Here is a 72,089-nt window from a genome sequence, read left to right as displayed (position 1 = left end):
CAAAAAGTGCACCAAAGCGACTCCTGTACCTTTTTTTAATTTATTTTTGGCGCTGACTTTTCCTGATTAAATACCCCTCCACACATAGAGTAGGTGGGTTGTGTAATGTGTGTGAACCCGTGTTTTTGGCACGCGTTGACTCAATGCACGCATGTGAGAGTCGTTCTAATCCTTCCACGTGAAATCTGCGCTGTTTGTGTAATACGTGTCTCGGGCCGGTTTCTGTGGATTAGAACGGACTTTGGTTTTTTTTGCTGCTGGGAGCTCTTGTTTTAATTAAATGCCTGTAGAAGGTAAATCCTAATCCGTTCCAAGACTTACCTGCATCCAGATCATCTGCCGCTTCTACATTCCTAGGAAAGTGAAATGAGGAATTAAACATTTTCTCTTTTATTTCTGTGCTGATTATACAAGATTGTGTCAGGTGACCATGGATAAAAATGAGAGGGCATCTAAACCCAAAACCCCAAAAAAATCTTATATATTGCAGTTTGCTCGTCCTTGGTGTAGTGGCTGCATTTGTTTTTTCTTTTTTCAAGCTTCTTATGCTTTTATTTGCACCTAATGATCCTGCAAATAAATAGCACACTTCTTGCCCCTGGTTGGCTTAGTCACTCTTTCACTGTATCTATGGAGGGAGCCATGGTTGCCACCAGTGCCAGGACAAGGTCATCTATAGCCCAGGGTGAACATGCCAACCTGCGTCGCCCCACCACAAGATGTATGAGCTTTATGTGTCAGCAAAAATCTCCCCACAAACTGAGCATTAATCTACATGCTTACCCCCCCCCCCCCCCCCCAGCATAAATTCCCCCTCCTCCCAGTACAAATCCACCCCCCTGCTAAAATCCCCCATCTTAGCACAAATTTTAGCTCCCACCTCTCTATTGCGTACCCCCCCCCCAAAAAAAATGTAATACTCCAAGCTCAAATCCTCTACCCCTAAAATGTCCCATCCTAGTACCAATCTCCACCCTCCTCCCACCTCAAACCACTTGCCCTCCGGAAGATTTACCCCCCCACCTTCATGACCAGGCCATTTTCTGCGATACAGCACTGTGTTACTTTAACTGACAACTGCATGGTCATGCCATGCTTTATATATATAAAAAAAAAAATTCCCCCATAAATAGAGTTTTCTTTTGGTGGTTTTTGATCACCTCTGCAGTTTTTATTTTTTGTGCTAGAAACAAAAAAAAAAGCGATAATTTTGAAAAAAAAAAACAAAACAACTATATTTTTTACTTTCTGCTATAAATATAAAACATATCCAAAAAAAAAAAAAAATATATATATATATATATATATATATATATATTATAATTATCATTTTAAATCAAACTTCTAAATAAATATAAATTTAGGCCAATACAGTGCATCCGGAAAGTATTCACAGCACTTCACTTTTTCCACATTTTGTTATGTTGCAGCCTTTCTCCAAAATGGATTAAATATTCAAAAAGACTTGAGGCTGTAATTGGTGCCAAAGGAGCTTCAACAAAGTATTGAGCAAAGGATGTGAATACTTTATGTACTATACATGGGATTTTTTTTAAAAATAAATTTGCAAAGATTTCAAACAAACTTCATTCACGTTGTCATTATGAGGGATTGTTTGTAAAATTTTGGAGGAAAATAATGAATTTAATCAATTTTGGAATAACAAAATGTGGAAAAAAGTGAAGCGCTGTGAATACTTTCCGGATGCATTGTATTGGCCTAAATTTATGAAGAAATTAGATTTAAAATGATAATATATTTTATACATATATAATTTTTTATAATTTGCGGACTCAATGTCCACCGGGGGGCCCACGATCGTTTCACGGAGCTGCAGAACAGGGAATTGCCTATGAAAACAAGGCATTTCCCCGTTCTGCCTAATGACATGACAGAGATCTACTGCTCCCTGTCATCGGGAGCAGTGATCGCTGTCATGTGAGTAGTAGCCCACCCCCCCCCCAGTTAGAATCACTCCCTAGGACACACTTAACCCCTTCATCGCCCCCTAGTGTTTAACCCCTTCCCTGCCAGTGTCATTTACACAGGAGTCAGTGCATTTTTTATAGCACCGATCGCTGTATAAATGACAATGGTCCCAAAATAGTGTCAAAAGTGTCCGATGTGTCCGCCATAATGTCGCAGTCACGATAAAAGAATCGCAGATCGCCGCCATTACTAATAAAAAAAAATAATAATAAAAATGCCAACAAATCTATCCCCTATTTTGTAGACGCTATAACTTTTGCGCAAACCAATCAATATACGCTTATTGCGATTTTTTTTTTTTTTTTTTTTACCAAAAGTATGTAGAAGAATACATATCGGCCTAAACTGAGAAAGAAATTTTTGTTTTTTTATATATTTTTTGGGGATATTTATTATAGCAAAAAAAAAATAAAATATTGCTTTTTTTTTTTAAATTGTTGCTCTTTTTTTTGTTTATAGCGCAAAAACTAAACCGCAGAGGTGATCAAATGCCACCAAAAGAAAGCTCTATTTGTGGGGGAAAAAAAGGACATCAGTTTTGTTTTGGTGTAACGTCGCACGACCGCGCAATTGTCAGTTAAAGCGACGCAGCGCCGAATAGCAAAAAGTGCTCTGGTCAGGAAGGGGGTAAAATCTTGAAGCGGTTGAATGGCAGTTTTAATGTCACAGATTTCTCGTAATATACAGAGCGGCCTCCGTGTTGTCGTCTCCAAAGATATTTTGGGGCCGGTAAGTCAGAGCAGCGGAAAAGGGTGACAAAGATTTACCACCATGGCTGCACTTCTCAGAACGTTTACTACAGGATCACAAAATACTCCTAGACCGGAAACCTGCGCTTGTAAAAATTAAGTCTGTAAGTGGATATCCAGCACTAGAAATAACCGTCCCCGACTGAGATTTAACAAGGACAGTAATACCTCCATTCACAACTTTAGGAAATCGTACATACAGGCGGTTTGTTCTTTTTTTGGATGCAGTTGCTTTTTTTGCGCACATATTTGGAATTTTTTTGTGTTTTTCTTTAGGCTTGCAAACATATGGAATAACACATGCAATTATGTGCAGACAAACACTGCTTGTATAAGGGAAGCTCTTATAGAAGTGCTTTTTTGTTTTTTTTTGTGCACATATATGCTAGAACGAGTGCAAAAAAAAAATACTTGTAAAAATAACACCTTCCATAAGAGCTTAGTAGATAGGAATGGAGGCGTACGGTCCTTGTAAAAGCAAAGACAGCATCAGTGACGGTGATGGATATCCATTGAGGAGAGAAAAAAAAAAACAATTCTTAAAAAGACACTGAACCCACATCATAAAAAAAACATCAATAAATGGTGTATTACATGCTGTATATACTCACTCAGCCACTATGAGATACATTTTCTGTATTCTGCAAAAAAACCTGGTTGATCCTGCTGCTCTCTATCTCCCCCTTCTGTCCATGTCCCCAATTCAGCTAAGGATTTTGCAGCTGTGGTAGCAACCCTGCACATGCTCAGTTTTCAGTGTATTTTCTACCCTGGGTTTTTCCTCCCTATCACATCTGAGCAGCCAATGTGACTATAGAATCACACATGTGGGTGTATACACAGTGGTAAATGACAGCCCTCTGCCTCTCTCCTCCTCCATGCCCACTAACTAGCTAAACACAATGCTGGGCGGGATAGTACATGTAGATTAATGGAGGCTTCACCTTCCTCTTCTAAGACACAGGCTGGAGGGTTGTGATATTTCAAATATTTATTTGTATGACACTTTAAAAAACAGTTTATTGATATTAATTTATTTTTACTCTGTATTTCAAAGGCTGTTTTTTTTATTTTTAACATTTGACCAGCAGCAGAGGACTAGAAGCTTTTAATAACCACTCCCATGCCCTAGGACAGGGATCAGCAACCTTTTTTTTTCCACTTAAGGGCTTGATTCAATGTATGTCAATGCATGAAGGGCCGCATTCACCTGCTAATAAATGAAGACAGTAATCTGGACCCCTTTACATTAGACAGCCCCCCGCACCTCTGGACCCCCTTTACATTACACAGCCCCCCGCACCTCTGGACCCCCTTTACATTACACAGCCCCCCGCACCTCTAGACCCCCTTTACATTACACAGCCCCCCGCACCTCTGGACCCCCTTTACATTACACAGCCCCCCGCACCTCTGGACCCCCTTTACATTACACAGCCCCCCGCACCTCTGGACCCCCTTTACATTACACAGCCCCCCACACCTCTGGACCCCCTTTACATTACACAGCCCCCCACACCTCTGGACCCCCTTTACATTACACAGCCCCCCCACCTCTGGACCCTCTTTACATTACACAGTCCCCCGCACCTCTGGACCCCCTTTACATTACACAGCCCCCCACACCTCTGGACCCCCTTTACATTACACAGCCCCTGTACCTCTGGACCACTTTACATCCTACAGCCTCCCCCCTCACATCACACAGCCCCCGCATGTTACACTTTAAAATTGCGCACACTCATGGAATAGTGACAAACTACTGTACTTAAAAATCTCCATAGGTGACAATTTAAATTTTTTTACAGGTTACCAGTTTAGAGTTACAGAGGAGGTCTTGTGCTAGAATTATTGCTCTCGCTCTAATGATCGCGGTGAAACCTCACATGCGTGGTTTGAACACTGTTTACATTTGCAATCACGACTTATGTATGCGTTCGCTTGTGCGCCTGAGCACGGAGGGATGGGGCGCTTTAAATTTTCTTTATTTCTTTATTTTTACAATGTCCCTTGTAAACATCCCTTGTGACAGTAAAAGGCAGTGACAGGTACTCTTTGTGGAGGGATCCCATATCCCTCCTTTACACTTAAAAGCATTCAAGTTTGGCTGTTTTGACTGCTGCAATTTTTACAAATTTGGCGCCTTTAAGTCTTCTGTAAACCGGAAGTGATGTCATGACATCGCTTCTGAGTTGCTAGATTCGAGGCCCATCTCTGGCCAGCTGGCAGAAGTGGCGGCTGGTCGCTCGGGCCTCCCGGTGGGACCCCACATCTCTCTGTATAGAGGACCGATCATGCCTTATTCCTAGGGATGTTTACATTCCTTGTAATAGGAATACAAAAGATCAAAACATTTTTTTAAAGGGAGAGTGTAAAACTAAAAGCAAATAAAATAAACATTAAATAAATAAATAAAAAATTGAAGCGCCCCTGTCCCCTCCGTGCTCACACGCAGAAGCAAACGCATATTTAGGTCACGCCCGCATATGTAAACGACGTTCAAACCACACATGTAAGGTACCAACCTGAACGAAAGAGCAAGAGCAATAGTTCTAGTGCAAGATCTCCTCTGTAACTCTAAACTGGTAACTTGTAAACATTTTTAAAGGGATTCATTAAAGGGCTGAGGTAGAGAAAGGCTGAGCTATCGGCAAACGGAAGTGGCCGGCCACCTTTTGTACCAGGTGCTCTTAACTTTACTCCCAAGTCTTCCACTCAGCCAAGCAGCCTAAGACCACAACTTTGCCATTGTTCAATGTGCCCTCTTTGTAGATGTAGTGCACCCCCTTAGTAACCGCTGGTGAATTTAGTCCTATTTCCCCCATAGAGCACACACAACCAGGCATGCAGCATTTTCCTCTTTCTTCCACTGGCTCAGAAAACAGGGGTTCTTTTTACGGTCTTTATTGGCACAATGAACTCGGAGAGGTAGAGGGAGAATGGGATACCCCGGAACTGGATAACTTGAGGACTCCTCAATTTCTGACTGCACTGACTACAGGCTGCACTGCCCGAAAACGAAATATCTCACAGGATCTCCTATGCTGTAGGTCAGTGGTTCTCAACCTCAGTCCTCAAGTACCTGCAACAGGCCATGTTTTGGGAATTTCTCTTAGCTAAAATAGCTGTGCAAAATACCAAGCCATTGATTGAAAGCACCTGTGCAAGATAAAGGAAAACCTACAACCATGTCCTGTTGGGGGTACTTGAAGACTGAGGTTGAGAAGCACTGCTGTAGGTGACCTGTACTCCTTTCACAGCTAAACAAAGCTACACACAGTCAGTCAATTTTTCCTCCAGCATTAGGAATTTTGTACTCAATGAGCCACAGGGTCTATGGTTGCCTCCAGCCGATATCCACCAAGCTCTTCCTAGTGAGGGAAATGTAGACTCACACCGCCATAGGACAGTTGGACTCTTCCCCACCAACCTCTTCCTGGCTCTCTCCCGTCACCAAACCCAACTTAATACTTGAACTTGCAAATACGCCCCATAGCTAAGCCTAGCTGGGACTTTGGGGTCTTCACAAAAGCTTCTCTAGCACTCCTGCCCCAGGCAGAGAACCCCCACACATGACCTCCTGGACTGGACCCAGGGACACTGCCCTGCTGCCTTAGGCCTCAGACTATTTATGGACTCTCTCACCACCTACTGGGCACACCTCCACAGGGATTGGCTGGAGTCTATAAATGTTCAGACTTTGCATGCACTGTTCTTCCTTCCATGATACTTCCTCTAGAATAGGGGTCTCCAAACTTTCTTAACAAAGAGCCGGTTTATTTTCTTTCAGACCTTGGGAGGGCCAGGCGGTGGCTCGCGTGAGTGGAAATTTTCCTGGCATCAGTGGGAGTAAACATCGCCACATTTGGTATTAGGGGGAGAAACAGTGCCCCACTGGAAGCATCACAGGGGGCAATAGTGCCTCATTATTGGTGTCAGTGGGAGAAATGGTGCCCCATTGTTGGTGTCAGATCAGTGTCTCCTATCAACGGGAGGAATAGTGCCCCATGGGGCCAGATAAAGGCAAGCAAAGGGCCGCAGTTTGGAGACCAGTGCTCTAGAAGATAGGGGGAAGCATCAGAGCAGCAGCCTGTGAAACACTGAGCAACCCTAATCCTCCGATTACAGGGGAGCAAAGCAAAATGTTCCTGTGTGCCTGCTCTGTACTAGGCGGGCTCTACCTCGATTAATGTCCTCAAAGGAGAAGTTACTCTTTGGAATTAAATCAATCAAACCATGATCGGTCCTGCAGTACCGCACACCCAGTGGATCTCCATCGATATGGTGTCAATATGGCTTTCAGTTCTGATAACTTATCAGAAGGTTCTGAAACCTCTACACCAGTGGTTCTCAACTCCGGTTCTCAGGGCCCACTAACAGGCCAGAATTTGTGTATTACCTTGGAGAGATGCAGACTAGAATACTGCAATCACTGAGCAGTAAATGATATCACCTGTGATGTATTTCAGTTATCTTGCAAACCTGGCCTGTTAGTGGGTCCCGAGGACAGGAGTTGAGAACCATTGCTCTACACCTTCATCTATGAACAGGTAAGTCTTCTTTGACAAGTACCAACCTTTTACTTTTAGGTAGCAGCCCTTTAAATTTCACCAGCTCTGCTACATGTATGGAGCTTCCGCACAGTTATGCATGAATGATATTCATAACATTTTTTTGCATAATCTTGTAATTTATGGGTAGCGGAACCCCCCCCCCCCCTCCACTTTGCAAGCTGTCCAGCAGAATATCAGATCATCCAAATATATCAGCGCATTCCGGATCCCGGGCTGGTTGCCATGGAGATCTCTCATCATCGGCACCTTCCCTCCCTGCCAGCTCGCACCCACGATGGAAACAGCCACGTAATAGAGGGGGGACAGCACGAGAGAGCCAGGGATTCCGAATCGCCTCTTATGGAAGAAGGAACGACATATTAGTGATAAAAGCAGAACCTCAACTTAGATATAAAACACTTACAGCAGTATTAAACCCGAAAAAAAAAATGTAATCTATTGGAGCTTACCGATTCTGAGATTTGGAGGCTGCATTTTTTCCCATTTATTTTCACCTGGTGATCTGGCCAATAACACACTTCCTGTCCTTTAGGGTGTCTCCACTATGGGTGGAAGAGCAATTGAGATACCGCTGAACAGCAGCAGCATTGTCAGTCTGGGGCAGGTCCGAACTGGAACGAAGAATAAAATAGGCCTGGGCATTTTAGACTAAGCAGCCCATGACACATTTACCAGGGGGGTGGGGGTTATGGAGAGCACGGGAGGCAGAGAGAACGGGGGTTAGGGGGTGGAAAGTATAGGGGTCGAAAAGCACCAGGGGGGGTCGGAGCGCATTGGGGGTGGAGTGAGACAGCATAAGGGGGGGGGCAGCAGAAGGACGCTAGCTAGGAGGAGCGGCTGCATATAGATGAATCAATCTCTCCATTTTCCTCCTGCAGGCTCTGAATGCCTGCAGGAGGGAGAGGAGGAGAAGCGGGCTTTAAGAGGCTGCAGGAGGAAAATGGAGAGATGGATTCTTCTACAGTATATGCAGCCGCCCCCCCCCCCCCCCCCCATCCAGGCGCACAGGGAGCCGCCCTCACTTTCCCTCTGGTCTGGCGTCTGCTCCAGATCCCCTTCCTGTTCATGGTAACGGGTCACCTGACTTGTAGTTCCCCCCCCCCCCCCGGCCCAACGGCTGAACTGAATTGGCGGCCTGGGAGAGGCTGGGTGAGCAACGTGGGGTCAAGGAGCAGCCTAGCTTCCTGGGGCCTGGCGGCCGCTCCGGCCCACCGGGCAAGCGCCTGGTGTGCCCTATGGCCAGTCCTGGCCTGGTCTGGAGAAAGTAAAAATCCTCTCTTGCACTGGATCCACAGTTAACAGTGCATGTCAGAGCACAAACCAAGCCATGAAGTCCAAGGAATTGTCTGTAGACAGGATTGTATGGAGGCACAGATCTGGGGAAGGGTACAGAAACATTTCTGCAGCATTGAAGGTCCCAATGAGCACAGTGGCCTCCATCATCCATAAATGGAAAAAGATTGGAACCACCAGGACTCTTCCTATAGCGGGCCGCCCAGCCAAACTGAGCGATCGGGGGAGAAGGGCCTTAGTCAGGGAGGTGACCAAGAACCTGATGGTCACTCTGACAGAGCTCCAGCGTTTCTCTGTGAAGAGAGGAGAACCTTCCAGAACAACCATCTCTGCAGCACTCCACCAATAAGACCAGTATGGTAGAGTGGCCAGACGGAAGCCACTCATCCGTAAAAGGCACAAGACAGCCCACCTGGAGTTTGCTAAAAGGCACCTGAAGGACTCTCAGATTGTGAGAAACAAAATTCTCTGGTCTGATGAAACAAAGATTGAACTCTTTGGCCTGAATGGCAAACGTCATGTCTGGAGGAAACCAGGCACCGCTGGTCACCTGGCCAATACCATCCCTACAGTGAAGCATGGTGGTGGCAGCATCATGTTGTGGGGATGTTTTTCAGTGGCAGGAACTGGGAGACTAGTCAGGATCGAGGGAAAGACGAATGCAGCAATGTACAGAGACATCCTTGATGAAAACCTGCTCCAGAGCACTCTGGACCTCAGACTGGGGTGAAGGTTCATCTTCCAACAAGACAACGACCCTAAGCACACAGCCAAGATAACAAAGGAGTGGCTATGGGACAACTCTGTGAATGTCCTTGAGTGGCCCAGCCAGAGCCCAGACTTGAATCCCATTGAACATCTCTGGAGAGTTCTGAAAATGGCTGTGCACCGACGCTCCCAATCCAACCTGATGGAGCTTGAGAGGTCCTGCAAAGAAGAAGAATGGGAGAAACTGCCCAAAAATAGGTGTGCCAAGCTTGTAGCATCATACTCAAAAAAGACTTGAGGCTGTAATTGGTGCCAAAGGAGCTTCACCAAAGTATTGAGCAAAGGCTGTGAATACTTCTGTACATGTGATTTTTTTTTTTTATAAATTTGCAAAGATTTCAAACAAATGTATTCACGTTGTCATTATGGGGTATTGTTTGTAGAATTTTGAGCAAAATAATGAATATACACACACTCAAGCAAGCAGTACTGTAGATCAGAGGTTGGTGCCAGTAGGACAGTGGATGGTGCCACAACTGTTTTTTACCAGCCCTGTTGGGGGGCTTTGGTGAAATATCAGTCTCACATTCGGGACAGAGATTCCCCAGTCCCTTTCTCTGCAGACTCAGCTTATTAATTGGTACCGAAACACCGTTTACTATGCTTTACCTATGAATGAACACAATAAGTGATTGGTAAATATGAATGCCCGCAGCTGGCAGAACTGCGGGGGGGTTTCATGGGCAGCGGGGGGACCTGCACCGCACTGAGTGATTAGGGTATGCCCAGGCACATCTGGCACACGCCTATGTAGGACATGTAGTCCCATGTAAAGTCCAATTGAGATTACAGCAAATTTAAGGATATAAATGCAGGTATTTAATGGGGGTGGGGGGGGGGGGTGGGGGGGGGGGTGTTGAACTTGGGTTGGTAAAAAGATTGCTCACCGGAGTTTAGGAATTCCTGAAGTAGGGTAGCAGTCCTTGTGCTGTGAGATGTCACTGTGGGGATGCTGGGATATAATCTGCAGCAGATTGGGTTTTATTTCTGCAACGCACTGTCCGTGCCAAGCTGGCCTGACAACCAATAATTAGACAGGCAGAAGGTGCATGACTGCTCAGTGCACCCACAGCCTCCGACTTCCGCAATAAGATCAATTAATAGCAAATTAATTAGAGCTGCAGGTCTATTCCTGGCCGTGCGTCTTTAAATATCCTCTATTCCTGTAAGAGAGGAAAGCAGGGGGCTTAATTGACCCAAATGGCTGACGTGGCCGGAAGAGGGAAAAAAAAAAAAAAAAAAGAAATACTGAACGGCTGTAATTAAAAGCTGAACTCCAGGCAGGTATAAAACCCAAATCGATGAATCTTTATGTTCATCACTATATGATTAAATGTATTTTGGTTAATGCAAGCAGATTAAGTGTCTGAATTGGAACAGCCATTCACCCCTTTGCAGCACCTGTACAGCACAACTCGGACTGGGAGAGGGAGAAGCCACGCCAAGAGTCTGTCAGCTGTGCTGCAGTGATCATATGCTACCAAGGGGCATGCTGATAGGAGGAGAGCGCTGAGTGACAGAGATGCATTCACCAGTGTTCCACTTCTCATTTCTCTGCCCGGCCACAGGCTGGGGGAAGGGACAAGACCTAGAAGCCTTACTTAAATGTAATAGAGAAAAATCAGGTCTCCTGCTTTGCCAGACAGGCAAATCTCAGGACTGGAATCTCAGGACTGGATGGACAGAAATACAAATCCTTTGGCAGGTAAAACAGCCCTCTTGTATGCTGTTCATCTGCAAATATTGTCTAAATCCATTCAACATGTGTGTTATTCCCTAAAGAAGAGCTCCAGACCCCCCCCCCCCCCCCCCGGAAAGGTGCCAAATGTTGCAGAAGGGGGGGGGGGGAGGCAAACAAGCGGAGCTTCCCCTTTTGGGCGGAGCTCTGCTTTACAGTACAAATATCCCCCCAAATAACAGTCCATGGTATTTAGTAAAAGGCATGGCGAGTTATTTTAGGTCGTAATTTGTCATAATTTTTGGGAAAATAAATAAATAATAAAAAAAAAAATTTCACAATTTTTAAAAAATTTATATTACATACTGTCACCAGTGCAGTACAGTGTCATCATATAATTGGTGTGGCGGTGATAAGGGACACTGACTGGTGACAGTACGAAAAAAAAGAGTTACGTTTTGTTTTTGGTATTTTTTTAATTACATTTTCTTATTTTTTTTTCTGTGAAGAACAATATAATGTTACATATAACAATACAACAATATAAGTAACATTGTACTGCTCTGGAAAAGTTTTCAGGATTTTATTTACACATTATGTTTGCTAATAGAAGTGCATTACAGTACTATAAGCAAGCATTTCACCGAATGAAACTAAATCATTTAGTTTGTTTTGTTGTGATAAGCTGTGACTGGTCAAAGCTAATCACACGGTAAAGGTGGGCTGTGATTGGTCCTGTCTGTACCATGTGATCGAATTGACCAATCACAGCTAGCAACACAATTGTACACATTGGATGGCTTGAAAGAAAGCCATCCATTGTGTACAACTGTCCCTGATTTGGAACAAAGTCCCTCTGTCCCTCTTTCCTCCTCATTTGTCCCTTGGCATACCTCCCAACATTTTTAGATGGGAATGAGGGACACCTACTAGCAAATGTATGTTGGCATAGGACACGCCCCCTGCCACACCCTTTAAAGGAGAATTAACCAAGAAAAAAAAGTTTAATTAAATCCACAAGGGGTTTTTTTTAACCACTACTATTCCTTTATATTGGCTTTTACAAATGCAGCAATTTAGAATTTGGATGAAAGGTTTAGCTCTAACAAACACTTTTTGAAAGATAAAAAGTGCATTTTAAATACAACTATATAGATCAGACCAAAATGAGGGGGGAAGGACAGAGGGACATTGCTCCAAATCAGGGACAGCCCCTGAAAATCAGAGACAGTTGGGAGCTCTGATTTTTGTCCGATCCATATCGTTGTAGATAAAATGCACTTCTTATCTTTCAAAAAGTGTCTCCCAGTGCTAAACCTTTCATCCAATTTCTAAATTGCTACATTTGTAGATTTCAAAACCCAATATAGAGGAATAGTAGTGGTCAAATAAAAGCAATTGTGGGCTTAACGAATAATTTTTTTTATATAGAATTCTCATTTAAGGGGGTGTGGCAGGGGGTGTGTCCTATGCCTGCATACTTTTGCTAATAGGTATCCTTTGTTCCCATCTCAAAAAGTTGGGAGGTATGGTGTCATGTGACCTGCTGTGGTGCGTCATGGTGGTCACATTGTACCAGCAGCGGAGCCGGTACTCTGATCAGTCACCGGCTGTGTCCCATGGACGCGGCTGCGCGATCGGCGCTTCCTAAGAGGACGTTATATGATGTCCACTCAGGATAACAAAACCACCGTTAAGTGGTTAAATCTCGGTGAGCTTTGTTTATTTCTTCCAGATCTGTGCAGTAATCCAGTGTGAGACTTTCCCTCTGTAATAAAGACCGCTCACTGCTGCTCTCTCTCCTTGTGCAGGGTGACTGGTCTGGTCTCCGCCCCCCTCCTGTAGTTTTCTGCAGGAAGCCTGTAGTGGGTGGGGCTTGCTAGGTCCCTCCCTCAGCTCTGCTCTCTCTCCTTGTGCAGGGTGACTGATCTGGTCTCCGCCCCTTCCTGTAGTTTTCTGCAGGAAGCGTGTAGTGGGTGGGGCTTGCTAGGTCCCTCCCACAGCTCTGCTCTCTCCTTGTGCAGGGTGACTGATCTGGTCTCCACCCCTCTCCTGTAGTTTTCTGCAGGAAGCCTGCAGTGGGTGGGGCTTGCTAAGTCCCTCCCTCAGCTCTCTCTCCTTGTGCAGGGTGACTGGTCTGGTCTCCGCCCCACTCCTGTAGTTCTCTGCAGGAACCCTGTAGTGCGTGGGGCTTGCTAGGTCCCCCCCTTAGCTCTGCTCTCTCTCCTTTGCAGGGTGACTGGTCTCCGCACCCTCCTGTAGTTTTCTGCAGGAAGCCTGTAGTGGGTGGGGCTTGCTAGGTCCCTCCCTCAGCTCTGCTCTCTATGTGCAGAGTGACTGATCTGGTCTCTGCCCCTCTCCTGTAGTTCTCTGCAGGAACCCTGTAGTGCGTGGGGCTTGCTAGGTCCCCCCCTTAGCTCTGCTCTCTCTCCTTTGCAGGGTGACTGGTCTCCGCACCCTCCTGTAGTTTTCTGCAGGAAGCCTGTAGTGGGTGGGGCTTGCTATGTCCCTCCCACAGCTCTGCTCTCTCTCCTTGTGCAGGGTGACTGATTTGGTCTCCGCCCCCCTCCTGTAGTTTTCTGCAGGCGGCCTGTATTGGGGGGGAGGGCAGAAGATTTATTAGATGGAAAGATGAAAAAATGACTGAAGTTCCAGAAAATGTCTAGATAAAGGTTTTTGGTATCTAGATTTCTGAATCTTGTATTTCCATTGCCTTTTGCTACTGTATATTTATTCTCAACTCTGTCAAAAGAACAAAATCATAAAAGATAAAAGTGAGAAAATGTTTTTTTCATTTTATTGTACACAGGAAACTTCAACAACTTCAACATAGCACAGAATCCCACGTAAACACCAACAGCCCTGAGTAATGAGGGTCGCGTTTTCAAGTCATAAACTGCTTTCAACAATGTTAGGCTCGGTTCACATGTGTGCTGGTGGTGCTGCTGCAGGACCTGCACAAATACCGGCAGCCGCCACCACCCACACAGAGGAATACGGAAACCTGCACAAGTTTCTGCAGCTGCAACCACCCACACAGGGGAAACGCGGGACCCGCGGAACGGGCGCCGGGCATGCCGCCCACACTGGAAATCGCACTCATACTGGGCACCTCGGTTCCCGTACGGGGCTGCGATTTCAAAAATAGTGCAGGGACTTCTTTCCTGCGTGTCATGGGGCACAGCAGCCTATTCAAATAAACGGGCTCTCGTGCCCGCGTAAACCGTGGGCCGCACAGGTGTGAACCCAGCCATAATAAAGGTAACCCCGTACCACACACAGATTGTAGTAGAGGACATGGTGAGCACCTACAGGCGTGTACCACTCTTCTTCTTTAGTCCCCGAGGATGCACAGTTCATTATTGGCAACTTGAATCTCTAAATTCAGATTTCCAGCTAATTCGGGTGCCTGCATTGGTGGGGGTGGGGTGGCAGAATTTCTCCATATGATTTTTAGTACAGACCAGGTATGTGCAGCTTTCCACTCATTAAAGTAGAACTATAGGCAAAACTTCATTCATTTTTTTTTGTTTTTTTTGGATAGAGCAAAGGAGGGTTATAACCCCTGTCAGATTTTTTTTTTTGTGCCATCTGTGTCCCATTGCAGACATTTCCCTTCACATCCTGTCCCATAGCCAGGCTCCAGCTCCAGGCTCCCCCCAAAAAATTAAAAGTCAGCAGCTACAAATACTGTAGCTGCTGACTTTTAATATAAGGACACTTACCTGTCCCAGGGATCCAGCGATGTCCTCCCCCCAAGCCGATTCTTCAATTGGCTTCGGGTGCAGGCACCGACATAGCAAGTAAGGGAAACAGGAAGTAAAGCCTCGCAGCTTCACAGCCAGTTTCCTACTGCACATGTGCAAGCCGCACTGCACCTTGTGAATGGTCTCATAGTCTTCTGGGACCCGTGATGTGTCCCAGAAGACTGCGGAGGAAGGAGGGAGGGCCGAACTTGCATCTCAGATCGCCACGGCAGTCTGTGCAGGAAGTGGGAGTGGGTACCTGTCAAAATCAGTGCCAAATGTGGCAGTGGGGGAGGGGAGGAGGAAAACAAGTGGAACTTCCCCTTTTGGGTGGAGCTCTGCTTTAAAGTCTCACGGTTTTTCACCTTAATGCATTCTTTGCATCAAGGCGGAAAAACCTTCTGTGCTGCAGCCTCCAGACCCCCCCTTTTCCTACCTGAGCCCGATTCGATCCGGTGATGTGCACGAGTGCATCGGCTTCAGCCGCTGTCTCTCTCCTCATTGGACAGATTGATAGCAGCAGGAGCCATTGACTCCTGCTGCTGTCAATCAAATCCTGTGACACGGGGGCGAGTCCTGCTCTCTGTGTCAATGGATGCAGCAGCGGGACTCTGGAGCGAGCCTGCACAGGTGCCCCCCAGGAAAAGCGTCTCTCTGTGGGGGCACATGATGAAGAGGAGGGGCCTGGAGCGTTGGCGGGGTGCCCCAGAAGAAGAGGATCGGGGCTGCTCTGTGCAAAACGATTGCACAGAGCAGGTAAGTATAGGCGTGTTTTTTTTTCATAAAAATAACAGAGGGTTTACAACCCCTTTAAGGGAATTCCATTGGGGACCTCCATGTCACAAGAACTAGTGCCCCCATTGGAAGGTTTCCCCCCTCTATTACATTTCTGGGGAAATCCCCAAATTTGGGATCTTCTTTTATACTATCAATGATAATGGTAAACAGGACAACTAAAGAGGGTGAATCTCCCTAACGGGGGGCACAGGCAGCAATAAAAACTGACAGGGGTTCTACTCCCTCTCCACTCTATCCAAAACAAACAAAAAAAATAGCTTTGCCTTGAGGGCCGATTCACACTGCTTCGATGCCAGAAATCGCATTCGATTCGCACTGCATTGCTGTGCAGATCACATGCGATGTCTGTACGATGCAAATTCAGCCATACAAACTGTATGGCTGAATTTGCATCGCATTCAGACCAAACTCGTGCAGGACCATTTTTCTGGTCCGTACTAGAATCGGATCGCATTGGGTGTTCACACTCGTGCGATCCGATTCTGCAAATCGCAATGCGTTTGGCAAACTGATTGTGGGGTGTTGTTAACTTAAAGGAGGTTGTAAACCTCCATTTTCAAGTTGTACCTATAGGTAAGCCTATAATAAGGCTTACCTATAGGTATAGTAAATATCTCCTAAACGTGCGCCATTTAGGAGATACTTACTTTGTACTGCGCCGATGTTATCGGCGCATGCGCTCTGAAGAAACGGCCCTCCGTGCTGTTTCTTCACTAGCGAGTGCCGTGACAGGCGCGACGGGAGTGGCGTCACACGACTCTGGCCAGTCACAGAGCCGGAGTCCGCGGCCCCGGAAGGCAAAAGGGGCAAAGATGGATGCGGCCTCCAGCGCGGACATCGTTTGCAGGTAAGTGTCACATAATGTGCTAGTATGCGATGCACACTAGCACATTATGCTTTTACTTTGCAGGGAACAAAAAAAGGAAGTAAAACCCATCAGGGTTTACTTCCTCTTTAACATACACTCCACAATCAGTTCACATGAATGGGTTTTGTGATTCAGATGTGGAGCGAATCTGCACTGCATCCAGTGTGAACCGAGCCTTAGTTATACTTTAAAGAGTGGTGCAGGCAAAACGCCTGCGCCACTCATCTAAACTGAAAAAGAAAGTACAGATGCTGCTCCTCATTAACAAAAAGGGACATAAGCTTCTCTGTTAATTAGGGACAATCTGCTCTGTCTTCTATGCTGTGTCTGTGCCAGACACGGTATATTACGGATGCTGCTCCAGCTCTCTCTTCAATCCCCCACACCTCCCCTCCCCCCCTTTGCTCAGCTGAAAGCGAGAGGAAAAAACGGTTAACAAAGGATTACCAGCCAGGCACAACATCAGCAGGTGATACTTGTGCAGCTCACATCCGGCACAGCAGGTCCGACCTGGTGGGGATCTGCAGCAGATTTCTATAGTGAAAACTGCCACAATCACTTTAAAGCGGACTTCCGACAAAAAAAATAAAATAAATAAAAGTCAGCGGCTACAAATACTGCAGCTGCTAACTTTTAATAATCGAACGCTTACCTGTCCCAGGGCCCCGCCATGCGGGGGTACGAAGCCCCGCTCCTCTCCCTCTCCTCTCTGCGGTGCCGGCATTGTCACTGTGGGCGCCCGGCTGTGGCTTCACAACCGGGCACGCACTGCGCGCGCCGCGACTGGCCGGGCAATAATCTGGGACTTGTGACGTGTCCCAGATGATTGCCGAGAGGGAGGGGGGAGAGGTGTACTTACTTGCGGTGCCACGAAGCCCCGGGAGAAAGTGGGAGCTGGAATCCTCTAAAAAGAGGGTTTCCGCTCCCCCCCAAAAAAATGACATGCCAAATGTGGCATGTCAGGGGGTCACCTTCCCTTAAAGCGGAAGTTTCGTTTTTGGGTGGAACTCCGCTTTAATTGGTCGCAGAATGCATGAAAAGTGTAGACTGCCACTTGTCTATACACAGCGGGTCTTGTTCTATGTGCTGCTCCCGGGACCTTCAGCTCTTATCTACACTAGTAGTGGAGATAGAACAGAAACAGGTCCATCTGTCTGGTAATATGGCGCACGCCACTCCAGATTCTGGTTTCCTTCATCAGTTTTCAGGCACAGGAAGGCTTAATAATTTCCCAGACTGTCTTATTTTTAGGACAGGCTGAAGAGCCAATCCAACATTTTTTTTCAATTAAACAAACGACCAATCAGAGAAACAGATGACCGATCTGTCACTCTTAAAACACAAACAAAAAAGAAGATAAAGTAGAGCCAACACACAGAAGAGGGAAGGGGGGAGGGGCCGTTCATTCTGCGGTTTAGTTCCACTTTTATGCTAGCGACATACATGACCATTGCGTGTCATCTTTTTAAATTACATTTTAATTTACAAATCCTTCTGATCTTCATTTATAATCAACGAACATTTCCAACCAACTGAACTGACGTTGTGTGCGTGTGCAAACAAAAAAAAAACAATAATCGGTCAGATTCGTGTCGGGAGTCCTGTCGCGGTATCTTACGGTAGTGTATAGAAGATCTCCCGTCATTCCACAGACCCTCCTCCATGCGGTCCCAGTTTCCAGACTCTCATGTTCAGGTTTTAGTCACCGGGAACATGGTGCGGAAGGTCAGGTTGATGCGAGGTCGCCGGTCATGGTATTCTTTTGGCACGCGGTGCTGGCAGAGAGAACCAAAAAAGATACGAGGATTAAAGGCGGGCTACAGTTTTATTAGAAATTCATGCAATCGTTTAACCACTTTCTGTTTACAAGGTTAAAGCGGAAGTAAAGTGCGCTATTTTTTCTTTTCAAGGCTCCCCAGGTGGGTTATGCCTTAACCGGTTCAGCCCTGCAAGATTTTACCCCCTTCCTGAGCAGAGTACTTTTTGCGATTCGGCACTCCGCCGCTTTAACTGACAATTGTGCGACATTGTACCCAAACAAAATTGACGTCCTTTTTTTTGCCCCACAAAAAGAGCTTTCTTTTGGTGGTATTTGATCACCTCTGCGGTTTTTATTTTTTGATCTATTAACCAAAAAAAGAGCGACTATTTTGAAAAAAAACACAATATTTTTTACTTTTTGCTATAATAAATACCCCCCCCCCCCAAAAAAAAAATATATAAAAAAAACAAATTTTTTCCTCAGTTTAGGCCGATATGTATTCTACATTTTTGGTAAAAAAAAAAAAAAATCGCAATAAGCGTATATTGATTGGTTTGCGCAAAAGTTATAGCGTCTACAAAACAGAGGATAGTTTTATGGCATTTTTATTATTGTTATTTTTTTTTTTTAATTAGTAATAGCGGCGATCTGCGATTTTTTTTTTTTTAATCAGGACTGCGACATTATGGCGGACACCTTTGACACTATTTTGGGGCCAGTGTCATTTAAAAAAAATCGCAATAAGCGTATATTGATTGGTTTGCGCAAAAGTTATTGCGTCTACAAAATAGGGGATAGATTTATGGCATTTTTATTATTATTTTTTTATTAGTAATGGCGGCGATCTGCGATTCTTTTATCGTGACTGCGACATTATGGCGGACACGTCGGACACTTTTGACACTATTTTGGGACCACTGTCATTTATACAGCGATCAGTGCTATAAAAATGCACTGATTACTGTGTAAATGACACTGGCAGGGAAGGGGTTAAACACTAGGGGGCGATCAAGGGGTTAAGTGTGTCCTAGGGAGTGATTCTAACTGTGGGGGGATGGGCTCTAAGGTCACATGACAGCGATCACTGCTCCCGATGGCAGGGAGCGGTGATCTTTGTCATGACACAAGGCAGAACGGGGAAATGCCTTGTTTACATAGGCATCTCCCCGTTCACCCGCTCTGTGACATGATCGACGGGAGATCGGCGGACATTGAGTCCGCTAGTCCCGCAAGCACGGTCACGCTGTACGCGGCGGTGCGTGCGCGCCTGCTAGCCCCGGCTCTTAAAGGGGACGTACAGGTACACCCATTTGCCCACCGCTGCCATTATGCCGACGTATATCGGCGTGTGGCGGTCAGCAAGTTAATATACTAGTATGGACAGGTGACCTCCCAGTACAGCACTGGGACCGATCCGATGGGCCCCCGGTGCTTCCATCTTTGCCCGTGCTTCCTTTCGGGACCCGTGCCTTCAGCCACTTGATAGGCCAGGCCATGATGATGCCCATACCGTGCATGCGCACGGGGTCACATCACCGTGGCACGGATCGGGGGGCTGATCCGGGGCGGAAATGTTTGCGGAGCTCAGTGAACATGACAGCTGACAGGCAAAAGGACGCATTTATGGCAGAAGAGACCAATAGGGTCTTTTCTGTCTCAAATACCCTGCCTGTCAGAGGATTTTAACCACTTCCCACCCACACTATAGCCAAAAGACGGCCTTAAAGTGGTTGTAAACCCTTACAGACCACTTTGTGCTACAGGTAAGCCTATAATAAGGCTTACCTGTAGCTACCCAATATATCTCCTAAACCTGCACGGTTTAGGAGATATCCCCCTGTATTTGGATCTGCCGACATCATCGGCACATGCGCGCACTGACATAAACTGAAGCAGTGGCATGTACGTGCCGTTGCTTCAGTGGGTGTGCCGTTACCGCACGCATGCGCGGGAGTGATGTCCTTGCGGCTCCGACCAATCACAGCGCTCGGAGGAGTGATGTCGGCCGCTGGAGCAGCGAGGGCTTCGATCTCGGGTGAGTATTACATAATGAGCTAGTATGCTATGCATACTAGCTCATTATGCCTTTATCTTGCAGGTGTTAGTTTTTTTTTTTTAAAGTGGGTTTACACCCACTTTAATTGCCAGGAGGGCGTCAATAGAGGACGTCATGTGACGGTGTTATCACATGCGGTAAACGTTGCGGTAAATTGACCCCAATGTATTTGTTTTTAGGATGCACCAGTGTGACTGGGCCCCAACCATAGCTGGGCCAGGACAAGATAGGTTCTGATTGGTTTTCCTCTTGCACCATTATTGAAGGAAGCCTGCAAGCTCTTGTCACCTTAGAGATTAATGGAAGGATCTGCACAGTCACCAAATACCAAATGCGTAATAACAGGAGCCCCCCCCCCCCTCCTCACCTGCCAGTCTGACTGCGTCGCTCCTTCCATAATCAGAAGGGTGCCACCATCCAGCGGGACATGTATACGTTCCACATATGTGTAATCTCCCTGCTCCTCCTGCCAACAGATACACAGAGAAGTGCAGAAAGTCATCATAAAATCTTCTACACAGATGAGAAAAATGTTGGTAAAAAGTCAGTTACAGATTGTATGTGCTTTCAGCAGCTTTCCTTGTTACCCTCTTATGTTTATATTACTGTGACCCCCACTGGGGAGATCCCCCCCCCTCCCCCGCTTCCTATTGTGTCATTTAGGGTTCGTTCACACGTGCAGCAGGGACTGCTACTTCTCTGTAAAACGATCCACACTCTGACTGCTTTTCAGAGGTGTTTGACAGGTGGGGAGGAGCTGATATTTCACCTCCTGAGCACCCGATTTAACCCTATAACTGGCGCACTACCGCGCTGCAATCTCGTGCATTGCATGCGGTTGTAGCTCCAGTTGCGGCACAGCCCCATAGAACTGCACCAGTCACATTCAGTGCCGGTGTCTTGTCAAATACAGTCCCCTATCATGTAGTGTCCGCCCTGTACTGCGCAGGCGCAGTACGGAGGACAAACGAGACGCCGAAAGTCTCCGAAGTTTAACAGGTGATCATCAGCTGTACACGGTGCCTGCGCTTTTATTCTCACCCTATGTCCAGGTTCATTCCCTACTATCCAAGTGGACATAGAGTGAGAATAAATAGTTGCCGAGCGCAGCGAGGCCGTGCCCGAAGCATGGCGAGGGGCCCTCTTACACAGCCATCGCTAAGAAGTGCCGAAGCGCCGTGTACAGCTGATGATCAGCTGATCAACTTCGGACACTTTCGGCATCTCCTTCTGCTCCGTACTGCGCAAGCGCTGCGCATGCGCAGTACGGAGCGGACACTATCTGATAGGAGGACAGTATATGTCAGAACACCGGCACTGCCTGACGAAAGTGACATGCTGTTTAAGTATTGCCACAGCCAGAAAGCACAGCATGTATACAGCTGTATGTTAGTGTTCAGGTAGGGGCTTGGTTTTACCCTTCCTCAGCTTCATATGTGAATGAAGCCTTATGCCGCGTACACACGATCGGGATTTTGGTCGGAAAAACATATGATGGCTTTTCCGACGGGATTCCGCTCAAGCTTGTCTTGCATACACACGGTCACACAAAAGTTCGCTTAACTTTTGACCGTCAAGAACAACACTACGACAAGCCGAGAAAATTAAGTTCAATGCTTCCGAGCATGCGTAGGAATTTTGCGCGTCGGAATTGCTACAGACGATCGCATTTTTGGATGGGAACTTTTTCCGACCGAAAAATTGAGAACCTGCTCTCAATCTTTTGCTGGCGGGAATTCTGGCAGCAAAAGTCAGATGGAGCATACACACGGTCGCATTTTCCGACCAAAAGCTCTCATCGGTCTTTTGCTGGCCGAATTTCCGATCGTGTGTACACGGCATTAGGCTAGGTTCACATTGATACGGCTCCACGAGCTGTGTGTTGCATGGCCACGGCAGATCATTCATCTGAAATGCAGGGAGAAGGTCTCCCAGTGCGGGTGCGATTTCTGGAGAATTTTTTCTGTGCAGGTGGTTGCGGCTGCAGAAACAGGTGCGGACTCGCAGCAGGAGCCACCTGCACAGATGTGAACCGAGCCTTAGACAGGAGTTCCATGTTAAAGTTCTCTATCTGCTTCTTTCTGCAATCAGCATGGCTCACTACGGTGCCTTGAATACTGTCACGGAACGTCCCACACTCCGCTTGAGTGCTTCCGTCATATACCACTTCCTCCCAGTCTGTATACAGATATCCCAACCTCTCTGAGCACAAACAAGGCGACACTTGCTTGTTGCTACCAAGAACTGCCTTTATTCAGAACCAGAATACAGTCTTATATACACAGGAGAAGATTACTCTAACAATACAAACGTAACCTAATTAACATGAGCTAATTATCTAATTCTTTTGAATACGAATTCATAAACCTTGAAATTTTCCACATTTTGTCATGTTAAAAAAACCTAAATGTGTGACCAGGACATTTTATAGATAGGCAACTCCTATCCACATATTGATTAGTGGTCCCAAATTTATTAATAACTACTGCAGTAGGGAACAGACACAAAAGATACGCTCTGCATCTTTCCAAATAACTGTTCTGCTTTATTATGACACAATTGAAGGTTTTTATACACATGATTACGTAGGTAGCACATTAATATTACAATTAGGGTTGTCCCGATACCGATACTAGTATCGGTATCGGCACCGATACCGAGCATTTGCCCAAGTACTTGTACTTGGGCAAATGCTCCCGATGCTTCCCCCGATACCTTGACTGTCAGCTGTGATCGGCGCGTGGGGGAGTTACAAGATTCTCCCCCAGCGGCTTTCACCAGCTTTAGTGACAGACAGCGGTGATCGCTCACAGCTGACTGTCACTGCATCCTCCTCCATGCCCCCTCCTTTCCTCTGTCCCTCTCAGCTGTCCCCTCCGTTCTGCTCTTATCTGTCCCTCTCAGCTGTCCCCTCCGTTCTGCTCTTATCTGTCCCCTCCGTTCTCCCCCTCAGTTCCTCCGTCCTCCCCCTCCTCCTTCCTTTGTGTATGGAGAGAGTCAGCTGACTCTGTCCATTCACATAACTGAAACATTGTAATCTTCTGTGATTACTATGTGTCAGTTTATGAATGGAGAGAAGCTGCTGTCTTCTCTCCATTGATTCTCAGTGCAGCTGACGCTGCAGAGAAAGGGACTGGGGATTCTCTATCCTCGGTCTCTTTCTCTGTCTCAAGGGGGAGATATCAGAGGTCTGTTAAGACCCCTGATATCTCACCAAAGCCCCCCAAAAGGGCTGATTAAAAAAAAAAAAAAAAAAAAACAATAAAGAATAAAAGAAATATTATTGTAAAAAATAAAAATTGTAAAAAAAAAAAAATAACACACACATACAACGTTCACCTCCTCCCCCCCCCCCCAAAAAAAAAAAAGCAAGCACTGTTAAAAAAAAAAAAAAAAAAAAAAAAAATGAAAAAAAAAACACTGTCACGTGACATTAAAAAAAAAGTATCGGTAATCGGTATCGGCGAGTACTTGAAAAAAAAGTATCGGTACTTGTACTCGGTCCTAAAAAAGTGGTATCGGGACAACCCTAATTACAATTGTACCTTTATGGTAACAAGGGGCGTAACATAGGCAGGCTAATTCTGATCAGGACTCGAAAGAATGTAAACATATAATGAAAACATTATTGGTGCCGTGTGCACAGTGAGGGCAGTGTGCAATACATACAAAATAGAATACAATTATATACAGAACTTACAAATTTCCATTACAGGTTATTGCAATTTATGTGATAGACCAACACAAAGTGGCACATAATTGTGAAGTGGAAAGGAAAATGAAAATTTCAAGGAGGTATGAATACTTTTTCAAGGCACGGTTTAACTGGCGCCAAAAACATTAAAATGAGATAGAATTCTATGAAGACGGGGCTGAGAGACATATTGTGTACACTATCCACGTTTTATTCTCTACCTTGCGATGGTTGGGTACCTGCTAGTTACGGTTCTTCCCATTTTATTTTTTTTCCCCTACCGGTATGTGTATGACAAATCTATCTTTTGGGTTCCCACCACACTACAGGTTAGAAAACAGGATATATATTTGTTGTAGAGACTATTTGCCCACAGATTACAGATACCTCATATTGCTGTATTTGAACCTTGCCTGTTATCTCGTTGATATCCATTGTCTCTTTGACTTGGTGGTATTACTGTCTATTAATGGATTTCATTGAAAATGATTATGTAAGGCCATGCCGTTTTTGTTCAACCGCATATCTTAACCACTTGCCGACCCGCTCGCGCAGATATACTGCGGCAGGTCGGCTCTCCTGCGCGAACCAACGTACCTGTAGGTCAGTCCGTAAAAGCAGGATGGCGGCGCGCGCCCCACCGCGGGAGCGTGCCCGCGGGTCCCGTGGACTCGATGTCCACCGGCGGCCCACGGTGAGGAGAGGCAGAACAGGGGAACTGCCTATATAAACAAGGCGATTCCCCCAAGTTCTGCCAGATGACATGATAGAGATCTACTGTCTTCTATTGATCGGGAACAGCGATCTCTGTCATGCTTCAGTGAGCCCTTCCCCCCCTACAGTTAGAAAACGCTGAGGGAACACACGTAACCCCTTGATCGCCCCCCTAATGTTAACCCCTTCCCTGCCAGTGTCATTTGTACAATGATCAGTGTCATTTTTGTAGCACTGATCAATGTAATAATGTCACCGGTCCCCGGGGTCAGATTTGTTGCAGTCCCGCTAAAAAAAAAATTAAAAAAATTGCAGATCGCCACCATTACCAGTAAAAACGATAAAAAATAAAAGTCCCTAACTCTTTCCCATAGTTTGTAGACGCGATAACTTTTGCACAAACCAATCAACATACGCCTATTGCGATTTTTTTTTTTTTTTTTACCAAAAATATGTAGAAGAATATATATCGGCCTAAACTGGTGAATAAATTCGTTTTTTTATTTTGGATATGTATTTTAGCAGAAAGTAAAAAAAAAATATATATATATTTTTTTTTAAATTTGTGCTTTTTTGTTTTCTTTGTTTGTTTATAGCGCAAAAAAATAAAAACCGCAGAGGTGATCAAATACCACCAAAAGAAAGCTCTATTCGTGGAAAAAAAAAAAAAGAACGTCAAAATATGTAGAAGAATATATATCGGCCTAAACTGATGAATAAATTTGTTTTTTTATATATTTTTTTGGATATGTATTATAGCAAAAAGTAAAAAAAATTGTTTGTTTTTTTTTCAAAATTGTCGTTTTTTTTTTTTGTTTATAGCACAAAAGATAAAAACCGCAGAGGTGATCAAATACCACCAAAAGAAAGCTCTATTTGTGGGAAAAAAAAAAAAAAAAAAAAAAGAACGTCAATTTTGTTTGAGTACAGTGTCGCACGACCGCGCAATTGTCAGTTAAACTGACGCAGTGCCGTATTGCAAAAAAATGCTCTGGTCATTAAGGGGGCAAATCCTTTCGGGGCTGAAGTGGTTAAATAAATAATAATTAAAAAAAAAAAGTTTGATTGAATAAAAAAGGTACATAAACATTCACACATAAGGGGCAGTATCTGGGGGCCCCGTTATTAAAAAAAAGGGAGATTCCAGATAAGCCCCCCTGCCCCCAGACTGCCACAGCCCAGGGTGCTGCAGCTTCTCACCTTGCTACAAAAAGTTACAATGAACAGTCTGATCACTATGGGAGATGAGACTAAGGAAATGCTTCCTCCTCTCTGCAGCAGACTGATGACTTTGTCTCAGCCTAGGCAGTCACTGGACTGGAGTTCAGGGACGGCCTTTTAATTTTTATTTATTTTTTTTTGAACGATACAGTTGCTGTATATGGTGACATATTAGGAATGTAATCCTGCAGACTTGTAAAGATACTGAAAGTTTCACTTTAAATAGATGGGGCTTCCCTAGTCTGTGAGATGAGAGCTGCGGTCTTCTCATGGCTCCATGCAGCAGAGCGGGCGCAGTTCCTGTCTCTCCGTCACTCTTCTCCCGGGGATTGCGTGGGAGTCGGTTGTGACTTGTGTGCAGACTGGAAGTGGGAGACAGACCGCCGTTCTGATGCCATCACACCTCCCACAGAGCTCAATTTACATTATGATATTAATGTCAGCTCTCAGCAGGGGGGCACCTCCACACTGCCACTGGGTGGGGGGGGGGGGGGAGCCATCTGTTACACAATTACCATGATGATTATGTAAGATTATAGGATAACACATCAGAGATTACATCCTCCGATAACCAAACACAGATAAACCGGAACTGTGCTGGGAGTATTTTCTCCTCTATGGAAGATGAAGGGTGTCGTATACAGTATACAGTGGTGCTCATAAGTTTACATACCCCTGGCAGAATTTATGATTTCTTGGCCATTTTTCAGAGAATATAAATAATAACACAGTTAGTGTTTGGCTGAAGCCATTTATTATCAATCAACTGTGTTTACTCTTTTTAAATCATAATCACAACAGAAACTACCCAAATGACCCTGATCAAAAGTTTACACACCCCAGTTCTTAATACCGTGTATTGCCCCCCTTTAACATCAATGACAGCTTGAAGTCTTTTGTCGTATTTGTGGATGAGGCTCTTTATCTTCTCAAGCTGCCCATTCCTCTTGGTAAAAAGCCTCCAGTTCCTGGAAATTCTTGGGCTGTTTTGCATGAACGGCATGTTTGAGATCTCCCCAGAGTGGCTCAATGATATTGAGGTCAGGAGACTGAGATGGCCACAACAGAACCTTCACTTTATTCTGCTGTAGCCAAAGACAGGTCGACTTGGCCTTGTGTTTTGGATCATTGTCATGTTGGAATGTCCAAGTACGTCCCATGCGCAGCTTCCTGGCTGATGAATGCAAATGTTCCTCCAGTATTTTTTGATAACATACTGCATTCATCTTGCCATCAATTTTGACCAAATTTCCTGTGCCTTTGTAGCTCACACATCCCCAAAACATCAGTGATCCACCTTCGTGTTTCACAGTAGGAATGGTGGACCTTTCATCATAGGCCTTGTTGACTCCTCTCCAAATGTAGCGTTTATGGTTGTGGCCAAAAAGCTCAATTTTGGTCACATCGCTACAAATAACTTTGTGCCAGAAGGTTTGAGGCCTGTCTCTGGGCTGTTTGGCGTATTGTAAGTGGGATACTTTGTGGCATTTGTGTAGTAATGGCTTTCTTCTGGCGACTTGACCATACAGCCCATCTTTCTTCAAGTGCCTCCTTATTGTGCATCTTGAAACAGCCACACCACATGTCTTCAGAGTCCTGTATTTCATCTGAAGGTATTTGTAGCTTTTTCTTTGCATCCCGAACAATTTTCCTGGCAGTTGTGGCTGAAATTTTAGTTGGTCTACCTGACCATGGTTTGGTTTCAACAGAACCCCTCATTTTCCACTTCTCGATTATGATTGGCATTCTCAATTCCTTGGATATCTTTTTATATCCCTTTTACTGTTTTAAACAGTTCAACTACCTTTTCCCGCAGATCCTTTGACAATTCTTTTGCTTTCCCCCATGACTCAGAATCCAGAAACGTCAGTGCAGCACTGGATGAAAGATGCAAGGGTCTGTCAGGAGTCCAGAAACTCATTGACCTTTTATACACACACACTAATTACAAGCAAACAGATCACAGGTGAGGATGGTTACCTTTAATAGCCATTCAAACCCATTTGTGTCAACTTGTGTGCATGTTATCAGGACAAAATCACCTGTTAGGCCCCTTTCAGATGAGGCGGACTCCGTTTCTACGGAGCCCGCCTCAGTCCGCCGGCTCAGCGGGAGATCTGTCCGTTGATCTCCGCTGAGCCGGCGGATGACAGGTCCCTCTCTGCTCACTGAGCGGGGAGGGGCTTGTCAGGTGCCGCTGCCGCCTATGGAGGGATCGAACGAAAACGGACAGCGTGTCCGTTTTCGTCAGATCTCCCCTGATCCGATCCGCCAGCGACGGACCTGGACGTAGGGCCATCCGTCTGCTCTTCAGCGGATCGGACCGGGTCGGATGTCAGCGGACATGTCTCCGCTGACATCCGACGCTCCATAGACTAACATGGAGCGCCCGTTCAGGTCCGCCGTCAAAACTGACAGGCGGACCTGAACGGTCCGATCGTGTGAAAGGGGCCTAAACTGTTTGATCAGGGTCATTTAGGTAGTTTCTGTTGTGATTATGATTTAAAAAGAGTAAACACAGTTGATTGATATTAAATGGCTTCAGCCAGACACTAACCATGAATGAAAGAAATGTTTTTGTGTTATTCATATTCTCTGAAAAATGGCCAATAAATCATAAATTCTGCCAGGGTATGTAAACTTATGAGCATACACATATATGTGTATATATATATATATATTTATATATTAGCTAGACACACAGTATATGGCAGAGGTCAGCATTAGGTGCAATGCCCCAGATACAACCTGTTCAGGAGACAGCTGATTGTTCTTAAAGAGACCCTGTCACCAACTTCAATAATGACAGGTATATGTGGCTGCTGTACCATGTACTTGCTTGAAAAGGTTTCCTGTTCTCTTTGTATTGCTTCCTTTGTGTGAAATTCCTGGTGTCCCTGCCAGTCCCTTTGCTTTACTATTAAAAACTGACTACACTAGGCATGGGAATACAGCATGGCCAGTTTTCTGGCTGTGCTGAGAACTCATCCTGCACTCCACCAATGATCAGACTTGTCCTGACTCCCTCCCCTGCACAGCCATTCACTGGGAAGACCAGCATGCCGCTGTTTATTTTTGCCTTCCCTAGCTGTCTGAGCTCATTATGCAGTTGAGAACAGAGGGTATGTGATCACTTATTTTAAATACCTTTTTCTATATATATATTTTTTTTTTTACACAAATCATTTGCCTTTCATTGCAGATTGACAGCCGGGCGGGGGATTTCCCATTGTGAGTGGATGTTGCATGGTGTCCTTCAGAACGGGCCCCTCGTGCGTGCCGATCCGTGGTGCGGCGTGTCCCTGGGACACGCCGCATCACCGATCTCGGTAAAGAGCCTATGTTGTAGGCTCTTTACCATGTGATCAGCTGTGTCCAATCAGAGCTGATCACAGTATACATAGGAAAAATGCCGGTTATGGGCATTCCTCTCCTCACGCTGACACGGCGTGATTAGAGGAGAGCCAATAAGCAGATTTCCTTACAGGGGAGATATGCCCCATCCATAATGCCAATCAGTTACCATCAGTGATGCCAACCAGTGCCACCCCACAAGTGCCGCATATCAGTGCCCATCATTGCTGCATATCAGTGTCGCCTATCAATGCTGCCCAACAGTACCACCTATCAGAGCCACATATTAGTGCCTCCTCATCAGTGCACATCAGAGAAGGAGACAAATTACTTATTTACAATATTTTATAAACAGGAAAACTTTTTCTTTTTTTTGGTCTTTTTTCGTTTGCTTAGCAAAAAAAAAAACCCAGTGGTAATTATATACCACCAAAATAAATTCCTAGTTGTGTGAACAAAATGACATGTACAGTGTTGCATGACCGCGCAATTGTCAATCGAAGTGCGACAGCGCTGAAAATCCCTGGGCAGAAAGGGGTAAAAATAGGATTTTTATAACAGCTTACCTGTAAAATCCTTTTCTTTTGAGGTACATCACGGGACACAGAGCCTCAGTAATTACTGATGGGTTATGTAGTATCACAAGGTGATTGGACACTGGTCACACCCTAGACAGGAAGTTCAACCCTCTATATAACCCCTCCCCTTACTGGGGATACCTCAGTTTTGTAGCAAAGCAATATAAGTGCATTAGAAGAGGGGCGGGACTTCTGTGTCCCGTGATGTACCTCAAAAGAAAAGGATTTTACAGGTAAGCTGTTATAAAAAATCCTATTTTCTTTCTCGAACATCACGGGACACAGAGCCTCAGTAATAACTGATGGGATGTCCCAGAGCAATGCTATTTGAGGGGAGGGGACCACACAACGTAGGATGTAATCAGACCTGAGGACCCTGTACCGCTGCCTGCAGCACACTACGCCCAAAGGCGATATCCTCATGCCTTCTCACATCCACCTGATAAAATCTGGTGAATGTATGGACTGAAGACCAGGTTGCGGCCTTGCAGATCTGAGCCATAGAGGCCTGGTGATGCACCGCCCAAGAAGCACTACTAGCCCTTGTGGTAGTGTGCCTTGATTTGAAAAGGTGGAATTTTCTGTTTCAAACCGTAAGCTTGAATAATCATTTGTCGAATCCATTTTGAAATGGTAGATTTTGACGCTGCCTGTCCTCTATTGGGACCTTCTGGCAATACAAACAAAACATCCGTTTTGAGAATTGAGCAGTTGCTTCCAGATAGGCCCTGACTGCCCTTACTACATCCAAAGAATGTAGTGACCTACATTCAGGGACTACATTCGCAATATACAGGGATATGTAATGTAATACTGACACATAATCACACACATAGGTTGGACTTGATGGACTTGTGTCTTTTTTCAACCTCACCTACTATGTAACTATGTAACCTTTCTTCCGTAGAACAGGGATCTGGAAAAAAGGAAGGCAGAACAATGTCTTGGTTTAGATAAAAATCTGAAACCACTTTTGGTAGAAAGCTAGGATGAGGGCGCAATACCACTCTATCCTTGTGTACAATCAAATAAGGCTCTTTACAGGAAAGAGCTGCTAATTCTGATACTCTTCTAGCAGAAGAAATGGCTACCAGAAAAATTAACTTTCTTGTCAACAAGACCAAGGGAATTTGACGTGTTGGTTCAAAAGGCTGTTTCTGTAAAACTGACAGAACCAAATTTAAGTCCCAGGGGTTTAGGGGCGCCTTAACCGGAGGATTAAGACGCATCACCCCCTGCATAAAGTTTCGGACCAAAGAATGTGAAGCGAGTGGCCGTTGAAATAATACTGATAAGGCAGAGACCTGGCCCTTGATGGTACTCAAGGCCAGCTTCATCTCTAATCCCATTTGTAGAAAGTCAAGAATTCTACCTATTACATATTTTCTGGGATGCCAACCCCTGGATTTACACCAGGATACATACGTTTTCCAGACTCTATGATAAATCACTCTGGAAGCTGGCTTCCTTGCATTGATCAAGGTAGAGATCACAGGACCTGAAAGCCCACGACTCTTCAGAATGTGGGTTTCAATAGCCAAACCGTCAAATTTAGCGTTTGTAAGGCAGGATGACCAGGCATGGTAACCGGTCAAAAGGACTTCCCTTTTTGCAGGTTTTCAGGTATTAACCACCAACTGAGGCTCTGACGTACTGTAGGAGACAGACGCATTGGAAAATCTAATGCCTGCACTTGTTCCAGGCAGACAGGATACTGTGTTGCAGCAGTCTCGAATGAAACTGAGCATAGGGAACTGCTTCGAATAAAGCCACCATCTTTCCCAGCAGCCTCATACAAAGGCGGATAGAAGGACCCTTCTTTGTCCTGACTACCTGAATCAGTTCTTTTAAGGCACTGATCTTTGCCTGAGGTAAAAATACCTTCTTTTGGCTTGTATCTATGACCAGGCCCAAATACTCTAGTCTTCTTACTGGTTTTAAGAAAGACTTTTCTAAGTTGAGAATCCAACCTAGGTATTCCAAGTAGTTGACTGTGGTGACCAAGTTCTGGTCCAGGCAGGCTACCGACCGATCTATCAAGAGCAGGTCGTCTAGGTATGCTATTACTGCTATACCTTGGGCCCTTAATCTGGCCAGAGGAGGAGCCTTTTAAGCCTTTTACTTCGAAATGCAGGTACTTTTGATGAGCAGGGAAAATGGGTACATGCAGGTACGCATCCTTGATGTCTATTGACGCCAGAAGTTCTCCTCCTTGTAGGATGGAGACTACTGATCGAATTGATTCCATGCGAAAGGATCGAATCTTTAGGAATCGGTTTAGATCCTTTAAATCCAGAATGGGTCTGACATCTCCATTTGGTTTTGTAACCGTGAAAAGGTTTGAATAAAACCCCAATCCCTGCTCTTCCGTGGGAACCACCACAATGACTTTTTGCGACAACAGTCGCTCCAATGCTAGAAGGAGCGACTGCTTTTTCTCTGGATCTCTGGGGACTTTTGATCTGAGCAAACGAGGAGAGGGGAATACTCGGAACTCCAGTTTGTAACCTAGAGTTACCGTGGAGATCACCCATTTGTCCTGGAAATCTTCCTGCCAGAGCTTTGAGAACTGTAGCAGTCTTTCCCCCACCCGAGCGAGCGGGGGCGCTCCTTCATAAAGAGGCTTTAGGAGGGGGCCGTCGTGACTGCCTGGAGGCTGATGCTCTTGGCACTGGGGAAAGAGCCCGTTTAAAAGAGGGACGTTTACTCCTTTTCTTAACAGGTAAGAGGTGCTTTTCCCACTAGAGATCTTTTGGATATAATTGTCCAAATCCTCTCCAAGCAGCCTTGCACCATGAAATGGAAATCCAGCCAGAAGCTTCTTACATGGTTTAAAAATTGGCTGACCAATTTTTCAACCATAAGATTCTACGCATATGCACCAACCCAAGCGAAAGGCGAGAGGTTTGGATGATAGAATCTCTGATTGCGTCGACAGCAAAACATAAAGCCGCTGGAAGGTTAGCCAACCCCTGGGCTTGCTGTTCAGGTAAAACTTTGAGGACCTGTTTATCATGGTCTCCCAATTATTGACAGACTACAATTGCTGCCACTGCAGGTTGAGCTACTGAACCTGCCAAGGAAAAAATATTTTTTTAACAGGAATTCCATTTTTTTTATCAGTTGGATCCGTGAGCATCTGAGCGTTGTCGACAGGACAGGTCAGGCTTTTATTTACGGAGGAAATGGCGGCGTCAACTGCCGGTATAACCCACATTTTTCTAAATTTTTCCTCCATAGGATAAAGTGTTGAAAACTTTTTAGGCGGAAAAAAATGTTTACCTGGGTGATTCCACTCAGAATAAATGAGCTTTTCTAGTAAACTATGAACAGGAAAAGCATGTGTTGTTTGAGGAGGCTTCAGTGAACCCAAAGAAGAGGAGGGTTCTTTAACTGACTCAGATATGGGCAACTTAAATGTGGAGCTGTATAGCCAGCGATGTGGGCGTCTAATCACGCCGGACGTCGCGTTAACGCTCCGCCCCCCCTCCTCCGACCACCCCTCCCTCCCGCCCCTCTCGTTTTTTTTCAAAAACATGTGCTTTCCCGTGCGAGCCGAGGCTCCGATCCTCGGGACAAGCATGGAGGGGAGGCTGGGGTGGAGGAGAGAGAGAAGGGCCAGTGGATGGGAACCTGCCAGGAATGGCGGTAGCGGCGGCGGGTGGTGCGGTATACTACCGCTGCTTGCTCAGACTCACCCCGGCCCCCCTAAGCCATGGGGGGAGAATCAATGAACATTCGCTGTTGCAACACTGATCCTCCTCCCGGCCAATGGGGGAGCAGGACTGATACCCTTCACCCGACTGGCTGAAAGGACAGGTGATCCTATTGGATGCCTAGGAGGAGGGGAGGAGACGCACAGAGGAAGCGAAGAGGAAAAGAGCCGCCCGGTCCCCACCATTGCCTGGATACCAAATCCCCGCCGCTGCACCATGGAAGCCCGATCCCTGCAGCCGCACCACGGAAGCCCGATCCCTGCAGCTGCACCATGGATGCCAGATCCCTGCAGCCGCACCACAGATGCCCGATCCCTGCAGCCGCACCACAGATGCCCGATCCCTGCAACCGCACCACGGATGCCGATCCCTGCAGCCGCACCACGGATGCCGATCCCTGCAGCCGCACCATGCATGCCTGATCCCTGCAGCCGCTCCATGGTTGCACGATCCCTGCAGCCGCACCATGGATGCCCGATCCCTGCAGCCGCTCCATGGTTGCACGATCCCTGCAGCCGCACCACGGATGCCCGATCCCTGCAGCCGCACCACGGATGCCCGATCCCTGCAGCCGCACCACGGATGCCCGATCCCTGCAGCCACACCACGGATGCCCCATAAAATGCATGTCATGTAACCCAAAAGCCGTCATCTGTGGTCCCAGGCCAAGACATGGAAGCCTAACTGTCAAAGGTTTGACAGGGTGGGAATCTCAGCAGTGACATCAGACTCTGGGGGTGTGTGGGGGACCAGAGATGACGGCTTTTGGGTTACATGGCATGTATATTATTATTCATACTCATATCAGTGGATATTTACTCTTTTATAAAAAAAAAAAAAAAAATGTGATTTATTTTGCACTTAGGAGCGCCCCTCTATATGGGGAGGAGCTGCTTTAACCACTTCAGCCCCAGAAGGTTTTACCCCCTTCATGACCAGGCCATTTTTTCAGATACGGCACTGTGTTACTTTAACTGACAATTGCGCAGTCGTGCTTCGCTGTACCCAAATAAAATTGATGTCTTTTTTCCCCACAAATAGAGCTTTCTTTTGGTGGTATTTGATCACCTCTGCGGTTTTTATTTTTTGCGCTATAAACAAAAAGAGAAAGACAATTTTATAAAAAAAAAAAAAAAAAAAAAAAAAAAAAAAAAAAAAACAATATTTTTTTTACTTTCTGCTATAAAACAAATGTAAAAAAAAAAATCTAATTTCTTAATCAATGTAGGCCAATACGTATTCTGCTACATATTTTTGGTAAAAAAAACCCTCAATAAGTGTATATTGATTGGTTTGCGCAAAAGTTATAGCGTCTACAAAACTATGGGATAGATTTATGGCATTTTTATTATTTTTTTAAACTAGTAATCGCGGTGATCAGTGATTTTTAGCAGGACTGCGACATTGCGGCGGACAAATCGGACACTAACTGACACTTTTTTGGGAAACAGTGACATTATTACAGTGATCAGTGCTAAAAATATGCACTGTCACTGGCAGGGAAGGGGTTAACATCAGGGGCGATCAAAAGGTTAGGTGTGTCCCTAGGGCAGGGATATGCAATTAGCGGACCTCCAGCTGTTGCAGAACTACAAGTCCCATGAGGCATAGCAAGACTGACAGCCACAAGCATGACACCCAGAGGAAGAGGCATGATGGGACTTGTAGTTTTGCAACAGCTGGAGGTCCGCTAATTGCATATCCCTGCCCTAGGGGGTGCTTGCTAACTTGTGTGGGGGATGGTCTGACTGGATGAACACAGAGATCCGTGTTCCTGATCTCTATCTTCATCCCTGTCAGAACGGGGATCTGCCTTGTTTACATAGGCAGATCGCTGTTCTGCCTCTCTGGGGAGCGATCACGGGTGGCCGGCAAAACCCGCTGATTGGCTCCCCCTCTGGCCAATCAGCGCTCACGCACGCCCCCAAGATCTATTGCACGAAATGACGTACAGGTACGAGCCGCTATATCTGCGGTAGGCGCTCTTTAACTAGTTAAAGCAGGGGTCTCAAACTGGTGGCCGTCCAGCTGTTGCAAAACTACAAGTCCCATCATGCCTCTGCCTGTGGGAGTCCTGCTTGTATCTGTCAGCTTTGCAATGCCTCATGGGAATTGTAGTTTAGCAACAGCTGGAGGGCCGCCAGTTTGAGACCCCTGAGTTAAAGAGTAACTCCACTTTTGTTGAGAAGAAAAAAACATTCCCCTCTGGGTGATCGATGTACATTGCCGGGATTTTAACAAACTTTGTTGCAGATTTCTACCTTTTGTTATTCTAAAGATATTCCTGTGTGTGTGTCTTTGCCCAAAGGCAGAGTGAGTCTAATGGGAGTGGTTTCATAATTATAAACCAGCTGCTGCACCTGCAAAGCCATAATGAGGAAAGTGGCAGGGTCAGCATCCTTTTATCCGCGATTTCCTATTGAGTAGATCACCAAAAATTAAATTTTTGATGCCGGGAATGCCGGAAATCTGACTTGTACCTTAGTGCAGATTTCTGGGCAAATCAGTAATACATTCTGAGTACAGAACACCTCCAGGTGGCCATATTGCATTTTACAAAAAATTACAGCTCTGCAGATTAAAAAGGAAAGGTAATTTTTAATGACATTTTATTACAATATGACTTGTATCACGATTGTATATGATATATTATTATTTTTTTTATTTGCTATTTTTTTTTTCCCATGAAAGTGGAGGTATTCTTTAGGGCCGGTTCACACTGGTGCGATACCATACACCGCATTGCTGTGCAGATCACATGCGATGGATGTCTGTGCGATGCAAATTCAGCCATACAGATTGTATGGCTGAATTTGCATTGTATTCGGACCAAACTCGTGCAGGACCCTTTTTTTTTTTTTTGTCTACACTGGAATCGGATCGCATGGGTTTGCGAACCGATCTGGGGGGGGGGGGTCATTAACTTTGTATTGACACCCGCAGCAGTTTCGCAGAGGGGAATATGAACCGCCAGTGATTCAGATGCGTTGTGGGAACCCGCACTGGATACGCAGGGTTTCCCGCATCGCACCAGTGTGAACCGAGCCTTAAAGCGTTTGTTAACCCAAAAAATGGATCCTGCTCCTTTAAAGCATGTTATATGACACAGTGCTTGCCCTGTGTCATTTGGCCCCCTGTAACACCTAAAAAAAACCTGGCTGATCCTGCCGGTTTCTCCCCACTGCTCTGTAAACTGACCACAGTGTATCATGGCTGCTGAGCCCTGACACTGTGGTCAGTTTACGCGGCTCTGTCATAAGCAGCCTGCTATCTGCTCTCCTCTCTGCTCCTGTGTCCTCCTCCCCCCTCCCTTCTCTGTCTGTGTGTGAGCCGCCCCTCCCCCCTCCTACTGCTCTCATAACACTAACCTGTATACACCATCAGCACTGCCTCCTATTGCAGTGTCCCCCTCTGTGAATGATTTATAAATATAAATACTGTAAATACCTCATTTAAGAGCCCAGATTGCGGTCACATGACCAGCCAGCTCTCTCCTCCCCTCCACCAGACTGACATCAGCAGAGGAATCTCAGCCCCGCCCACTGCATCTCTCAGAGGAGGAAAGGAGAAAGCTGGCGAGTCATGTGATCGCAATCTCGGCAGTGAAATTAGGTATTTGCAGCATTCTTTTTTTTTATAAATCACACACAGAGGGGGACACTACAATAGGAGGCAGTGCTGATGGTGTATACAGGTTAGATTGGCTTAACAACCACTTTAAGGACTTTGTGGCCACTTTAGGATCATTTTATGGACATATTCCTTACTACATTTGGGTGCCGTTAACCTGGGGCCTACTAGTGGTTTTTGCGCGATGACAAATAATTGCTACTCACCAGCCATGATCTGCCTGCAATGGAGAAGCACAGAGACTCAGTTATGAGGTTACAGGTCATGAGGGCGGAAAGGAGGCACCAGCCATAAGTATTTTAGGCCCAAGGGTCTCCCGATTTCTAAAAGGTTCCTCAGTCTTTGACCAACCACACCACCATCTTACCGGAGGGGGCTTCTTCCTCATCTGGAACACCCGGGTCTCTCCGAAGCTTAACGAGGCAATGGTGGGATTCTTGCCGAGATCCGGTTCATCATCGCTGTGCCAGTCTATGCTGTCCTTGTCATGTCTATAGAGGTTGCAGAGTAGGGAGTTGAAGCTGTATGCGGTCACCTCCTCAATGCGGTCCTTCAGCATGGTGAGAAGAGGATGCCACTGCAGACACAGAGGACAGTGCAGTCAGGTGCCACCAGCATAGAACAAGCAAGAATTCTTTCTTCATTTTATTGAGTTAATACCAGGATCATCGTCTGCAGACAGTACATCAGATGCCCATTTATTGCAGCTCTATATTCACAGATTTATAGTGGAACTATAGACAAACCTTTTTTTTTCCATTTTGGATAGAGCAAGGGAGGGTCATAACCCCCCCCCCCCCCTGTCAGATTTTTTTTTTCGCTATTGGTGTCCCCATTGCTGAGATTTCCCTTCACTTCCATAGCCAAAACAGGAAGTGAGAGGAAATCCCTGAAATTAAGGGAATTCCTTGGGGCCTCCAGGTCACCAGAACTAGTGTCCCCATTGGAAGATTTCCCCTCTATTACTTTTCTGGGGACAACCCAAAATTTGGGATTTTCCTTCACTTCATTTTCATTGAATGGGCAACACAGTGGTGTAGTGGATAGCACCTTCGCCTAGCAGCAAAAAGCGTCGCTGGTTCGAATCCCGACCACGACACCATCTGCCTGGAGTTTGCATGTTCTTCCCTGTGCCTGCTTGGGTTTCCTTCTGGGTACTCCGCTTTCCTCCCACACTCTAAAGACATGGTGGTAGGTTAATTGGCTTCTGTCCAAATTGTCCCTAGTATGTATGACTGTGAGTTAGGGACCTTAGGTTGTAAGCTCCTTGAGGGCAGGGACTGATGTGAATGTACAACGTATATGTAAAGCGCTGCGTAAATTGATGGCGCTATACAAGTACCTAAAATAAATAAATACATTTATAACGGTAAACAGGACATATAGAGGGGGGAATCTCCCTAACGGGGGCACAGACAGCAATACAAACGGACAGGGAGTCTAATCTCTCTCCAAGCTACCCAAAACTAAAAAAAAAAAAAGAAAAAAGTTTTGCTTTTAGTTATAGTCCGTGATGTCATCATGGAGGAGTGGAAGAGGACTCCAGTGACAACCTGTGACGCTCTGGTGACCTCCATGCCCAAGAGGGTTAAGGCAGTGCTGGAAAATAATGGTGGCCTCACAAAATATTGACACCTTGGGCCCAATTTGGACATTTTCACTTAGGGGTGTACTCACTTTTGTTGCCGGGGGTTTAGACATTAACGGCTGTGAGTTATTTTGAGGGGACAGTAAATTTACACTGTTATACAAGCTGTACACTCACTACTTTACATTGTAGCAAAGTGTCATTTCTTCAGTGTTGTCACATTAAAAGACTAAAATATTTTCAAAAATGTGAGGGGTGTACTTACTTTTGTGAGATACTGTAACACCCATAAACCTGGAGGACACCCTTGGCACATAACACCCATAAACCTGGAGGACAGCCTTGGCACATAACACCCATAAACCTGGAGGACAGCCTTGGCACATAACACCCATAAACCTGGAGGACAGCCTTGGCATATAACACCCATAAACCTGGAGGACAGCCTTGGCATATAACACCCATAAACCTGGAGGACACCCTTGGCATATAACACCCATAAACCTGGAGGACAGCCTTGGCATATAACACCCATAAACCTGGAGGACAGCCTTGGCATATAACACCCATAAACCTGGAGGACAGCCTTGGCACACTTGTATCCTCGATCCAGGCTCTAACATTGTTTTTTGTGGTTGTGTTTGTGTCTTGGAAACCAGAGTAAACAGAAGCCTTGGGTACTCACATGAGGATTGGCCTGCATCGTAGACTTTGAGTAGGTATAAGGCACCTCTCCATACCAGCAGGTGAGCCGTGGCTCCTGATAAGGTCCATCTGTCACAAGACAAATCCGGTTACAGGCTGAAAAGCTCTCTTCTACGTCACCTACCTAGACGATGGGCTACTACAAGTCCCAGCACCTGGACTCAATGTTCCTCAATGACTAGAGACAAAAGCTGGATAAAATACATTGCCATATCATTAACCGATGACCCATCACAACATTGATGCCACAAAACAGGTAAAATGGGTTCAAAACCGAAATAAAAAATAATATTTAATATTTTAAACTTTTTCACACTCTTATCGAAAACTAGAAAATAGCATTTTGCTTGAGTTAGGCTTTAAAATTTCCCTAAATTTTTTATAGAATTTCACCACTGTGGTTTCGGCAAGCCAAATTAAACCATCCCGATATCATTTCTGGGGTTAGGTTTGCTTTAAATGTGACATTTTTCTAACTATTGTTATGACCTTTTGTAATTGTGGTTATTTTTTTATTTTTTATCTTAAACTGTATTAATTAGGGGAATAAGAACAGATAAAAAAAAATAAAAATCTACATTCCCTTCTAATTAGGAACAGTCTGAAGAATGGAATAGGTAATGAAATAGATGTGGCGGAGTTACTGGCCACATCTATTGCAGGCTCTAGGAGAATAGAGCAGACTCTGTCTCCCTCTGCTGGATGTTTTCAGTACAGCACCTGTGTGAACTTACCTGGCCCCACATTGGATTTCTGCCTCCATGGGTTTTCCCGATATAACTGTTCAAACATCCATTCTGCCTCTTTGGGCTCAATAAATGAGGGGAAAAGCCTTAGCCTGCGAAAAAGGCAAGGGTTATTTAGACAGACATCTATAACACCAGTTACAAATTTACTTTAAAGCGGTAGTAAGCTGCATCTTTAAAAAAAAAAAAAAACCCTGCAAGACAATGGCATAATGTGCTAGTATGGATCGCATACTAGCACATTATGAAATGCCTACCTTAGAACGAAGCCCTCCAGTGGCACGCTGTGACCAGGCTTCCATATCTTCACCGGTCTTCCTTTCGGGTTCTCATGCTCTGGCCGTCTCATTGGCCAAGCCGCAATCACGTCACTCCCATACATGCGCAAACGGAACAGAGCCCTGGAGGGACGGGCACAGTTATGCCGTCCATTCAGAGTGCATGGGCCAGTGACATCACCGGCTGCATGCAGTGTGAATATCCCCTAAACGGTGCAAGTTTAGGAGATATTCACAGTACCTACAGGTAACCTTTAATATAGGCTTACCTGTAAGTACAAGTTAAAAAAAAAATTAAAAATTTACAACCGCTTTTGCATTTAAATTAAATAAAGACAACAGCAGCCCATTGCAATTTCCTTTTGAAAATGCCAATAGCCTGATTGCTCTACTTGTTTTCTGAGTTGAATGTTTTCCAAATTGCTGATCCAGAACAAGTATGCTGCAAGCAAAAGTCAGACTGACTGGCATACTTGCTCTGGGCCGGTGACTCTGTCAAAGGACCACCAGTAGAATTCTTAAAAGGAATTTGAAGTGGCAACCTACGCATCTCTCGTATGGCAGGTTTGTCTATGGATCAGTTTGTCATTCTGCATTGCCCGTCTTGTGCACCTGGCTATCCCACTCACTCAATATGTCCAGAGACATTGGACCACAGTCCCCAATATGCCCGCTTTTGGGGGGAGAAATCGTTCAGGAAGTTCAAATCATTATTCACCCCAAGATAAGCCATGACCAGGACTGCCCTTGCCCAACTCGTTGCCATGTGCCAGTGATTGAGAAGCCACTACTGAGCCTGAGGACGAAATAGACAGCAGAGGAGCCTGGCATTTCCACAAGGAGAGCTCAGCAGCGGAATATTTTTTTTAACATCTTCTTCAATAATGAAGATCTCTCTTACCTGGACACTCCAGAGGCCGACGTGCTGATTTCATATGTACCGGGCTTACTATGGACATAAAAAAAACACAAAATTAGAGGACCGAGTGGCTTGGATTTAGCAATCTTCGATCAATATGGATCAGCCCACCCGAAACGGATCGTTTAGATCAGGGGTCTCCAAACTTTATAAACAAAGGGCCGGTTTATTGTCCTTTAGGAGGGCCGGACTGTGGCCAGCGGGAGTGGAAGTTTTCTTGGCATCAGTGGGAGTAAACATGACCACATTTGGTATCAGGAGGAGGAAAAGTGCCCCATTGCTGGTGTCAATAGGAGAAAAGTGCCCCAATGGCTGGATAAAAAGTAAGCAAAGGGCCACATCCAGCCCCCGGGCCGCAGTTTGGAGACCGCTGGTTTAGATGTTACTAGATGCCAGTGTGATGAAATCCCCATAATTTGACCACCTCCAGTTCTAGCACTTTTTGTTTACATGTAGTGTTAGATAGCAACATGGTCTAATGTCGTATTTCTGGTATTTCATTTCCTGGTTGATACAGCCAGGTGGCCTAAGTTGGAATGTAACCAGTTACACATCAAAGCTTTGTAGCATATATATGTGTGATTACAAGCTTCAAAGAGAGCCACTGCTGCCAAGATGACTGATGGGTTGAGCTACAGAAGACCAAAGGCCAAGATGTCTATGAAGATTTGACCCAGGTCGGACAGTGGCGATTCATGGACAAACGCTGCCCCCTAGTGGACAATACAGCATGCTTCCTGGAGAATGGATAGATATTATGACTATCGCTTGGCATAACCTCATTGGATAGGAGGCAAGTGGGGGTGGCTACGAGTAAGTGTGAATGTGAGTAAAAAGGGCACACACAGGCAATTCGTCCCTTTTCGCTGTTGGTGCAAGCCGGGTGGCTGCCTAAGCCACATGGCTATCTCTCTTTAACATCTGAGCCTAGCCGATGATCCTTGATATTCTTGTATTATATATTCTGATTTGATGTGTATTGTTGGTATATGTTTGTAATATTGTAATAACTTTCATGTTAGCGTTTCCTATTTCCTTTGGAAATAAATAAGACTTTATTACTTATAAACCGTGTGTTTGGTTTCATAGCTAACCTTGTATTATTGTGATATCAACAGAACATGTGGTCAGAGTTTTTTAATAGAATAGCCAACTATAGGGATAGATAAATTAATACATAGGTACAATGATATGTATTATACAAATTTACGTCTTGTAGCAATCAGTATTTTTTGCTAGAAAACGACGTAGAGCCCCCAAACATTATATATTATTTTAAAGCAGAGGCCCTAGAAAATAAAATAGCGGTTATTGCAATTTTTTTTATCTCACACGGATATGTTGCTGATCCGGAAGTGGTAAAAGAGGTGATGCTGCAACCCTTCCACCTTATAAACTTGCTGGAGTAACTATACCTGTTGCTCAGACCACAGCCGCCACCTACTGGTCAAACATCCTTCAAATGAAAGGCTGGCAACGTAGTATGTCATACTCATAAAATCTTCTTTTATTTGTAATCCATTAAAGGGGTTGTAAAGGTAAAAATTTTTTCACCTTAATGCATTCTATGCATTAAGGTGAAAAAACTTTTGACAGTACCGCCGCCCCCAGCCCCCCCGTTTTACTTACCTGACGCCTCGAATCTTCGCTCCTCGTCCTCGTCAGCTTCATTGCAGCTCAGCCTGGTCGCTGATTGGCTGCAGTGGATGGATTGAAAGCAGCGCAGCCATTGGCTCGCGCTGCTGTCAATCACATCCGATGACGCGGCGCGCCGGGGCCGAGTGATACAGCGAGCGGCTATAGCCGCCGGCTGTATCACGGGAGCGCGCCCGCAAGCACTCACCACCGTGCGAGGGAGCTCGCATGAAGGTGGTAAATGCTTGCGGGGAGGAGCTGAAACAGCCGCCGAGGGACCCCAGAAGACCAGGTTCGGGGCCACTCTGTGCAGAACGAGCTGCACAGTGAAGGTAAGTATAACATGTTTGTTATTTTAAAAAAAAAAAAAAAAACATCTTTACAACCCCTTTAAGGTAGTGGAATATCCAATGCACAAAACATTGACATTTTTCAGCCCTTGTGGGCTTAACCTATGACTAAAGCCCACCAGGGATGAAACGCATCAACGTTTTGTGCATTGGATTTTCCCCTACCTTGATAATAAAAGAAGAGATTTTATTATGAGTATGACATACTAGGTTGCCGATGAAATTTCCACCTGCCTTTATCTTTGGGTGGCAGTGCTATGCAATCTGGGTCATGAGCCCTTAGGCCTGCTGCAGGCAGGAGGAAGCATTTCCCTAGTCTTTACTTAAGAGATACTAAAGTCTTGTTTTTTTTTTTTCTTTAAAAACAACAAACATGTCATACTTACCTGCTCTGTGTAATGGTTTTGCAGCTCTGATCCTCTTCCTTCTCGGGCTCCTCCCTCCTGTCGAGTGCCCCCACACCAAGCAGCTTGCTATGTGTCAGGGCTGGGCTCAGCCCTTCCTTCTCTGAGCTGGCCGCTCAGCTGTCGGCTAATTGCCAGATCCTATCTCTCCACAGTTAATCAGCTGTTGATGATATCCTGCTCGTCAGTCCTGCCTACTTAAGCTGTTTAGCCCAGTGGATCTCTGCCTTCGCCTTGGTCAACATCACAGAAACTTTCTCCTGCAATCCTGTTCAAGACTGGCTTTGCTGACATCCCTTCTGGCTCCAGATCCTGCTTGCTGTTCCACTACATTGATCCCTGACTTCTGGCTTGGCTGACTATCCGTTCCGGTTACTGAACTTTGGCTATGTTTTGACTATGTTTGTTCTTTTTACGTTTATTATTAAACAAGTGTGATTTAACTGTACTTTTGTCTCGGACTGATTTAATGGTTTCTGACACTATGGGGGCACCCAAGCCGAGCCGCAGCTCTGTGTGTCCATTCAGACACGGAGCTTCAGTTCGGCCCAGCCACCTCTCTCTGCTGATTGGCTAACTGACTTTGATTGACAGCAGTGGGAGGAAATCGGGAGGGAGAGTCCCAGATGGCCACGGCACTTGTGCACATCGCTGAATAGAGATGGACTCAGGTAAGTATTAGGGGGGCTCCTGCACACAGAAGGCTTTTTATCTTAAAGCGGAGTTCCACCCAAAAATGGAACTTTCGCTTTAAGGGAATGTGACGCCCTGACATGCCACATTTGGCATGTCATTTTTTGGGGGGGGCGGAAACCCTCTTTTTAGAGAGTTCCAGCTCCCATTTCCTCCCGGGGTTCCGCAGTTCACCTCTCCTCCCTCCCTCTCGGCAATCATTTGGAACACGTCACAGGTCCCAGATGATTGCCCGGCCATTCACAGCGCGGCTCGCGCATGCGCGTGCCCGGCTGTAAAGCCACAGCCAGGCGCCCACAGTGACAATGCCGGCGCCGCAGAGAGGAGTGGGAGATGAGCGGGGCTTCGTTCCCCCGCATTGCTGGACCCTGGGACAGGTAAGCGTCCGATTATTAAAAGTCAGCAGCTGCAGTATTCGTAGCTGCTGACTTTAAAACATTTTTTTTTAAGTGGAACTCCATTTTAATGCACAGAATGTAATAAGATAAGAAACCTTTTGTCTTTTCAACCACTTTTAGTCTCCCAGTGATCAGACTGAAAATTGACTGAAAATTGTAAGTCACAAGGTAAGAGGCAGCAGCAGGGGCCGATCTGGGTGAGGCATTTGTAAACTGCATATGCACCAGGATTTACATGATTGTGTCATGTCTGTGGCAGCAACTCAGTCTGGAAAGTAGATGGCGACTCTGTGTGATGCCAGAATAAAGATGGTTCTGCCTTCTGAAGAGATGAAGGCATTGTCAGGGGGAGTACTGTGATCTCTGCGACAGGTAATAAATACCTGGAGGTGTTACACTGACTCACTTTACATGTATGTACCGAACATGAAAAATATATATGTGAGCCTAGGCCCACATCAGGTGAAAAAAAGTCTACTACAATATATGCAAATTTGATAAATAATCTATATATGAATGGGAACTTACTCAATGATACGGGGTTCCGGGATCTTGCGTACAACCTGAAAGAGATGGACAGCCTTGATGGGATTCAGTTCTTTGCATTTAGACTGACAGCAGGAGCTCTGGAGCAACATTAATTTTTAACCCCTTTCCCCCCCAGCGTCCCTTTAATAAGGTCTGTATGAGGTGGGAAGGATCGGTGATCATGTGACCATTGAGATTGGCTGTCACAGTGGTCACATGATCAGGAGTCGGTCCCGCCAGCTACTGATCATTAGAGCGTACCGAGAGCTATCTTTGACAGCTTGGTCCCTGTACTGGGAGCGCGTTCTCAGCACAGAAACCTCGGCCGCCCATTGACGCACATGTCTTATGGCGTTAAAGACCGCGCCCTTTGCTGCGTCACCTATGCGTTATGTGAGCGGCAAGAGGTTTAAGAGTGAAAACAAATATTACTATCAATATCTGTTCAATCTTATCTTCAGTATCCCAAGCACAATTTCAAGGCAAGGGTTTTTTTTTTTGTTGCTGTTTTCGCTCAAGAATTGTAAAAAGTGAAAATAATTTTCTACAGCCAATTGTCAGGCAATATAGGCGTACACATGTCTGGGTGCAGATATAGGACTGTACACCATTACATGCAATACCTGCTGTGGACAGGGTGTTAAAGTGACACTTAACCAGACCCCTATTTTTCAAAAATAATCCATACACGTTTATAATTTAATGGCCCTGTAATCTATTTTTCATGAAATTGTTTCTTACTGTGTTTTTCTGCCTCCTCGTACCATCCTTTCTGAGCTCCTGAACCTATACTTTCCCCCCTTTCACTGCCATTTGTTTAGAATGAGCAGAGCACTGCTTATTGTACATTACAAATCCCACAGTCCACAGCAGAAGAAAAAAAAAAAAAAATTATATATATATATATATATATATATATATATATATATATATATATATATATATATAAATATATATATATACGCTAAGAATTTTATAAGCTAAGAATGTATATTTTAATTTAAAAAAAAGTGTGTGTGTGTATATGTATATACACACACACACTTGCAATCACTATGTGACCAGAAAAAGAAGGGCACGTGAAGAGGAAAGAGAAGAGAGAAAAGAGAAGAAGACGGAAGAGAAGAGAGAAAAGAGAGGAAGACGGAAGAGAAGAGAGAAAAGAGAGGAAGACGGAAGAGAAGAGAGAAAAGAGAGGAAGACGGAAGAGAAGAGAGAAAAGAGAAGAAGACGGAAGAGAAAAGAGAAGACGACGGAAGAGAAGAGAGAAAAGAGAAGACAAAGAAAGAGAAGAGAGAAAAGAGAAGAAGACGAAAAGAGAAGAGAGAAAAGAGAAGGAGATGGAAGAGAAGAGAGAAAAGAGAAGACGATGGAAGAGAAGAGAGAAAAGAGAAGACGATGGAAGAGAAGAGAGAAAAGACGGAGAAGAGAGAAAAGAGAAGACGACGGAAGAGAAGAGAGAAAAGAGAAGACGATGGAAGAGAAGAGAGAAAAGACGGAGGAGAAGAGAGAAAAGAGAAGACGGAGGAGAAGAGAGAAAAGAGAAGATGGAAGAGAAGAGAGAAAAGAGAAGATAAGTTGGAAGAGAACAGAGAAGACAGAAGGGAAGGAAAGGGGAGAGGAGAAGAGAAAAAAAAAAAGACTAAAAAGAGTGTCACCTCTTGATGCTTGTTGACTCAAGGGGTTGATTTACTAAAGGCAAATAGACTGTGCACTTTGCAAGTGCATGTGCACTAATTTTTCTTCGTAAATGTAATGTGGTGAAGCTTCCCTTTTGTAAAGAATACCCAATCACGTGCAAGGAAAATTTAAAAAGCCATTTTTGCTTGCACATGTTTGGATCATGGAAATCAGCAGAGCTACCAAATTTACTCAGCTCTGGGGAAAATCATTGTAACTACACAGTCTATTTGCCTTTAGTAAATCAACCCCATGGTGTACAAACCACAGAAAAGCAAGGTTCCGTGTAAGGAAAATTGTAACCCGTTTCATGAGACTATTTGGTATACTGATGCCCCGTACACACGGTCGGACATTGATCGGACATTCCTGACAACAAAAGCCTAGGATTTTTTCAGACGGATGTTGGCTCAAACTTGTCTTGCATACACACGGTCGCACAAAGTTGTCAGAAAATCCGATTCTTCTGAACGCGGTGACATAAACCACGTATGTCGGGACTATAAACGGGGCAGTAGCCAATAGCTTTCATCTATTTATTTATTCTGAGCATGCGTGGCACTTTGTGCGTCGGAATTGTCCACACACGGTCAGAATTTATGCAAACCGATTTTGTTGTCGGAAAATTTTATAGCCTGCTCTCAAATTTTGTGTGTCAGAAATTCCGATGGAAAAAGTCAGATGGAGCCTACACACGGTCGGAATTTCCGACAACAGGCTCCGATCGCACATATTGCGTCGGAAAGTCCGACCGTGTGTACGGGGCATGAGAATTATGCAGCTGGTTGAAAAAGACTCAAAAATATCCAACTGGCAATTACATTTACCTCTGTTGGCTCTTTATATACAAACTGTTTGTCTGGAATAACATGGTCATGTCCCCAGCCCTGGGGTTTTCCTGTGGCTACAGTAACTCGAGGTCCTGGAACAAAATGAAAGAAAGTTGAAATCGTTTCACACCAGGAACATGTGACATTTTTATAGATGTTATGTCTGCAAAAAGTAGATTGCCACTGATAAATTTCTAAAACTGCATGTTGTCCGGGTGTCAGGTTAGTCCTCTAGTTCTAATACTTTCTACAGCTGGGTGTACACTTGCAGAATTTCGTTCAGTATTTTTTGCTGTACGAACGTTCATTCGCATTTCTAATCATTAGTGGAGGTCAAATCGACCTTCATTTTCAACCGTCGTGATTAGAAAATTTGAAGGATGGAAAATTTTTCTTGATTGTACGAATTTCTAACGGTGTATGTGGATTTTGTTTGGTAAAGTCCATTCATTCCCAAATCAAATGTTAAAAGCACACAAAGTCTTGAACTACTTTCAAAAGGCATTCATATGTATTGAGAATATTCTTATGCATTTCTACTGGTAGAGATAGGAATAGGAATCAATACCAACAGGATTGGTTTGGACCATCTCGGAACCATAATCAATTTAGACCCCCTTTTTTTCAGGAGGACAGACAGAGGAACAAATCAAATTTAGATCAAAAGAGAGGGACCAGAGGGGGGAGGAGGAGTAGAAAGAAAAAGAAAAAGGGTCTGAATCATGTAGGTATCTTTAATCTAAGCCAGACCACCCTTATGGATCAAGAAAAACTGGTTCTTAATCATGGTCTGAAGTTTGCTCCCCCAAAACCATTAATTAATTTCCCGCCGACCGTACGCAGATATGCATACTCGGCTTTCCGGGGTTATACCGGGATGATGCCTACAGCTGCAGGCATCATCCCGGTACCGTTGTTTACAGCGGGCGATCGGCTACCCGTGTATAACAACCGATGCGGCTAAAAGCCGCTCGGTTGTTATACCGGAGGAGCGGGAGGGGACATCCCCCCCCCTCCCGCCGCTGTTACCGGGCCTCCCGTGTGATCGGGAGGCCCGGTGTCCATTCGGCTGCCTTTGGCGGCTGGGGGCGGGCTGGAACGAAGCTGGGAGCGGCTTCGTTCCAGCCTTCTCGTTGTAAACGCGGAAGCGACGTCATGACGTCACTTCCCGTTTACTCGGCTGCCAATGCCGCCGAATTTAAAAAAGTACACAGTATTCAGAATCGCAGTTTTCGGCGATCTGAATACTTTGAAGTGTAAAGGAGGGATGGGGGGTCTTTTAGACCCCCCATCCCTGCATAAAGAGTACCTGTCACCACCTATTACTGTCACAAGGGATGTTTACATTCCTTGTGACAGCAATAAAAGTAAAAAAAAAAAAAAAAATTTTTTAAACACAATTTATAAAGTAAAAAAATAAATAAAATAAAAAAAAAAAGAAAAAAAAATTTTTAAAGTGCCCCTGTCCCCGCGAGCTCGCGCAGCGAAGAAAACGCATACGGAAGTCGCGCCCGCATATGTAAACGGTGTTCAAACCACACATGTGAGGTATCGCCGCGATCGTCAGAGCGAGAGCAATAATTCTAGCCCTAGACCTCCTCTGTAGCTCAAACCTGGTAACTGTAAAAAATTTTTAAAGCGTCGCCTATGGAAATTCATAGGTACCGTAGTTTGTCGCCATTCCACGTGTGCGTGCAATTATAAAGGGTGACATGTTTGGTATCTATTTACTCGGCGTAACATCATCTTTCACATTATACAAAAAAATTGGGGTAACTTTACTGTTTGGATTTTTTAAAATTCATGAAAGTGTCACTTTTCCAAAAATTTGCGTTTAAAACACCGCTGCACAAATACCATGTGATAAAAAATATTGCAACAATCGCCATTTTATTCTCTAGATTCTCTGCTAAAAAAATATATATAATGTTTGGGAACTCTAAGTAATTTTCTAGCAAAAAATACGAATTTTAACTTGTAAACACCAAATTTCAAAAATAGGCTTAGTCATGAAAGGGTTAAACAAGTTTGGTGTTTTTATGGATGTTCACAAATACATCCGTAAACTAAGCATTAAAACGCCATTAGATTTCTAATCCTGTTGTCACAAATAGGACAGAAGCCACCAGCATTAGACACTCAGGGTTGGCTAATGATTCCTTACTCAACCCCCCCGGTGTGTTGGCTCCTTCATTGGGTGTTTTCAGGGAATTAGTGTTGAAGGATCTAGATTCCTTAAACATCAAAAGGGCTAGGTTGGATATTGGATTTAAACAAGGGTTAGAGTCCCTAAAACAGAGGAACGACATTATTGTCCGCCCTGCAGATAAGGGCGGGGGTATTGTTGTTCTGGGTAAATCTTCTTATCTATTGGAGATGTAAAGGATATTGTCGGATCATGAGACTTATATTCCTTTGCCATCCAATCCCACTAATGGATATAAAAAAAAGAGCTTTTCAGATTAATAGATGAGAGTTTTTTTCAAAAAAAGATTTTATCCAAGAAGGAGGACCATTTGGTCCCCATGGCTCCACGTGTTTCAGTGATGTACTACCTACCAAAAGTTCACAAGGATCCAGCTAATCCCCCTGGTAGGCCGATTATTAGTGGGATAGATTCTGTGACCTCTAGGATAGGTAGATACATCAATGTTTTTTTGCAACCTCTGGTAGTTCAAACACCGTCCTTCTTGAAGGACTCCACTCTTAGTGGTATCCAGAAGGAGGGGTACATTTTGGCAATGGCCGACGTGTCCTCTCTATACACTATCATATCTCATGGGGATGGTTTTGAGGCAGTGGACACCTTTTTGAGGCGTGATATCAGCTTGTTACCCATACAGCGTGATTTAATTCTAAAGCTTCTGACTTTTGCCATGAATCACAATTTTGGTTTGGCGGCTCCTTCTACTTGCATAGTAGGGGAGTCGCCATGGGCGCAAAATTTGCGCCAAGCATGGCGAACTTGTTCATGGCCAAATGGGAGGAGGATGTCGTCTATACTAATCGGAGGTCTCAACTCCTTCTGTGGCGAAGGTATATTGACGACATCCTCCTCCTCTGGGAGGGTGACATGCAGTCCCTGAACAATTACATGGACTACCTGAATGATAACGCTTTGGGCTTAGGTCCTACAACATGAAGCCAGCAAAGAAAATATAAATTTTTCTGGATCTTAACGTGGAGGTCAGGGATGGTGCTTTAATTACTAACACCTACTTTAAAGAGATGGATCGTAACAGCTTTATTGGCCAGGACAGTTGCCATCATCCTTCATGGCTTAAGTCTGTCCCTAAGAGCCAGTTTCTCAGAGTCTGTCAGAATTACACCATCTTAAATGATTATTATCAACAGGCATCCACGCTGCGAACTAGATTTATTGATAGAGGCTATAATTCCAATGAGCTGGATGGTGTTATTTCTGAGATTGCTAGTCTGGATAGGACACAGCTGTTGAAGGTTAAGCCGAGAATCAAGAAGAATTTGAATGAAACCGTTTTTTTCTTTTATCACTAGTTATTCTAACCAACATCGAGACATGAAACAAATAATTGCCTGTCATTGGAAGGTCTTTAAAAATGATAATCTGTTGGGCCCTAGACTAGGAGATAAACCTCAGGTTGTATACCGAGGAGTATAACCTTTACGGCTATATGTGGCCCCTAAGGTTGAAAAAAAGATTCTTTTTTCAAAATCTAAATGGCTTTTTCCCCTGTAGAAAAATTGCTGTGTGCAGTATTAATACCCTAATGCCGCGTACACACGAGCGGACTTTACGGCAGACTTTGCCCGGCGGACGGGATTTCGTCGGACAATTCGATCGTGTGTGTGCTCCAGCGGACTTTGTTTTCTCAAAAGTTGGACGGACTTAGATTTGAAACATGTATTAAATCAATCCGTCGAAATCGAGTCCGGTCGAAAAGTCCGCTCGTCTGTATGCTAGTTCAACGGACAAAAAGCCACGCTAGGGCAGCTATCGGCTACTGGCTATGAACTTCCTTGTTTTAGTCCGGTCGTACGTCATCACGTACGAATTCGACGGACTTTGGTGGATTGTGTGTAGGCAAGTCCGTTCATTCAGAAAGTCCGTCGTAAAGTCCGTCGAAAAGTCCGCCGGGCAAAGTCTGCCATAAAGTCCGACCGTTTGTACGTGGCATAAGAGAGAGAAGGGTGTGTAATTTTCGCTCTGTGGTAACATCCAGAACATATGACATCAAATCATTCATTACCTGCTCTTCAAAGAATATTGTCTATCTCTTACAGTGCCCATGTGGCCTGCAATATGTGTGGCCAGACAATTAGAACTATCAGAGTCAACTAACATTTAGGCAATATACGGCGTGGTTTCCCAAAACACAGCGTTTCCAAGCATTACATGCTTTGTCATGCAAAGAACCCAAAGGGAACACTGATTTTGGGAACTGACAGATTTTCTCCACATTGGAGGGGTAGCAATATCCGGCGGGAAATCTCCAGAATAGAGACCCGCTGGATATATGACCTTAAGAGTTATTCACCATTTGGAATGAATATAGAGCGGGATGTCAATTGCTTTATCAACAATGGTTGAATAACTCTTGCAATATAAGATATACTTTCTGCTGATAATCTACTGAACATTTTTATACATATTTTTTCCTGTTTATCCTCTTTCGCTTTTAAATGAAATATTATGTTATGTATTTTTATGAATTGAATCTGTATGGGATATTTGGCTTTTGTATATATTATGTCCACTAGATGGCGTGTTCAACTCGCGTGCTTTTCAAAATTTTGATTAGTGGATTTATGCAATGATTAATTTCATATAGGAGGTCCCTGTAATACCATCTTCCTTTTGGTTTAGTTATTCTTGGCAAGTAGAGAGCTTTTCTCCTCATCTTTCATAGTATTTCTCTTATTTAACCACTTCAGCCCCGGACCATTTGGCTGGCCAAGGACCAGAGCACTTTTTGCGATTCGGCACTGCGTCGCTTTAACTGACAATTGCGCGGTCGTGCGACGTGGCTCCCAAACAAAATTGACGCCTTTTTTTTCCCACAAAGAGAGATTTCTTTTGGTGGTATTTGATCACCGCTGCGGTTTTTATTGTTTTTGCGCGATAAACAAAAAAAGAGCGACAATTTTGAAAAAAAAACTTACTTTTTTTTACTTCTATAAAACATATCCAATAAAAATATGTATTTTTTTCATCAATTAAGGCCAATTTGTATTCTGCTACATATTTTTGGTAAAAAAAATTCCCAAAAAGCATATATTGATTGGTTGGAGCAAAAGTTATCGCACCTAAAAACTATGGGAGAGATTTAGGGACTTTTTATTTTTTACTGGTAATGGCGGCGATAAGCGATTTTTAGCGGGACTGCGACATTGCGGCGGACAAATTGGACGCTAAGTGACACTTCTTGAGGACCAGTGATACCAATACAGTGATCAGTGTTAAAAAATATGCACTGTCACTGTATGGCGCTGGCAGGGAAGGGGTTAACACCAGAGGCGATCAAGGGGTTAACTGTGTTCCCTATATGTGCTTTCTTACTGTGTTGGGGAAGCTGACACTAGACGAAGAGAGAGATCAGTGTTCCTAATTAGTAGGAATCACAGATCTCCCTCTTCTTTTGTGATAGGCAGACTGTCTTTCTGCCATTCCCCCGGACAATCGCAGGTGGCCAGCAGCCATAGCGGCCACCGGACCCGCTGATTGGCTCCCGCTGTGATTGTTGTGGGTGAGTGGGTCACCGGCGGTGTGCATACCCGCGCGCCCGAGACCAGGGTGCAAGAACACCCTGGTCTCTCTTACAGCAGCCACTCACTGGCACATAAGAGCCCCTGCTCAGACTAAAGAAAAGGGATTCACACTGCTCTCATTTATAAAATATAAGCAACAGGGGTAGAAGAAAAGGGGGTTGGGGGGATGCAGCATTTTATATTAGACTTATAATTAAGCGTACCAATATGTACACACATGCATGATGTACAGGTGTTCCATGCATCCGCTTACAGGCAGTCCCATTCATGTCTATTGGGACAAAGCTATGAACAAAGCCAATGGTCCAAATTTGAGAGCCACGTGGGTGAGCACACCCTCGGCTGTCCAGCAAAGAAATGCAATGCCTTTAAAAAGTATTCATAGATTTGTGGAGAGCAAGACTAATAGTTGTCCTGTGGACAGATTCTCCCACCTGAGCTGTGGATCTCTGCAGCTCCTCCAGAGTTACCATGGACCTCTTGGCTCTTCTCTGATGAATGCTCTCCTTATCCGGCCGGTCAGTTTAGGTGGACGGCCATGTCTTGGTAGGTTTGCAGTTGTGCCATACTCTTTCCATTTTCAGATGATGGATTGAACAGAACTCCGTGAGAGGTTTAAAACTTGGGATATTTTTTTTTATAACCTAATCCTGCTTTATACTTCTCCACAACTTTATCCCTGACCTGTCTGGTGTGTTGCTTGGCCTTCATGATGCTGTTTGTTCACTAAGGTTCTCTAACAAACCTCTGAGGGCTTCACAGATCAGCTGTATTTATACGGAGATTAAACACACACGGTGGACTCTAGTTACCAATTAGGTGACTTCTGAAGGTAATTGGTTCCTCTAGATTTTAGTTAGGGGTATCAGAGTAAAGGGGGCTGAATACAAATGTACGCCACACTTTTCAGATATTTATTTGTAAAAAAATTTGGAAAACCATTTATAAATTTTCCTTCCACTTCACAGTTATGTGCCACTTTGTGTTGGTCGATCACATAAAATACATTTACTTTTTTGGTTGTAACATGACAAAATGTGGAAAATTTCAAGGGGTATGAATACTTTTTCAAGGCACTGTAACGCAGTAGAATAAATAAGTAACCAATTGTCAGGGCTGGGCTCAGCCCTTCCTTCTCTGAGCTGGCCGCACAGCTGTCGGCTAATTGCCAGCTCCTATCTCTCCACAGTGACTCACCTGTTGAGGATATCCTGCTCGTCAGTCCTGCCTACTTAAGCCATCCAGCCCAGATGATTTCTGCCTTGGCCTTGGTCACATCTCTAGGGACGCTCTCCTGTGTTCCTGTTAAAGACTTGCTTGGCTGACATCCCTTCTGGCTCCAGATCCTGTTTGCTGTCCTACTACGCTGTTCTCTGGCTCCCTGACGTTTTGGCTTTTCTGACTATCCGTTCCGGTTCCTGAACTCTGGTTATGTTTTGACTACGTTTACTCTGTTTACCTTTTTATTGTTATTATTAAACAAGTGTGATTTAACTGTACTTCTGTCTGATTCATGGTTTCTGACACCGCTGCGATGAAGTAACAATCCATCCAATCGCTGTGCACTTCAGTACCTATGTGAGCAGTGGCTTTCGCTTTTCCTGCCCATGCCCCCTGCACACGAGCTCTCCGCCTCTTGTCATCCATTCTACTGAGCTATGCAACCAATCACCGGCTCCAAGATTTCTGCAAACATAAAACAAATCCAGGTAATCATCCCTCATACTGCCACAGGGAAAAAAAGACAACATTTAGTAATAAATAACTATAGTAATAACCTATTTACTGATAGAGCAATGTGGAAGAAAAAAACTTCAATAAAGTTCTCGATGTGCAGCAGAAAATCAGACCACATGCGGTTTCTAAAGATTTTGGATAATATAATTCCCATTCCACACAATGCAGCTACATCCAGCAGTGGATTTTCCCTTAATACTTACGAGAAGGGGTGCAACGGATCGTCACCGATCTGTGATCCGAATGGTTCAACCTGTTCAGATCGGCACACACATGCGCTCCGCGTAGCGCGCCGCTGCCTCGGCCTTAGGAAAGGCCGCGGCTTCAGCCTAACTCCAGAGCTGCGGCCATCTTCGTACACCCGGCGGACATTTACCATGTGATCGCTCCGTCAAATGACGGAGCGATCACTTGTAAACAAACCGGCGTAATGTCATGACGCCGGTTCCTCTCTCCCCTCTGTGTACTGATCTGTACAGTGGAGGCAAGGGATTGGATGGCAGCAGCGCTGTGGGCTGGATCTGTAGTGCCCACAGCGCTGCTCTGTGAAATTGCAGTTACATTCATGGATCCATCCATCCATGCTCAGCCATCCCTCCATACCCTGCCATACTCTGCAATACCCTGCCAATACTCTGCCAATACTCTCTGCAATACTCTGCCATACCCTGCAATATCCTGCCAATATTAGGGGTGCAACGGATCGGCACACACATGCGCTCCGCGGAGCGCGCCGCTACCTCGGCCTTAGGAAAGGCCGCGGCTTCGGCCTAGCTCCGGAGCGGTGGCCATCTTGGTACACCCGGCGGCGGCGGTGCGTGCTGACGTCATCACCCCTTAACTCGTGGATCTGATCTGGCCGGCTTGGCAGCTTCTATTCTGTAAGGTAAGACTAAACAACACTAGTCTTCCTTCCTAATTCCTATACTCATACTGTATATACAGTGGGGAGATTGTGGATATTATTACAGTGGGGGGAGATGTGGACATTACAGTGGGGGGGGAGATGTGGACATTACAGTGGGGGGGAGATGGGGACATTACAGTGGGGGGAGATGGGGACATTACAGTGGGGGGAGGGGATGGGGACATTACAGTGGGGGGAGATGTGGACATTACAGTGGGGGAGATGTGGATATTACAGTGGGGGGAGATGTGGATATTACAGTGGGGGGGAGATGTGGATATTACAGTGGGGGAGATGTGGACATTACAGTGGGGGGAGATGTGGACATTACAGTGGGGAGATGTGGATATTACAGTGGGGGAGATGTGGATATTACAGTGGGGGGAGATGTGGACATTACAGTGGGGGGGATGGTGGACATTACAGTGGGGGGGATGTGGACATTACAGTGGGGGAGATGTGGATATTACAGTGGGGGAGATGTGGACATTACAGTGGGGGAGATGTGGATATTACAGTGGGAGAGATGTGGACATTACAGTGGGGGAGATGTGGACATTACAGTGGGGGGAGATGTGGACATTACAGTGGGGGGAGATGTGGACATTACAGTGGGGGGGTGTGGACATTACAGTGGGGGGGTGTGGACATTACAGTGGGGGGGTGTGGACATTACAGTGGGGGAGATGGTGGACATTACAGTGGGGGAGATGGTGGACATTACAGTGGGGGAGATGACGTGGATATTACAGTGGGGGAGATGACGTGGATAATACAGTGGGGGAAATGACATGGATATTACAGTGGGTGAGTTTTTTGATCTGTTGCACCCCTACTTACAGGAAACTAAGGCTGGATTCACACATGTTGTTCTGTTTCAACATACCTTTTTTTTAGACCCAGTCTGTCCGGACTGTAAGGTCACCTGCTGACTTGGCACCGTCCACAGGCAGCTTAACTCTTCAATAAGACACAGACGTTCAATTCAATGCAATTTTACTTAAGGTGATTGCAGTACAGAGGATGTTTTTCCAGTCTTATGATGTATAAGACAATGACTTCCCCAAGCCACGTCTCTGTGAATAGCTAACACTGTCTGAAGAAAAATGGAAGAACTGGGGAGGGTCTAGCCAAGACTAAACTAACTATAACTAAACAGGAGGGGAGGACAGAGGAAGATACCAAAGTCAGATTAGTAAACAAGCTGCAGTGGCCCAAAACTGCCACTAGGTGTCAGCATACTACAAAAAAAATGATAACCTCATGCAGTCCAATAAAATACATAAATATGAAATAACCTTATAGTAATAATGTAGTAATAATGAGATTCTAGTACAATTTGTCTTTCTTCTCCCCTGTTGGTTTTGCTAGCTAGGTAGCCATTCTCTGCTTATGGTTAGTTCCCAATCAGGGTAAGAGAGATACGGTTATCGAGAACACAGATCATACCTTATACACTCCCCAATTTGTGTTTGTTTTATATTGTTTCAGTTGTGCAATAAGCAATTTGACAATGCTGCACAGTAACACCCTATATGTCAACTATGTTGGACTTTATTATCTTAAAATTTAATAAAAATTTAAAGTTTAAAAAAGAATTATAAAAGACATAAATATATAAGAACGTGGGACAGAACACATCTTACATTTCAAATGTGCTTGCATTGTTTTGTTTTTTTAACCACTTCACCTCCGGAAGATTTAACCCCCCCCCCCCCCCCCCCTCACCTTCCTGACCAGGCCATTTGCGATACGGCACTGCTTTACTTTAACTGACAATTACACGGTCGTGTGACGCTGTACACAAATAACATTTAGGTCATTTTTTTTCCCCACAGAGCTTTCTTTTGGCGGTATTTGATCACCACTGCGGTTTTTATTTTTTGCGCTATAAACAAACAAATTTAAAAAAAAAACTGTTTTGAAAAGGAAACAATATTTTTTTACTTTGTGCTATAATACATATCCAATAACAAAATATGTAAACCTGCATCCAATTCGCAACAGTGTGAACCCGGCCTCAAAGTCCAGACCTAAATCCAATGGAGAATCTAGGGAAGCAACTGTCAGCACTGAGAAGTCCCTCCATACTAAAGGTGAGCCAGGAATGTACACGGCAGGTGCCGGCAGGGGCCAGCACAGAGGCGGGTGGAGACAAAGAGGTGCAGGCACTAGCAAAGAGTAGATGGGTGACAGTCAGGAGGGGTAGAGGGGGAAGTGCCAGAGAGGCCAATCCAGGACTGGAGCATCCCAATAAGTACGCTCCATTGAGTGTCATTGGTGAAACCAGTCAGGGACCAGCAATGCTGGAGATGAGGGACTCTCCTAGCTGCCAGGGGAAGAACTCCTCCAGTGAGAGTGGGGGGCAGCAAAGGGAAAGGAAAGACAGATTCTGGTGGTAGGGGACTCAATTCTTAGAAGGACAGAGAGGGCAATCTGTAACCAAGACCTGAACCGCCGAACAGTATGTTGTCTACCGGGCGCTCGGGTTCGGCACATCACGGATCTTGTGGACAGATTACTGGGAGGGGCTGGGGAAGACCCGGCTGTCATGGTGCACGTTGGCACCAATGACAAAGTCAGAGGCAGATGGAGTGTCCTAAAGAACGATTTTAGGGACTTAGGTGCTAAATTGAGGAAAAGGACCTCCAAGGTAGTGTTCTCAGGAATACTACCGGTACATCGAGCCACACCAAAAAGGCAGACGGAGATTAGGGAAGTAAACAAGTGGCTGAAGAGCTGGTGTAGTAAGGAGGGGTTTGGGTTCCTGGAGGACTGGGCCGACTTCTCAGTCGGTAACCGGTACTATAGAAGGGACGGACTGCACCTAAATGAGGAGGGTGCAGATCTGCTGGGAATGAAGATGGCCAAAAAGTTAGAGAGGTTTTTAAACTAGGCGATGGGGGGGGAGGGTCCAGAGACAGTGATAGCCAGCGCGGATGATATTCCAGAGGGTAGTGTTGGGGGCATTAGTGGTAGGTTAACCAAAGCACAAAAACACAAGGTGAGTATAGTAGCAAGTCCTAGTTGCAATTTTGAAACATCCAATACGAGGACAATATGCGACCGGTCTAAACTATGTGGCATGTTCACCAATGCCAGGAGCATGGCAGACAAGATGGGTGAACTAGAGATACTGTTGTACAAGGAGGATTTGGATTTTGTGGGAATTTCAGAGACCTGGTTCAACAGCTCTCATGATTGGCTGGCAAACATTCAAGGGTATACCCTATACCGTAAGGATAGAGAGGGTAAAAAAGGGGGAGGGGTATGCCTATATATCAAGAATAATGTACAAGTGAATGTGAGAGATGACATCACTGAGGGAGCTAGAGAGGAGGTGAAATCCTTATGGGTAGAGCTCCAAAGGGATGAAGCTAAGGGGAAAATAATACTGGGAGTATGCTATAGGCCCCCTAACCTGAGGGAGGAAGTGGAGACGGATCTCCTATCACAAATTGGATTAGCAGCAAGGATGGGAAGTGTTATCATAATGGGGGATTTTAATTATCCAGACATAGACTGGGCGGAGGGAACCGCGCATTCATTTAAGGCTCGCCAGTTCCTTAATGTCTTGCAGGACAATTTTATGGGTCAGATGGTAGACGCACCAACTAGAAATAAAACATTACTGGATCTACTGATTACCAACAATACAGACCTGATCACAGATGTGGAAATACGGGGCAATTTAGGTAACAGCGATCACAGGTCAATTAGTTTCAGTATAAATCACACAAATAGGAAACATAAAGGGAATACAAAGACACTGAATTTCAAAAGAGCCAACTTCCCTAAACTACAAACCTTGCTAAAAGGCATAAATTGGGATAAAGTATTAGGAACAAAGAATATGGAGGAGAGATGGGTTTGCTTTAAGAGCATATTAAATAAGGGCATTAGCCAATGTATCCCATTGGGTAATAAATTTAAAAGAGCGAACAAAAATCCTGGATGGCTTAACTCCAATGTAAAAATGCATATAAAAGCAAAGGAGAAGGCCTTCAAAAAATACAAGGTTGGGGGATCATCCTCAGCATTCAGACTTTATAAAGAATGCAATAAGAAATGTAAGGGTGCAATTAGGACGGCTAAGATAGAACATGAAAGACACATAGCGGAGGAGAGCAAAAAAAAATCCCAAGAAATTCTTTAAGTATGTAAACAGTAAAAAAGGGAGGACAGACCATATTGGCCCCATAAAGAATGAGGAAGGACATCTGGTTACAAAGGATGGGGAGATGGCGAAGGTATTGAATTTATTCTTCTCCTCAGTCTTCACGAGTGAATCGGGGGGCTTCAGTAACCAAAACTGCAGTGTTTATCCTCATGACACAACACAGGAAGCACCTCCATGGTTAACAGAGGACAAAATTAAAATTAGACTTGAGAAACTTAACATTAATAAATCACCGGGACCAGATGGCTTGCATCCGAGGGTACTTAGCGAACTCAGTCAGGTGATTGCCAGACCGTTGATCCTAATTTATACAGACTGTCTATTGACTGGAATGGTACCAGCTGATTGGAGAAAAGCCAATGTAGCACCAATATTTAAAAAGGGCCCAAAAAACATCCCTGGGAATTACAGACCAGTTAGCCTAACATCAATAGTATGTAAAATCTTGGAGGGGATGATAAGGGACTATATACAAGATTTTAGTAATAAGAACGATATCATTAGCAGTAATCAGCATGGATTCATGAAGAATCGTTCTTGCCAAACCAATCTATTAACCTTCTATGAGGAGGTGAGTTGCCATCTAGATAAAGGAAGGCCCGTAGACGTGGTGTATCTGGATTTTGCAAAAGCATTTGACACAGTTCCCCATAAACGTTTACTGTACAAAATAGGGTCCGTTGGCATTGACCATAGGGTGAGTACATGGATTGAAAACTGGCTACAAGGGCGTGTTCAGAGGGTGGTGATAAATGGGGAGTACTCAGAATGGTCAGGGGAGGGTAGTGGGGTTCCCCAGGGTTCTGTGCTGGGATCAATCCTATTTAATTTGTTCATAAACGATCTGGAGGATGGGATAAACAGTTCAATCTCTGTATTTGCAGACGATACTAAGCTAAGCAGGGCAATAACTTCTCCGCAGGATGTGGAAATCTTGCAAAAAGATCTGAACAAATTAATGGGGTGGGCGACTACATGGCAAATGAGGTTCAATGTAGAAAAATGTAAAATAATGCATTTGGGTGGCAAAAATATGAATGCAATCTATACACTGGGGGGAGAACCTCTGGGGGAATCTAGGATGGAAAAGGACCTGGGGGTCCTAGTAGATGATAGGCTCAGCAATGGCATGCAATGCCAAGCTGCTGCTAATAAAGCAAGCAGAATATTGGCATGTATTAAAAGGGGGATCAACTCCAGAGATAAAACGATAATTCTCCCGCTCCTCAAGACTCTGGTCTGGCCGCACCTGGAGTATGCTGTCCAGTTCTGGGCACCAGTCCTCAGGAAGGATGTACTGGAAATGGAGCGAGTACAAAGAAGGGCAACAAAGCTAATAAAGGGTCTGGAGGATCTTAGTTATGAGGAAAGGTTGCGAGCGTTGAACTTATTCTCTCTGGAGAAGAGACGCATGAGAGGGGATATGATTTCAATTTACAAATACTGTACTGGTGACCCCACAATAGGGATAAAACCTTTTCGCAGAAGAGAGTTTAACAAGACTCGCGGCCACTCATTACAATTAGAAGAAAAGAGGTTTAACCTTAAACTACGTAGAGGGTTCTTTACTGTAAGAGCGGTAAGGATGTGGAATTCCCTTCCACAGGCGGTGGTCTCAGCGGGGAGCATTGATAGCTTCAAGAAACTATTAGATAATCACCTGAATGACCGCAACATACAGGGATATGTAATGTAATACTGACACATAATCACACACATAGGTTGGACTTGATGGACGTGTGTCTTTTTTCAACCTCACCTACTATGTATGTAACTATGTAATCTGTGGCAAGACTTGAAAATTGCTGTTCACAGATGCTCTCCATCCAATCTGACAGAGCTTGGGATATTTTTGCACAGAAGAATGGGCAAAAATGTCCCTCTCTAGATGTGCAAAGCTGGTAGAGACTAAGGATGAGCTCCGGCGTGTTTGCAAGCTGCACGTGCCAAGCCCGCCAGGAAGTCGGCACGGCGCTGCACTAATCACAAACAATGAGACATTTCCCGATGGGCGGCTGCAGAGATCGGGACAATGTCTCACTGCCTGTGATTAGCGCCGTGCCGACTTCCTGGCGGGCACTGCACGTGGAGTGTGCGAACACGCCGGAGCTCATCCTCCAAAAGGGGGTTCTACAAAGTATTGACTCCGGGGGGCGCCATACAAATGTACCCCACACTTTTCACATATTTATGAAAAAATTTGGAAAACCATTTATCATTTTCCTTCCACTTCACAATTATGTGCCACTTTGTGTTGGTCTATCACATAAAATCCCAATAAAATACATTTACGTTTTTTGGTTGTAACATGACAAAATGTGGAAAATTTCAAGGGGTATGAATACTTTTTCAAGGCACTGTATATACCTATTATACAATGTTATGATCAGATCAGTACTGTAGACCTACTATATATTTACTAAAGGCAAATCCACTGTACACTTGGAAGTGCATTCGCTGTAGATCTGAGAGAGGACATGCAAGGAAAAAAAAAAACAAAACAAAAAAAACACCCAAAAAAACAGCATGTTTGCTTGTACATGATTGGATGATAAAATCAGCAGAGCTTCCCCTCAGATCTTCCAAGTGAACTTGTAGTGCAAAGTGGATTTGCCTTTAGTAAATAAACCCCAATGCCGGTAATGTATATCTACTATACAATACCCTGAATGCAGGCTCCTGATTGGTTCCCATGTCTCTGACTTTGTTACATTCCTGTATTATGTGAACATTTCTTGTTCCACTAAAAATAACCTTCATGACAAATACAAAAACATCAACTAGGAAATGATCCCCTGAATTACACACAGAGAACCATTCCCTGTGTTAGTTACCTGTCACTCCATGCTGCTTCCTTTTCCTGTGTTACATAAAATCCTTTCCCCAGCTAAGCTAGAAGAAAAGGTTCCTACCCTCTAACAGTCCTATCATGTCTGCTGATGGTTTTGCTGCTGTAATACATGAAAATATGTAAAATGACTGGAGAACAACGAGGAGATATCAGGGCCCAGTCTGCTCATTATTCACTGAAATTGTGTGTGGGTGTGTGTGTATGTGTGTATATATATATATATATTATACACATATATACACATATATACACTAGTACTTGTATAATCCTTTCAAGCCTAAGCCCATTTCTGACATTTGTTGCTTACAAGTTAAAATCCTTATTCCTTGCTAGAAAATTACATTATAAATAAATATATATATATAAATATATATATATATATATATATATATATATATATATATATATATATATATATATATATATATATATATAAATATAATCAGGGCTTTTTTTCAGGGGGAACTTGGTGGAACTCAGTTCCACCACCTCTGGCTCAGACCCTTGTGGGGGCCTGCTGACCACAATCACTTGTAAACACAGAAGTCAGGTTTCTGTGTTTACAAGTGACAGCTCTGCACTCTGTGTGTAACCCCCCTGAACTCTGCACTCTGTATGTAAAGCAATCTTGGTATTTAATGCCCCTTTAGGACCCTCCTACTGTTCGTGAAATATGACTGACCACAACCACTATTTGATGTGATTTGGAGGGTGTGTGTGGGTGGAGGGGTTTTGGGGGGTCGTGGTTGAGTTCCAGCACCTATTGTTTGAGAAAAAAAGCCCTGTATATAATATATATATATATAGATAGATATAGATATGGAGAGAGAGAGAGATATTTTTTCCACCATATTAAAAAAAAAAAAAAGTAAGATCACTTTTACTGCTGTCACAAGGAATGTAAACATCCCTTGTGACAGTATTAGACGGTGACAGGTACTCTTTATGGAGGGATCTGGGGTCTAAAAGGACCCTACATCTCTCCTCTGCACTTAAAAGTATTCACAGCGCCAAAAACGGCGATTCTGAATACGGACTTTTTTTTTTTAAATCAGTGCCATTGGCAGTTGAGTAAACCGTCCGTCGCTTCGGGATTGTAGATCGGAGACCTGATTGGAGCTTTGTTCGGGTCTTGGCCTAGCTGGCTGGGTGCTTAGGTCTCCCGATAGGGACAGGAGGTCCGGGAAGAGCCGTCCCCTCCCACTCTTAGCCACATCGGTTGTTATCCTTAAAGAGGAGGGCCCATTAAAAAAAAAAAAAAATTAAAAGTCAGCAGCTACAAATACTGCAGCTGCTGACTTTTAATCGGACACTTACCTGTCCCAGGGTCCAGCGATGCGGGGGATCGAAGCCCCGCTCGCCTCCCCCCTCCTTTTTGCGGCGCCGGCATTGCAACTGTGGGCGCCAGGCTGTGGCTTCACAGCCGGGCACCCACTGCGCATGCGCGAGCGGCGCCGTGCGCCGTGATTGGCCGCTCAGTCACCCGGGACCTGTAATGGGTCCCAGGTGATTGACAAGAGGGAGGGAGCAGAGCCGAGTCCTTCCTGTGCCGAGGGGGAAGTGATGTCACCAGCCCAGGCACTGGAAGAGGCAGACTACGAGGGACCCCCTAGCAACAGGCATTTAGAGGCGAGTTAAAAAAATAAAATAATTCCAAATGTTTTTTTTTTATTTATTTTTTTTTTTTTTAGGAATTCTCATGTATTTTTTATTTTTTGGGTGGAACACCACTTTAAAGAGCTGATTGCAGTAGTAGAATCCCCATGCCAGCAGTCCCATTGTTTTCTATTAGGACGCAATGGATGATTGCTGCTCCCAGTATGACATCCGTGCAAGTGCATGTCCCCAAACTCACCCAGGATGTGTTCAGGTCCCTGCACCCACATCACATCTATACAAGCTTGTTATCAACCTCATTCTAAAGCCAGACATAGATGGAGCTATGGAAAGGAAATCACTCACAGTCAGTGTTGCTGGGGGAATCTCTCCTGCGAAGCCATTGTGTTCTCCTGGCGGAAGGGTGGGGGGAGCCATCCCCACCGGGAGAACACAAACGAGGATAGGCATGCGCAGGGAGTGTGCCGGGTGTGCCAGGGCACACCCTAATTACTCTGTGCGGTGCCACTTCCCCCCTACTGCCTGGGCTTCCCTACTTTCCTTTCCTCTCCCCCCGGCTGCTGCAGGGGGATGTTTTCAGGATGGAGAGTGGGGGAAGGGTCTAATCAATAGGTCATTTACCGGCCTCTTACTTTTCTAAATGAACACACACACTCACTGTGTTCAATCATAACCGAAGCATAGTAAACAGTGTTTACTATGCCTCAGTTTTGGAATGAACAGGAAGCCGCTCAGCACAGAGCCCTTCCCATTCATTCATTGTCCAGTGCAGCTGAGGGTTGTGTTTTTTGAGCTTTCGGGTGCACACCCTAATGCAATGGGCTGTGCACACCTATGACAGTGAGCAATAATCACATGTAAACTCCAACTGCCTGGTTGTACCCAAGCTGATCGATCGACTTGGGTACATTCAGCCTGCCCATATATGGTTTAAATCTACCAAGATTCGAACCGTCTATGGCCGGCTTAAATCTATGGCCACTAATGTGGAGCTGGCCCCTCATAACTACCATGAGAACCTCCACACTTCTAGGAAGGTTTTATACAAGAACGTTGAGTGTGTGTAGAAATTGGTTTCCATTCAGCCAGAAGAATTATCGTGAGGTTAGGTATTGATGTTGGATAAGAAGACCTGGCTTGCAGTTGGTGTTCCAGTTCATCTCATAGGTGTTGAGTAGGGATAAGTTGGGGGCTCTGTTCAGAACACTCAAGTACATACCTCCCAACTTTTTGAGTTGGGAATGAAAGACACCTATCAGCAGAAGTATGTAGGCATAGGACACTCCCCCTTACAGGAGAATACTACAAAAAAAAATGATTAGTTAAACCCACAAGTGTTATTTTTACCACTACTATTCCCTTATACTGACTTTTGGAATTTACAAACACACTAATTTAGGAATTGGATGAAAGGTTTAGCACCAGCAAACACTTTTTGAAAGATAAAAAGTGCATTTTATATACCACAATATAAATCAGACCACAATGAGGGACAAATGAGGAAGAATGAGGAACAGAGGGACTTTGTTTCAAATCAGGGACAGTCCCTTGAAATCCAGGACAGTTGGGAGGTATGCAAGTCCCTCAACCCCAAACTGATCAAACCATGCCTTATATAGCTGGCTTGGTGCACAGGGGCACAGTCACACTAGAAGGGGAAAGGGCCTTTCTCATACATCGGAAGTCAATAATTTGGAGGGCTATCTTTATGGATTTAGCGACATAGGGAAAATGATGCAGCAGAAGGGGCAGTTTAGAGCAAGCTGACCTGAAGCCTCCTGAGGTCTTAAGCCTCGTACACACGATCAGATTGTTGCCCAACAAAGCGTCAGACTTTTGTCCGAAGGGCGTGTGCCGGGAACTTGTCTTGCATACAAACGGTACACGATTGTCGGCCAACAAACACGAACGTAGAGATGTACTACGTGGAATTTCCACCCTTTGGTCACCTTCTGTTAATGTCGCGTTTGGTGAGCATTGATTCAGAGCACGTGTGTTTGTACTTTCAACTTTTGCGTGATGGACTTGTGTACAGACGATAGGAAAATCTGACAACAGACCCTTGTCTGCCGAAAATTTACTAGCCCGCCACCCAACATTTGTTGGCGGAAAGTTGGACAACAATTGTCTGATGGAGCGTACTAATGGTTGGATTTTAGGCCAACACTCTGTAATCACACAATTCCCTGCTGAAAATCCGATCGTGTGTATGAGGCTTTAGGCTGGGTTCACATATATGCGAATTGGATGCAGTTTTACACCGCAAAAAGCCTGATTTCTTCCTCGTCCATTGATGAGCACAGGAAGTCTTTAACCCTCGGGACATCCAAAAGCAGTCCAACAAAGGGGTGGGCAGCACAACATACAAAGCCAGCATCAAATGAGGCCAAAACATCCATCAACACCAAGAAGAAGTCACAGTAGTACAGTATGTCTTGACAGCATAGAATAGAACCTTGTCCTTGAGACCACGGGCTTGGATGATGATCTGCCTAAGCCACTTAAAGATGGTGAAACAAAAAGCCAATGCATCTTTTCAGATCCATATGGGATTACAAAAAGGTAGCAAGTCTTCCTGGAAAAAAAGCCGTGGCTTAGAGACTCACAAAGCCCAAACCACATCTGGACGATGTTGGGAAATGCTCTTTCGGTGAAATTAAGCCAGTCACAGAGATAGAAGAACAATTCCTGGTTGATGTTAAAGGAACAAAACTACCTTAGGTGAGAAGGAAGTCCTGGGCCTCACCACCAGCTTGTCCTTACGCAAAGCCATACAGGGTTCCTTGCAGGATAAGACTGCTAGTTCAGACACTCACCTTGCTGAGATGATGGCTACAAGAAAAACAAAATGCCTGCTGGTAAGAGTAAAGGATTGTTGCTAATGGGTTTAAACAGTGGTTCCTGAGGCACAGGGAGAACCGGATTCAGATCTCATGGAGTCAAAGAGAGTGGATGGTGGAAGCTACATGGGAAACCCGCTGTACAAAGGTCTTAAAGTGGTTCTAAAAGGCTGAAGGGAGGGGCCAGGAGCACCAGTAGGGGACCCGAGAAGAGGAGAATCAGGGCTGCTCTGTGCAAAACCATCACACAGAGCAGGTAAGTATGACACGTTATCAAAAAAAATAAAATAATAATGTTTGCCTTTCATCTTACTTTAATCAAAGAGTGAGAGGCCAACAGCCTCTGAAACAGACTAGCAAGGGCAGAAAGCTGACCTTTTGATAGTGCTAAAAGACAAGTGCTGGTCCAGAAGCAGTTGCAAGAATGGGAGGATTGGACCCAAAGGGGAACTTAATTGCATTAAAGCCAGCAAAAACAAAGTAGGGTTGAAATCAATCCTTGGAACAGAAGATCCTGAGGATCTGGCAAAGTCTACAGAGCGTCCAATAGGAGTCTTACCAGATTGGTATACCACATTTGCCTGGGCATGTTTTGAGCAATGAAACTTACCAGAATGCCCTCCATATCGATCCTGTGAAGCAGATGAAAGAAGATTAAGCGATGAAAGCAAAGAGCCACCAGGGCATCCACTGATGATCCCTGTACTTTGAGACAAACATGTCCAGTTTGCTATTGTACCTGAGAGATCCACATCCAGTGTCCCACACCTGCAACACTATGGAACTCCATAGGGTTTAAGGATCAATCCCTGGTCCAGGCTCTGCCAGCTTAGGAAATCTGCCTGCCAATTATCTACACCTGTAATGTACATGACGGATGTGGCAGGAACATGGCGTTCTGCCTGGGAAAGGATAAGATCTACCACTCTTGCCATGGCAAGATGTCCGTTTTTTCCTGACTAATGTACGTTACTATCAAGGCAAAGTCTAAAATGAATATGGATCAAATTACCCTCCAGTAGGATGATCCAAAGCTGTAGCTATAACCAAATTGCCAGAAATTCCAGGATATTGATCAGGAAACAAGACTCTGATGATGACTAAGTTACTTATGCCAACACGGTGCCCAGGACTCCTTCCCAGCCTTACGTGTTGTAAGGATCCTCTAGAAGATGGGAAGGAAGGATTTTCTCGATTCAAAGCTTCCTTCAGATTCCTTAGCTACCAAGCTAGGGACAACCTGGTCCTCGGTGATAGATGAATCAGCCTGTTCAGAGACCAAATCGACTTGTCCCACAATGACAGAATTGCGTTGTAGAGGTGTGAAATAAAACTGGGCAAATGGAATTGCCTCAAAAGAGGTCACCATCAGACCTACATCTCTCATGCAAAAGGGAGAGTCAAATAACTTCAGAAATGGAGAGTTTTAATCTTAGACTGGAGAATTCAAAGTTTCTTGTGTGGAAGGAACACTCAAACAACGAGTGGGTTTTCAATTTCTACAAGTTCAAATCAATCTGAATCACTGGTAGAGAGTGATAGGTGTCCTGGGAGCCGCACATCAAGTCAAAGCCTGCTGTGTGATTGTGGATGGCAGTCTCAGCCTGGACCCCCGCCAGGCCACACACCCCCAATGCATTTCTTCACAGTAAGCTGTAAAATTGTGGAATAGACTCCCTCAAGAGCTGGTTTTGGCCAGCTCATTAGATTACTTCAAAAGGGTTAGGTGTACATAATATAACTGGGTACTAACATTTATAGGTAAAGTTGATCCAGGGAATATCCGATTGCCTCTCGGGGGGATCAGGAATTTTTTTCCACTGCTGTAGCAAATTGGATCATGCTTTGCTGGGGTTTTTCGTCTTCCTCTGAATCAACTGTGGGTATAGGATTGTGTATATGGGATTGTATCATTTTTTTTTATTGGTTGAACTAGATGGACTTGCATCTATTTTCAACCTATGTAACTATTTCACTCCACCCACTGGAGCTTACTCATGGGGATAGCATCTAAATTGCTGTAATTCCTTGACAGTTATACAAAGGTTGTTTGAAAGAGCCCACACTGACTGTTCCCTCAGCAGGAGGTCATCCTAAGCATCTCGCAATAGGAATGCCACGCTGGCGCAGCAGGGCTATTACTGGAACCAGCACCTTGATGAATACCCGAGGTGCAGATCAGAGGCTGAAGAGCAAGATCATGAACTGGTAGTGCAGGAAACCCACAGCGAAGCATGGGAATCGCTGATGCTATGAAAAGGAGGAGGACATGAAGGTAAGCATCACTGATGTCCATAGAAGCCAGAAAGGCTGCCTAGTGTAGGAAGGCAATGCCACATTTGCTGAATTCCATGCAGAATTTCTGAACTTGCTTCTAGTAAACCACAAAAAGTTTAAAGCTACCACCAATTGCTCCATATGTTCAATAAGCAACTGCAAGAGTGCTCAGATCTCTTTTAAGGGATTTTGACTAATCAGACTTGGTTTTACTAAGTAAGATCACAGCCAAGACCCGCATTAGAGAATGGGACTCTAGAATAGGGCTTACAACAACTTATATGTTGGGTCCTTGAAGACTGGTGCATCCTCCACTGGTAGAGTAAGCATCTTAAGACAGATCCACAGGGGGAATAGAGCACTTTTACACATAATCCTCACCAAACACATACAAGGCTAATAAGCACTTGGGGGAGAAAATAACTTATACAGGTTGTCTGGATGCCTTACTAGGTTTCCGATCTTGATAATGAAATAGCTGGAAAAGTGGACTGCATGGCATTAAGGTAATGTATAGGCTTAAGATAATTGGCATGACCTCAGATACTCTTAATACCTGGCCAGTTGGTAGCAGGTGAGGGTCGAATGGCTGAAGGTGAGTAGTCATTGTAGGTGGGCAGCAGGAATGGATTGAAGATTAAAGCACCACGTGACCTCTGCAAGCAGGAGAAGCAACAGAAAGATTCTTACTGGATGCTGTATAGCGGGAAATAAAGCACATGGATGAAACCTAACTCAGTGGATGATGTTGGCCCTCTGTCCCACAGCGTTAACCCCTTCTGTGGCAAAACCAGTGGGAATGAGCAATCAAGGCATCCAGCGCCCTAGGTAAATAGGGTAGCTCACAGTGCTTTGCCCAACTGGCCAACTCACTAAAGGAGTCTTCAGAGACAGGAAAAGCGCTGGGGCAATGTCAGCAAGTCTGGACCTGGAAATAGCTCAGCAGCTGACGTTTACCGGAATGAAGTCTGGAAAGAGCCTCATGGAACGTAGGACTTGAAGGTCACTTAAAGGCTATCCCTTCAACATCCAGTCAAGCTGCCTCTGGACATGGTACTCCAGAAGTCAGTCTTATGCCGTGTACACATGGGCAGACTTTTCGACCGGACTGGTCCGACGGTCTTTACGACGGACTTTCGAACGAACGGACTTGCCTACTAACGATCAACCAAAGTCCGACGGATTCGTACGTGATGACGTAAGACTGGACTAATATAAGGATGTTGATAGCCAGTAGCCAATAGCTGCCCTAGCGTTGGTTTTTGTCCGTCGGACTAGCATACAGACGAGCGGATTTTTCAACCGGACTCGAGTCCATTGGAAAGATTTGAAACATGTTTTATTTCTAGGTCCGTAGGACTTTTGGGGAAAAAAAGCCTGCTGGAGCCCACACACGATCGAATTGTCCAACGGAGTCCGGTCCGCCGGACCAAGCCTGCTGGAAAGTCCGATCGTGTGTACGCGGCATTAGGATGACCATACTGCATAGCTTCAGTCCAAGAGACAAAGCTCTAGCAGTGATGTAGAGAAGAGTCCTAATTGAAGAAAAAAAAAGGAAAAATAATGCTAACAAAATGTTAGACTTTAACTTAACAGAGCTAAAGAAAAAACAGCCATTCTCCTAGGAAACTAGCAAAAACAGCTGAGGAATGCTGGTAGTAAGAGGTTATCCTGGGCGGGCCTGCAGTTTGTTTTTTTTTTGTTTTTAGGTATGTAGGTGACATATAACCCGAGGTTAAAGGCTTCCCATGTCCCTCAATAGACAAGAAGGAATTTTCTTTTCTGATTTTTTTTTACATTCACCCGCATATATAAAGGGTCATTCCAGCTGTAACAGTCAGTTAGAAGCTGGTGTGGTATTAAAATCAGATGCAAATTTACTTCCAACACTTTGGCTGTGTCTAAATGTGAGGCTTAGCCAAGAGATTTTGCCTTTCACTGAAAAGTGATTAAAACCTCAAATGTGACTCCAGGTGTGATGTTAGGCATA

The 72,089-nt window shown here is 44.9% G+C and overlaps 1 protein-coding gene across 1 annotated transcript; it reads right to left on the bottom strand.

Annotated features, from left to right (window-relative positions):
- Positions 1 to 15,595: 15,595 nt before the first annotated feature.
- Positions 15,596 to 63,452, bottom strand: ALKBH3 (alkB homolog 3, alpha-ketoglutarate dependent dioxygenase). The gene is made up of 10 exons (XM_073604131.1): positions 63,349 to 63,452; positions 55,265 to 55,376; positions 47,940 to 48,034; positions 45,433 to 45,467; positions 41,407 to 41,454; positions 40,216 to 40,319; positions 39,462 to 39,550; positions 37,556 to 37,765; positions 20,649 to 20,747; positions 15,596 to 18,238 (listed from the first exon to the last, which is right to left on the bottom strand). Exons 2-10 carry the CDS (start codon positions 55,335 to 55,337, stop codon positions 18,155 to 18,157), a joined length of 837 nt encoding a protein of 278 aa, XP_073460232.1. The 5' UTR covers positions 55,338 to 55,376; positions 63,349 to 63,452; the 3' UTR covers positions 15,596 to 18,154.
- Positions 63,453 to 72,089: the final 8,637 nt, after the last annotated feature.

Source organism: Aquarana catesbeiana, linkage group LG11 (assembly GCF_042186555.1).
Source record: "Aquarana catesbeiana isolate 2022-GZ linkage group LG11, ASM4218655v1, whole genome shotgun sequence".
In the NCBI taxonomy this organism is placed as follows: domain Eukaryota; kingdom Metazoa; phylum Chordata; class Amphibia; order Anura; family Ranidae; genus Aquarana; species Aquarana catesbeiana.
The sequence above is the reverse complement of the archived record's forward strand: the minus strand, read 5'-3'. Positions and strand labels throughout refer to the sequence as shown.

What these genes read in the sequence shown, in the direction of transcription:
- ALKBH3 (XM_073604131.1), bottom strand. Translation starts at nt 55,337, where the DNA reads ATGGATGACAAGAGGCGGAGAGCTCGTGTGCAGGGGGCATGGGCAGGA. An exon ending in GAAAGCCACTGCTCACATAG is followed by an intron (nt 48,035 to 55,264) that starts GTACTGAAGTGC and finishes ATTTTGTTCCAG; the next exon opens with GACCTCGAGTTACTGTAGCC. An exon ending in CGATGCAGGCCAATCCTCAT is followed by an intron (nt 37,766 to 39,461) that starts GTGAGTACCCAA and finishes CTGTGTCTGCAG; the next exon opens with TGGCATCCTCTTCTCACCAT.